The sequence below is a fragment of the Manihot esculenta genome, chromosome 16 (genome assembly GCF_001659605.2).
Source record: "Manihot esculenta cultivar AM560-2 chromosome 16, M.esculenta_v8, whole genome shotgun sequence".
NCBI lineage: Eukaryota > Viridiplantae > Streptophyta > Magnoliopsida > Malpighiales > Euphorbiaceae > Manihot > Manihot esculenta.
The window spans coordinates 3,729,000-3,801,088 of record NC_035176.2 but is presented as its reverse complement, the minus strand read 5'-3'; the positions used below and the strand labels follow the sequence as shown (position 1 = coordinate 3,801,088).

At 35.5% G+C, this 72,089-nt stretch overlaps 6 protein-coding genes and 1 pseudogene across 8 annotated transcripts; all 7 read left to right on the top strand.

The window, feature by feature from the left end:
- The first annotated feature begins 4,018 nt into the window (after window positions 1-4,018).
- LOC110603126 (protein E6) lies at window positions 4,019-5,181 on the top strand. The gene has a single exon (XM_021740814.2). The coding sequence runs from the start codon at window positions 4,087-4,089 to the stop codon at window positions 4,879-4,881; it is 795 nt and encodes a 264-aa protein (XP_021596506.1). The 5' UTR covers window positions 4,019-4,086; the 3' UTR covers window positions 4,882-5,181.
- Window positions 5,182-37,321: 32,140 nt separating this feature from the next.
- LOC110602942 (glutathione S-transferase U19) lies at window positions 37,322-38,261 on the top strand. Its single transcript, XM_021740551.2, has 2 exons — window positions 37,322-37,675; window positions 37,756-38,261. The coding sequence occupies exons 1-2, from the start codon at window positions 37,361-37,363 to the stop codon at window positions 38,104-38,106; spliced, it is 666 nt and encodes a 221-aa protein (XP_021596243.1). The 5' UTR covers window positions 37,322-37,360; the 3' UTR covers window positions 38,107-38,261.
- Window positions 38,262-43,356: 5,095 nt separating this feature from the next.
- Window positions 43,357-44,367, top strand: LOC110602941 (probable glutathione S-transferase). The gene is made up of 2 exons (XM_021740549.2): window positions 43,357-43,716; window positions 43,797-44,367. The coding sequence occupies exons 1-2, from the start codon at window positions 43,402-43,404 to the stop codon at window positions 44,145-44,147; spliced, it is 666 nt and encodes a 221-aa protein (XP_021596241.1). The 5' UTR covers window positions 43,357-43,401; the 3' UTR covers window positions 44,148-44,367.
- A 2,518-nt stretch (window positions 44,368-46,885) lies between these two features.
- On the top strand, window positions 46,886-47,902 carry LOC110602940 (glutathione S-transferase U19). The gene is made up of 2 exons (XM_021740548.2): window positions 46,886-47,388; window positions 47,469-47,902. Exons 1-2 carry the CDS (start codon window positions 47,074-47,076, stop codon window positions 47,817-47,819), a joined length of 666 nt encoding a protein of 221 aa, XP_021596240.1. The 5' UTR covers window positions 46,886-47,073; the 3' UTR covers window positions 47,820-47,902.
- A 6,300-nt stretch (window positions 47,903-54,202) lies between these two features.
- Window positions 54,203-57,291, top strand: LOC110603414. Its single transcript, XM_021741139.2, has 3 exons — window positions 54,203-54,689; window positions 55,732-55,893; window positions 56,867-57,291. The coding sequence occupies exons 1-3, from the start codon at window positions 54,678-54,680 to the stop codon at window positions 57,119-57,121; spliced, it is 429 nt and encodes a 142-aa protein (XP_021596831.1). The 5' UTR covers window positions 54,203-54,677; the 3' UTR covers window positions 57,122-57,291.
- A 1,022-nt stretch (window positions 57,292-58,313) lies between these two features.
- On the top strand, window positions 58,314-61,028 carry LOC110603109 (protein NUCLEAR FUSION DEFECTIVE 6, mitochondrial). Of its 3 annotated transcripts, XR_002486093.2 has the most exons (4): window positions 58,314-58,557; window positions 58,662-58,783; window positions 60,211-60,280; window positions 60,645-61,028. XR_002486093.2 is itself a non-coding variant. In XM_021740786.2 (3 exons), the coding sequence occupies exons 1-3, from the start codon at window positions 58,403-58,405 to the stop codon at window positions 60,228-60,230; spliced, it is 297 nt and encodes a 98-aa protein (XP_021596478.1). In that variant the 5' UTR covers window positions 58,314-58,402; the 3' UTR covers window positions 60,231-60,589. The 3 variants fall into 3 exon arrangements, 2 of the variants coding, with proteins under 2 accessions (XP_021596478.1, XP_021596479.1); XM_021740786.2 differs by lacking the exon at window positions 60,645-61,028 and having other exon boundaries at window positions 60,211-60,589; XM_021740787.2 differs by lacking the exon at window positions 60,211-60,280 and having other exon boundaries at window positions 58,315-58,557.
- Window positions 61,029-62,991: 1,963 nt separating this feature from the next.
- LOC110604016 lies at window positions 62,992-68,053 on the top strand (annotated as a pseudogene).
- The last annotated feature ends 4,036 nt before the right edge of the window (window positions 68,054-72,089 follow it).

The following is a 72,089-nucleotide window of genomic DNA, read 5'->3' as shown; positions in this document are numbered from 1 at the left end:
GCCCACAAAGCGACCAAACCTAGAAATAGATTTTCCTAATAAGGAGATCTGCTGATTAAAATTTAGAGAAGCTGAAACCGGATGTCACGACTTCTATATTCTCGGATTCGAATTTGAAGCGTAATACATTTTTAAATTTCGAGAGAGTATAGGTTAACTTCTTAATTTACACAGTTTAAATATAAATTAATTATTTAGTGTGTTTTAAATATTAATTTAATTTTTTATTTATTTTAGTTTATTAAATTTTTAATTTAAAAAATTTTAATTATTATTTTGATAAAAAATTTTAAAAATTGAATCCAACTGATTCGTATATTATTAAAAATAATATAGAGACATCATATAATATTTTAATTAAATTTTAAATTATTAAAAATAAAGTTTAAAAAATAAAAAATTTATTAAAAATTCAAACCGATCAAATCAAATTAAATCGAACTGAATCACACTGATTTAATTCGATTTGATTTCTGATTAAAATAAATTCGATTCGATTTTTATAAATACTAAAATTTTTATTTTCAATTTATTCGGTTCAATTCGATTCGATTTTGAATCGAACCGACGAAATGTTCATCCTACTCTTCAAAGCTTCAACATCTTTAACTATTTTTATTTTGAAAACATTATTATTTAGTTTTTATAATATAAAAAAATTTATTAATTAAATTTTTAAGTTTGAAAAATAAATTAAAATATTTTTAATATTTTTAAAATTTTATTAGTTAATCTTTTTATTAATTTTTTCATTAAGTATTTTATTATTTAGTTATTATAATTTTAAAAAATTTATTTTTAAAAAAATTACTAATTAAGACCCATAGAAATATTTTAAAATATTTTATAATATTTAATGACTAAAACTAATGCAGAAATTATCTAATAAATGTTTTAAATACATTTTTTAAAAATTAAGAGTTATGAATTTTTTTACACTAAAAAGATTAAATAGTAATTTTTTTTTTCTTTCTAGTGTCATACTTTGCCAACCCAATTGTCTTTTTAACCTTTTTTTTACTTTGTTCTGCAAAATCCAAATTGCTACTGCCAATACACGACTTTGCAATTTCGCAAGCCGCTAATCACGGAAGAAAATTGGGAAATTTGTCCAAATGCAAACATTGTGAATAATTGGTTTCAGATTTTGAAGTCAGCATTCCATCAATCAAAGCTTCTACCACTCAACTCCTTTTCATTGTGGCTTCTGTCTTCTCATCTTCTCTTTTGTCTCTCTGCTTTGGAGTTACCATTGATTCTCACCAAGTCTCCTTTGTTTCCAAAAAAAAAAAAAAAAAAAAAAAAAAATTCTATTTCTAATATTTATAGTATTTAAGAAAATTAATTAAGATAAATATTTCAATCTGTGGTCTCCTCTAATTTAATTTGATTTAATTTTCATAAACACTTAAATTTTAATTTGTAGCAAAAAAAAATCAATAGTTTTATTATTGAATTTGACTTATATCTTTATCTTTGTAGGAGTTCTTAATTTAATCTTTTTAAACTTTTATCTAAATTAATTCAAAAGTTTTAATTTAAACCAAAATTAAGTAACCAAGAAACTGAACTTTTACCTTTTTGGGCTAAATTAAAAATAAAAACATAAACTCAAAAATCAAGAAATTAAGCTTCTGAATTATGAGATTAAATCAAAGAAATTTTGCTTATACGTACATTTCGATTTTTAACCAAATTAAATTTAAATTTATAAATTAATATATCAAATAAATACATAGCGAAACTAAATATTTAAATAAAAAAGCAGAATGGAATTTTTTTTTTCCATATGAAATCCTAAAGCATATATTTGTATGTAGCAGTTCACTGAAGCCAACAAATGATTCACCTAACAAATATCACGATAATAATTCATATGCTGTCGCGATTAGGTAAATATTCAATTGGTTCGATTTAAAATTAAATTCACATAAATTAAAGATTAAAATTTTAGTATTTATAAAAATTAAATCAATTTTAAATAGAAATTGAATCGAATCAAATTAAATCAAATTGATCTGATTCAATTTGATTTAATTCAGTTTGATTGATTAAATTTTTTAATAAGTTTTATTTTTTTACTCTATATTTTTAATATTTTAAAATTTAATTAAAATATTTTAAAGTCTAATTTCTCTATATTATTAAAAATAATATATTATTATCACTAATCAGTTTTATTTTTTATTTTTTTTATTAAAATCGAATCAAATTGAAAATTTTAAAATTATAAATCAAACCGAACTGAAATAAAAAAAAATAAAACTGAATTTTTAAATTAATTTGATACGATTAATTTTTTCAATTTAAATCGAATAATAATAGGTTTTTATATGTTATACTCTTTTTCAATTAAAATTTAATATTTCAAATTTTATCAATAATTCTCTCTCACCTCATTAAGGTTATACTTGTAATTTGCCTTTAATGTAATATATTGGGCTTAAAATAACACAGAGCTAACTACTAATGTATTGTTTTTTATTATATTTTTTTATTACAGTTATGTTTTTTATTTTAATTAAAATTAGAATTTGGTTACCTAAAACTTTTTCAGTCTTATAAATAATTTTAATGTCACTAATTAAAATTCATTATTTTTTTATCAAAATTTTAATTCAAGATAAAAAGGAAAAATATTCTGAACCATTAATAAAAAAAAAGAGTGAATTTCTAGTTGGTGTTTTGATTTTATAAAACTAAATAATGCGAATAGGTAAAATTATACATAAAATATTTAATCTTTGTTTATTTGTAGAAACCGACTTATACTTAGAAAATATAAAAAATATTTTTGGTAAAAATATTTTCTAACAAATATTTTATTTTTTATTGTTTAATTTTAATTTAAAAATAAATTTATTAATAAAATTTTTAAACCGTAAAAAATAATTTTTTTTATTTTAAAAAGAAAATTTTATTTTTCTAAAAATAAATTAAAATTTTCATTAATTGAAAAAGTTTATATTTTTTTAAATGTTCAAACATAAGAAAGTATACGAAAATTTGAATAAAACAAATGGAGTATTAATATTAAAATAAGTGAACTAATATTTTTTTAACAGAAAAATTAAAGAATTCATCAGAACATATAATTTTTAAGAAAAGGATTCAAATGCTTTTTTACAAATTAATTATATTTTTCTTTAAATGAATTTTCTTAAATTAAAAATAATTAAAATTTATTTTTAAAAAAAATTGAATTCCATTCTTATAAATTTCAAAATTGGAAAATAGTTTGATTTCACTTGAATTTTTTAAAAAAATATTGTCTAAATAATTTATTTTAAGAAATTATAGATACTTAAATAATTTTCAAAGAAAAAACAAATGGAAAGCAACATTTATGCCTAGTGTTGCGCATGCAGATTGCAGGTTTGCAATAAAAAAATAAATTAAAAAGGAAAATTGAATAGCAAAAAGGTTAGGTATGTCAATGGAAGATTAGACAAAGGGAAGAGGCCACCTGCTGTCTGCACTAAATGCCATTATTGGCTGACTTTGCCCCACCTCCCTCAATCATCGCTTAATTACCTGCCCAGCCTGTGAACTCTCAATTGAAAACCCACTTTTGTTTTTGAAGGTTCTTAGCAATTTGAGCCTTTTCTTGGGGAAATTTCCCATTTTCAGTACATGGGTAATTAGTAACTTTTGAGGAATTTTCCATTGACATAATCTCGGATTCTTTGGATGTTAATTGAGATCTTTTTCCTTCTAAATCTCCTGGTTATCTTTAATCCAGCTTAACTTGCTTCAAAGATAAGAAAGATAAAGAAAGTAGAATGGGGTCACATGAGAAGATCTAAAGAGAAAACATTGATTTGAATAGTCATGTTTTTCTCCACGAGATGGGTATTCATGAAGTACTGCCAAAGAAAAATATATTACTAAATCAAAACAAACATAATTAACGTCAAACTTTAGGGGGGAAATAATAATAATTAAAAAAAAGAGGGCTCTTTTTAAAGTTTTCTCATGGAGCCACAATCATCACTTTCCTATATATATATCCATCACAAACTCTCACTATACACTGAACACTGCCCACTTTATTTCATATCTTTAGCTTCTTTGCTATTGCCAATCATGGGTTCCTCTCCAAAACACATTTGCTTTTTCTTCATCTTGGGCCTTTTCTTTATGCAAACTTATGCTAGAGAGAGCCAGTTCTTTAGCAAGGTCTCTCCTACCACCACCACCACCACCACCATCAACAGCAAAGAGGCTGCTGGGATCCCCAACACAGAAGAAGAGAGCTTTACCAGGCAAGAACAAGATCCAAACTTCATGCCAGAGAACCAAACTGGTTATGGCTTGTATGGTCAAGAATCCACCCAGACCCAGTTTCCTTCTACCACCAAAGTCGGAAATGCACCCTACAGGGTCCATACCACCACTGATACTTACAGCCCCTACACAACCCAGACTCAAGAAACCTACACCAACTACCCCACTAGCACCAGCACCAACCCTGACACTCATTATTACAATGACAATCAAAACAGCGACAATACATTTGCGGAAGAGCAACAAGACTTGGGTGAGACAAGTCTCCAAGAAAGCAGCAGCAGCAGCAGCAACAATGTCCCCATGACAAATCAGAACAACAACTACTACTACAATGGCGCAAATGGTTATAACAAAGAAGGGCAACAAGGCATGAGCGACACCAGATACATGGAAAATGGCAAGTACTACTATAATGTCAAGGGTGAAAACAATTATTTCCCCAATCAGTACCAGAATTCAAGAAATGTTAATTACAACAATGGGGGTTATTACAACAACAACAATGTCGAGAATTCCTATGAGAACTCCATGCAAAGCTTCCAGAACCAGGAGAACTTCCAAGAGCGCCAAGATGAGCAGTACGTGCCTTGAAGTTCATCTGTCTTTTTTTTTTTTTGGGTTTGTGATCAGAAGATGGAGTACTGAAGAAAATGATGAGGTTGGTTAAACTATTTAAATTAAAATATATGTTCTTGTGAAAGATTAAAATATATCAATCGATTTATTGTGGTAATTATCTTGTGATCATCTTGTTTAATGTTTGTTCAGTCTTCATGCTTTCCAAAATGAAGGTATATCAGAGAGCATGGTTATAACTTCTTTTCTTTTTTTTTTCTTTTGTATTTTATGAATAATTAATTCAATGAATGTATATGGCTTTCTGTGTTGCAATCTTTCAAGTTGATGAATAATAATACACTAATTAATTTATTAATCAGTTAAACCTAAAGAAACTTAAAAATTGGTGTAAGTGAAAATTTTATAATATGTATGGTCTGAGACTTTTAACCTTAAATGTGACAATGACTGTTGTCTTGGCTTCATACGAGGATGGAGCAAGGAATAGCTCAGTGTTTATCCATGATAGTCTTCTTTCAGCAGCTTATCTCTTATAGTCTTGAATTGATCTTCCGACATATTCAATTTGCAACCCGACAATAAACGAAGGTTCCACAGATCGAGTTCGTTGTAGATGATGTTTGAAATAATAGACAGCTCAATTTTATCCTTCAATTTGCAAATTGTATCTTCGATTGGAAAATAAAAAGCGCATTGTGTCAAATGTGCCAAATCAAGACAAATTATTAGATAGATACACCACAACCCACCAACACTATCTGAACAAATCAATTATTTTATTTTAAAAATAATAGTTATTGGTTGATTTAAAATTATATGATAATTTGTTGTGATGATATTGTTGGATATTTCACTAAATCAGCACAATTAGAAAATCTCCTAATAGCATTGAATGATACAAAAGAGAGATTTTGAGCTAAGAGAAGAGAGTCCTCTACAATGTAAAAAATGACTAAGGGAGCCGATTTCCCCTTGCATGCGTCTATGATAGTTGAAGAGTTGTCTTCAATGATTACATAAAAGAAACCTCCATTTTGTTAGAATCAGAAATTCACGACAAGCTAACCCTTCCAGAATTAAAGGATCCAAAATATCCGGCCATAGTTTGCACCTCTAGTCTAGGACTTGTCCCTGTTGATTCTTGCATACCATATCCGTTGCTCCAATCTGATTCGTCTTATCCATCCCTGCATCAAAATTGATCTTAAAGGAATGATCTTTGGTGGTTGCCAAATCGTGGTGGAAGGGTCCAACTCTGATGTATACTGTTGTTACTATTTGCTAATATGAACTCTTCAGTGCCATCTTAATAACATGTTGAAAAGCAATCTGCTCCGATTTGAATACCAAAGCATTTTGAGATTTTCAAATTTGCTATAAAATGAAACCTATTAATTGAATCAAACCATAACAATTTTTTTGGGGGGCTAAAAATAAACAGAGTTCATACCATAAATTAATCATAGAAGACTGATCTAAAAGGGAAGATCGAAATCTCATAGGTGAATGAACCCAGACAGCAACCACTCTTGAACAACCAAAAAACAGATCAAATATTGTTTCTTTTTCATCAAAATGTAAGCAAGAGGGATCAAAAGTTTGAAATCTTGCCTGTAACTAAACACCACAAGATAATCTCTCCAACAAAAGTTGCCAAAGGAAAAGATGAATTTTTGGAGGAAGAGACTTTCCAAAACCTTTTCCAAAAGAGAGCAATATTATAAGAAGATTGGGGACTAGGATTACCCTTAGCAAGAGGGTTGTTAGATCTGGATGGTACGAACTGCCTCTTGCTTTTAGAACCTATTCTGGAAAATCAGAAGGTTAAGGAAATAAAGAACAAAAACAAGGTTTAATGGAGGAAACCAAGGCCTCTACGTTCAACTGAAATGTAATTGTTATATTTTCTGTCATGCCTTTGGTTATTTTATTCATGAGCTTAAATAGCAGTAATAATTAACAGCTTAAGCTAATTACAAGGAAACAACCCACCTATTATGCAGCAACTAAAACAAATAAGAATAATAATAAAAAACTAACACAAGACTTATTCAAACAAATTATTAAGGCTACGGGTCATTTCCCCTCCCCTTAAACAATTCTCTTGTCCTCAAGAGAGACATCTGGAAACTGCTTTTTCACCTGCTCAAGCTCTTCCCAAGTTGCTTCCATGGGAGATGAACCACGCCAATGAATCAAAACTTCACTTCTTTTTCTTCTTACTCTGCTGTCCAGAATAGCTTCAGGCTGTGGATTCGATTCATCATCTTTGTCAAACTGTGGTAATTGCGCCTGTACTCCACTTCCAGCTCCAATATACTTCTTAAGGAGTGAGACATGAAATACAGGATGCACTTTCGCTGTTGCTGGCAGCTCCAACTTATAAGCGACCGCACCAATTTTCCGTAGGACTTTGAACGGCCCATAATACTTAGGAGACAGTTTGAAGTTCCTTCGCACTGCAAGAGTCCGCTGCTTGTAAGGATGCAGCTTAAGATAGACTAAGTCTCCTATGGCAAATTCACGTTCTTGGTGCTTTAAGTCATATATTTGCTTCATTCTGCTTTGTGCCTGCTGAATTTCTTTTTTGAGTTCCCTCAACATGACATCACGATCACCCAATTCCTTTTCCACTGCTGCTACCTTGGCAGTACCTGGTATGTAAGTGAGCAAAGTAGGAGGCGGCCTACCATATACAACTTCAAAGGGAGATTTTCCAGTAACCGAATGGATACTTGTATTGTAACAATACTCTGCCCAAGATATCCACTTCATCCATTGTTTGGGTTTGGAGTTAGTAAAGCATCTGAGATACATTTCTAGTATTCTGTTCACCACCTCCGTCTGGCCATCGGTTTGAGGGTGGTAAGCAGAGCTAAAGTTGAATCAAGTGCCATTTAAATCAAATAGTTCTCTCCAGAATTGGCTAGTAAAAGCCGGGTCCCGATCACAAACAATTGTTTTTGGCATCCCATGCAGCTTAAAAATATTTTCAAAAAATAATTGTGCAACAGAGGCAGCAGTATAAGGATGAGAGATAGGCACAAAATGAGCATACTTCGACAGTCTATCCACCACCACAAATATTGTTGTCTTACCGTTTGATTTCGACAACCCATTTATGAATTCCATTGAAATGTCTTCCCAAATTCGGCTAGGAACTGGGAGAGGTTGAAGGAGACCAGCTGGAGCAGTGTGTTCTGCTTTATGTCTTTGGCAGACATCACATTCTCGCACAAATCTTCTCACTCGCTCCTTGAGATTTGGTGAGTAGAAGTTGGACCGGATTCGTTGAAGAGTTTTAAAGAATCCTTCATGGGTGCTGGAATGGAACTGGTTAATGATTTCTTGGACCAAAGCTGATTCATTTGACAGATAAATCCGCCCTTTAAACAACAAGATGCCATTTCTATATTCCCATTGTAATACCCGGCTAGACTCCGGTATCGGAATCCCTACCGTCCGGTGGGACCTCGGATGTCGGAAACCTCTAGAAGGGTAAAACTATGAATTTATGAAATGTTTTCATGTATTTCATGTTTTTAAGTAAGAAATTAAATGAGTTTTTACATGAAAAGTCTTTGGAGGAAAACCCAGGTTCGGCCGCCGAAAGTCAAGTTCGGCCGCCGAACATGCATGTGTTTTGGAGGCACGTTAGGCCCCCGAAAGCATGAGTGAGGGAAGTCCAGGTTCGGCCGCCAAACCTCATGTTCGGCCGCCGAACCTTGCATGCATGCGGAGGCACTTTCGGCCCCCGAACGTGGTCTGGCCAGCCACTATAAAAGGGTCCCTTAGCCGAAAACGGGCGAGTTTTTCCCCCATTTTCGGCCAAGGTGAGCTTTCTGCCGCCCCTCACCCATTTTTGATGTTCTTCCTCTAAATCTTTCAAGATTTTCACTTGTTTTTCCCTTGGTTTTGAAGATTTAAGCTTTTGAAACAAGTTTTGGAGCTTGGAAGTCTTGGAGCTAAATCCCTCCATTTTCCGAGCTAGGGTCGTTCTTCCTCTCGATCTTCAAGAGGTAAGCTTCGATCTATGCTTCTTTTATGTTTTATGAAAGTTTTATGCAAGTTGATGGGGTAGAATGCACGTTTAGGCTTGTTGTCAGGTTTATGGGTTTATGTTGTGATTTGAACAATGTATGTTGGAAATGTGTTGTTTGAAGTGTTGTAGTTGGGGTATATTATAGTTTGAGACCCCTAGGTGTGATGTATGATGTGTATGCATGTGTAGAAACAAGTTTATGCATGTTTTGAGGCGTTTTGGAGGCTGTGGACACAAGGGAGCCAAGTTTCTGCCCTTCGGCAGAAACTCAGGTTCGGCCGCCGAAGTGACTTTCGGCCGCCGAACCCCCTTGTGGAGGCAGTTTCGGCTGCCGAAGCCTGCCCCCGAAACTCAAGTTTCGTCTCTGTCTGGGAGGTTCGGCCGCCGAAAGTGCCGCCGAACCTGCATGACTTTCGGCTGCAGAGGGACTTTCGGCCGCCGAACCTGCCGCCGAAAGTGCCCTGTTCAGCCATTTCATGCATGTTTTCATGTGATGTTTTCAGGATGTTTTAGGGGGTTTTTGGGGAGTATTTTAGAGTCATATTCATGTATGTTTGGTCCCTCATTTGAGTCCACCTGTGTAGGTTCGGACCCGAGGAACCGAGACCCCCAGCAGTGAGCCAGCTGCTTCAGAGTCTCTTCAGAGCTAGCCAGAGGTGAGTGGAATAAACTTTAAGTTTTAAAGCAAATTAATGAAACGTTTTAGCATGATTCACGCATCATGAATGCCATGAGATATATTAGGTTGTTTGCATTAGAATCCACGAATATGTTGCATTGCATACTTTGTTGTTGATGTGGATGAATGTTGAATGATCCATTAGCCCTTGTATGTTATGATAGCCTATGTGAGTCCAGGTGTGCCTGCTACGGCTCTACGCCCCTGGCACTATAACAGATTATGGAAGTCCGGGTGTGCCTGCTACGGCTCTACGCCCCCGGTATGTATAAGTAAGAAAGATAGGGGCTAAATGGTGACAAGTTCATCCTTGTTGTGAAATGTTTGTGTTATGGCGCATACATGAAAGCATGATTTAAATTGATGTTTTATTATTCTGCTCACTGGGCTCTAGTAGCTCACCCCACTCCCTTTACCCCCAGAGTTGCAGGTACAGCATAGATCAGGAAGTCGGCTAGGGTGAAGTTAAGTCATGTATGTTGTAATAGATAGCAGTGGACATGAACATGATGTAATGAGTATTTTTGACCATGTAATGTAACGAATGATTTGATGATGTATTGAGGATTATAGTAGTGCTTGACCTAGAGGTGTGTGAATCCCCATTATGTACAGAGTGTTTAATGAGTAATGATGTTAATGACCATGATTATCCAAGCTGATATGTATGATGATGATACCCCATTGGAGTATTTGATGAGGACTTCAGTGTGGGGTTTATGTATGATTTTGTGCATGCACAGGTTTTGCTTGGATAAGAGAAAAGAAAATTTTTACAGATCATGTATATGTTGTTATGTATGGGATTCCACAGGTTTACAGGAGGTATGTAGGCTTGCTACGGGTCCCGGCGGCCTTAAGCCGATCTGGATCCTAGCGCCGGTAACGGGTCGGATTTCCGGGTCGTTACAGAGTGGTATCAGAGCCCTAGGTTCATATGGTCGGACCTAGAGTGTCGGGCTCATAGAGGTTATAGAAGGTCAAGCGCACTAGGAAAATCATGTCCACTAGGATAGGATGTAGAGTCCTGTCTATATGATGATATGATATGCCATGATGATATGCATGTGCATAAATGCTATGATGTGATGCTATGTATGTGATGAGGGTTCATGTGTTTCCACATGAACCATATGATGCTAATGATTGCTTATGCTATGTGCTGTTTTTCAGAAAATAGGATGAGAGGAACTCGTCGATCTGCACGATTGACTGGAGTGCCACCTCAGGACGAGGGCGCTGATGCCCGTCCTTCAGCTTTGCCTAGGGCAATGTCCAGTAGGTCCAACAGAGACAGAGTAGCTAGAGACCCTAGAAGGTCTTTGGATCTGGGTAGAAGCAGATCAGTAAGGGGAACAGTGCAGGGAGGAATGTCTGAGGATATGGAAGTAGATCAGAGGAGGGATGGCAGTCTCGGTGTGAACATGCCGGAAGAGGGCATGGGAGAATCAGAAGGAGGCACTCAGGCCTCGAGTTATGTCCAGCCACATCACTACCCACCCTATTCACACCATCCAGGGTATTCGATGGGAGGTACATCGGATAACCCCAGTTTTAGCCCTTATCCTCCACATATGCCATACCCACCTTACTACCCACCATACTCTCAGTACCCCATGTACCCACCTCCACCTCCCTATACCAGTACAGCAAACCCTGCCCCAGGGGATGTTGCACCTCCACCACCACCAATACCTACTGTCCCGGAAACACAAGTACCCAAACCTACCTCATCTGGAGGGAGCAAGGTCAAGATGACCGATTACATGAAGTTGGGTGCTCCTCAGTACAGAACAGGCGATGACCCATTTGAGTATCTGAGCAGGGTCAAGACTATTACAGATGAGATAGGGGCTGATGACAGTAGAGCCATTCAGATGGCTGGGTTCACACTAGAGTGCAAGAAGGCACGTGGTTGGTTTAAGAACTATGTGAACCCGAGAGCGGACAGTATGTCCTGGGAGGAGTTCGCAAATGAGTTTGCAGGATGGGCTTTCCCTGAGAGCTCTAGAGAGCAGAAGATGATAGAATTCGAACAGTTGAGGCAGACTGAACAGATGAGTGTGGAGGAGTACACAGACAGGTTCCTGGAGTTGCTGCCATATGCTGGGCAGAATTTGGACACAGATCAAAAGAAGTCAAGGAGATATATTATGAGGCTGCACTCCAGGTATTCCTCTTTGATACAGTCAGCAGAGAGGGAGAGTTTCCATGCCATAGTGGATATGGCTAGGAGAATGGAGGCTAGTGCTATCGTTGAGGGGAAGGTAAAACAGTCAGTGGCACAGTCTTCTGGTTCCAAGACCCCAGGTGGGGAAAGGTTAGACTCTTCTTCTCTGAGTGCAGCAGTTGCAGGCAATAAGAAGTGGGACAGAGGCCACAGAAAATCTAAGAAGAATAAGTTCTGGAACAAGATCAAGTCAGGTCTGGGTTTAGGTGGTGGCTCAAGCTCTGGCGCAGAGGTTACAGCGTGTATGAGATGTGGGAGACCACACAAGGGAGCATGTCTGGCAGGGACAAACACATGTTTCAGATGCGGACAGGCGGGTCATCTGGCTCGAGATTGTCCTAGAGCAGCCTTTGCCGCACCGTCTCAGCAGACAGCCTCCGGCAGTGTGGTGCAGCCAGTAGCTCCAGCCGCAACACAGGCCAGTGGCAGAGGCAGAGGGAGAGGGTCAGCCTCTTCATCAGCAGGATATCGAGGTGAAGGTCCATCAGCTCCGGCACGGATCTTCACTATGACTCAGCAGGAGGCCAACACATCCAACACTGTGGTGGCAGGTAATCTCATCATTGGTTGTTCTGATGTGTATGCCTTAATGGACCCGGGTGCATCTCATTCTTTTGTTGCTCCGAGAGTCGTGGAGAGGGTAGGATTGATGGTCTCTGGGTTAGAGTGTCCCCTATGGGTCAGTGGACCCAAGTGTGACCCGTCAGTGGCAGAGGCAGTCTGCCAATGTAGTCCAGTTTTCATAGAGGGAAGATGCCTTTCCGCCGACCTCGTGGTTCTAGACTTGACAGATTTTGACGTCATTCTAGGGATGGATTGGTTATCGACCCACGGTGCTACCTTGGACTGTAGAGACAAGGTAGTCAGATTCAGAGATCAGGATGGGTCAGAGGTCGTCTTCAGAGGAGACAAGAGGGGTACACCTAGAGGTCTGATCTCAGCTCTTCAGGCTCGTAGGTTGCTTAGGAGGGGATGTCAGGGGTTTCTAGCTCATGTGAGGGAGTTAGATAGTCATGTCATAGAGCCCGCCTCAGTGCCTGTGGTGAGTGAGTTCTTGGATGTTTTCCCAGACGAGCTGCCAGGGTTACCACCTGCTAGGGAGATAGAGTTCGAGATTGAGTTAATGCCTGGTACCAGACCGATCTCTATCCCTCCCTACAGGATGGCACCAGCTGAATTGAAGGAGCTTAAGGAACAGTTGCAAGAGCTGGTAGATAAGGGTTTCATCCGACCGAGTACTTCACCTTGGGGTGCTCCGGTTTTGTTTGTGAGGAAGAAGGATGGATCCCTCAGACTTTGTATCGACTACAGACAGTTGAACAAGGTCACTACCAAGAACAAGTACCCTTTGCCGAGGATCGACGATCTATTCGACCAGCTAGCAGGAGCAGGTTGTTTCTCCAAAATAGATCTGAGATCAGGGTACCATCAGTTGAGGATAAGGAATGAAGATGTACCGAAGACAGCTTTCAGGACCAGGTATGGGCACTATGAGTTCCTTGTAATGCCGTTTGGGTTGACCAACGCCCCCGCAGCATTCATGGACCTCATGAACAGAGTATTCAGTCAGTATCTGGATCACTTCGTTATTGTCTTCATAGATGATATCTTAGTGTATTCCAGAAATGCAGAGGAGCATGCCCATCACCTGAGGATAGTTTTGCAGACCTTGAGAGAGCATGGCTTGTATGCCAAGTTCTCCAAGTGTGAGTTTTGGCTTAGGAGCATTTCATTCTTGGGGCACATTGTGTCAGAACAGGGTATTGAAGTAGACCCCAAGAAGGTAGAGGCTGTAGCTAACTGGCCTAGACCCACCACAGTGACCGAGATCAAGAGTTTTCTGGGTTTAGCAGGTTACTACAGGAGGTTCGTTCAGGACTTCTCAAAGATTGCTGCTCCTATGACCAAATTGACAAAGAAGAATCAGAAGTTCATATGGACCGATCAGTGTGAGGAAAGCTTTGAGGAGCGTAAGAGGAGGTTGACTTCAGCACCGGTGTTAGCTCTGCCAAAAAGTGATGATGACTTCTCAGTATATTGTGACGCGTCCCGTGTGGGACTGGGTTGTGTACTAATGCAAAATGAGAGGGTGATCGCTTATGCTTCTAGGCAGCTGAAGAAGCATGAGCTGAATTACCCCACACATGACCTAGAGATGGCAGCAGTGATCTTTGCACTCAAGATGTGGAGGCATTACCTTTATGGGGTAAAGTGTGAGATCTTCACAGACCATAAGAGCCTGCAGTACATCCTGAGTCAGAGAGAACTGAACTTGAGGCAGAGGAGATGGGTAGAGCTGTTGAGTGACTATGATTGCAAGATTCAGTACCATCCGGGTAAGGCGAATGTTGTGGCAGACGCCCTAAGCCGGAAATCACTCGGCAGTCTATCCCACATTTCAGCAGAGAGGAGGCCGGTGGTGAAGGAGTTCCACAGACTTATGAGTGAGGGATTACAGTTGGAGTTGTCTGGCACAGGTGCTTTAGTGGCTCAAATGAGAGTGACACCCGTGTTTCTGGAGCAGGTAGCTCAGAAACAGCATGAGGACCCAGAGTTGGTCAGGATAGCCAGAACGGTTCAGTCAGGCCAGAGTAAGGAGTTCAAGTTTGATGATAAGGGGATCCTCCGCTACGGGAACAGATTATGTGTGCCAGATGACATTGGTCTGAAGGGAGATATTATGGGGGAAGCCCATAATACCAGGTATAGTGTTCACCCTGGAGCCACCAAGATGTATCAGGATCTGAAGAGAGTGTATTGGTGGCCAGCTATGAAGAAGGACGTGGCACTGTTCGTGTCAGCCTGCGACGTGTGTCAGAGGGTGAAACTAGAGCATCAGAAGCCGGCTGGAATGTTGAATCCACTACCGATTCCAGAGTGGAAATGGGAGAACATAGCTATGGACTTCGTAGTGGGGTTACCGGCGACGTCCAACAGATTAGACTCCATATGGGTGATTGTGGACAGACTCACCAAATCTGCTCACTTCATCCCTGTCAGGAGTGGCTACTCTGTGGATAAGTTGGCGCAGGTGTATGTAGATGAGATTGTCAGACTGCATGGGGTCCCGGTATCTATAGTGTCAGATAGAGGGCCCCAGTTCACCTCCAGATTTTGGCGGAGTCTGCAGAACGCTATGGGTACCAGATTAGACTTCAGTACTGCCTTCCACCCACAGACAGACGGACAGTCAGAGAGGACCATCCAGACAATAGAGGATATGCTCAGAATGTGTGTGCTAGATTTTGGCGGTTCTTGGAGGCAGCATCTACCTTTGGTGGAGTTTGCCTACAATAACAGCTATCATGCTAGCATAGGGATGGCTCCATATGAAGCTTTGAATGGGAGGAAGTGCAGATCACCTATCTGCTGGGAGGAAGTAGGAGAGAGGACTCTTGCGGGTCCGGAGTTAGTAGAGCTTACCAGCAGGGTGGTACCCATAATCAGAGAAAGGATCAAGACTGCTGCTAGTCGGCAGAAGAATTATGCAGATATCCGCAGAAGACAGCTAGAGTTTCAGGAGGGGGATTTGGTTTTGCTCAAGGTGTCTCCTATGAAAGGAGTGGTTCGGTTCGGGAAGAAGGGTAAGTTAGCTCCACGGTACATCGGTCCTTTCGAGGTGCTTCAGAGGATCGGTAATGTGTCGTACAAGCTAGACTTGCCTGCTTCGATGGAGAGAATCCATCCGGTTTTCCATGTTTCTCTATTACGGAAGTACGTGTCGGATCCTGGAAAGGTTCTTAGTGAGCCTGATGTAGAGATCCAAGAGGATCTCACCTATGTAGAGCAGCCAGTGCGGATCCTAGACACTCAGATCAGAAAGTTAAGAAACAAGGAAATCCCTATGGTGAAAGTCCTTTGGAACCACCACAATATTGAAGAATGCACCTGGGAGACACGGGAGTCCATGCTCCAGCAATACCCCCATCTGTTTTGAGGTGAGTGTTAGTTGTTCTATGTGTTGCATGTATGATATATTGTATGCTATGATCTATGTTATGATTGATGCCATGCTTTGTATGTTAGTTGAGGAACATTCGGGGACGAATGTTCTTAAGGGGGGGAGAATGTAATACCCGGCTAGACTCCGGTATCGGAATCCCTACCGTCCGGTGGGACCTCGGATGTCGGAAACCTCTAGAAGGGTAAAACTATGAATTTATGAAATGTTTTCATGTATTTCATGTTTTTAAGTAAGAAATTAAATGAGTTTTTACATGAAAAGTCTTTGGAGGAAAACCCAGGTTCGGCCGCCGAAAGTCAAGTTCGGCCGCCGAACATGCATGTGTTTTGGAGGCACGTTAGGCCCCCGAAAGCATGAGTGAGGGAAGTCCAGGTTCGGCCGCCGAACCTCATGTTCGGCTGCCGAACCTTGCATGCATGCGGAGGCACTTTCGGCCCCCGAACGTGGTCTGGCCAGCCACTATAAAAGGGTCCCTTAGCCGAAAACGGGCGAGTTTTTCCCCCATTTTCGGCCAAGGTGAGCTTTCCGCCGCCCCTCACCCATTTTTGATGTTCTTCCTCTAAATCTTTCAAGATTTTCACTTGTTTTTTCCTTGGTTTTGAAGATTTAAGCTTTTGAAACAAGTTTTGGAGCTTGGAAGTCTTGGAGCTAAATCCCTCCATTTTCAGAGCTAGGGTCGTTCTTCCTCTCGATCTTCAAGAGGTAAGCTTCGATCTATGCTTCTTTTATGTTTTATGAAATTTTTATGCAAGTTGATGGGGTAGAATGCACGTTTAGGCTTGTTGTCAGGTTTATGGGTTTATGTTGTGATTTGAACAATGTATGTTGGAAATGTGTTGTTTGAAGTGTTGTAGTTGGGGTATATTATAGTTTGAGACCCCTAGGTGTGATGTATGATGTGTATGCATGTGTAGAAACAAGTTTATGCATGTTTTGAGGCGTTTTGGAGGCTGTGGACACAAGGGAGCCAAGTTTCTACCCTTCGGCAGAAACTCAGGTTCGGCCGCCGAAGTGACTTTCGGCCGCCGAACCCCCTTGTGGAGGCAGTTTCGGCTGCCGAAGCCTGCCCCCGAAACTCAAGTTTCGTCTCTGTCTGGGAGGTTCGGCCGCCGAAAGTGCCGCCCAACCTGCATGACTTTCGGCTGCAGAGGGACTTTCGGCCGCCGAACCTGCCGCCGAAAGTGCCCTGTTCAGCCATTTCATGCATATTTTCATGTGATGTTTTCAGGATGTTTTAGGGGGTTTTTGGGGAGTATTTTAGAGTCATATTCATGTATGTTTGGTCCCTCATTTGAGTCCACCTGTGTAGGTTCGGACCCGAGGAACCGAGACCCCCAGCAGTGAGCCAGCTGCTTCAGAGTCTCTTCAGAGCTAGCCAGAGGTGAGTGGAATAAACTTTAAGTTTTAAAGCAAATTAATGAAACGTTTTAGCATGATTCACGCATCATGAATGCCATGAGATATATTAGGTTGTTTGCATTAGAATCCACGAATATGTTGCATTGCATACTTTGTTGTTGATGTGGATGAATGTTGAATGATCCATTAGCCCTTGTATGTTATGATAGCCTATGTGAGTCCAGGTGTGCCTGCTACGGCTCTACGCCCCTGGCACTATGACAGATTATGGAAGTCCGGGTGTGCCTGCTACGGCTCTACGCCCCCGGTATGTATAAGTAAGAAAGATAGGGGCTAAATGGTGACAAGTTCATCCTTGTTGTGAAATGTTTGTGTTATGGCGCATACATGAAAGCATGATTTAAATTGATGTTTTATTATTCTGCTCACTGGGCTCTAGTAGCTCACCCCACTCCCTTTACCCCCAGAGTTGCAGGTACAGCATAGATCAGGAAGTCGGCTAGGGTGAAGTTAAGTCATGTATGTTGTAATAGATAGCAGTGGACATGAACATGATGTAATGAGTATTTTTGACCATGTAATGTAACGAATGATTTGATGATGTATTGAGGATTATAGTAGTGCTTGACCTAGAGGTGTGTGAATCCCCATTATGTACAGAGTGTTTAATGAGTAATGATGTTAATGACCATGATTATCCAAGCTGATATGTATGATGATGATACCCCATTGGAGTATTTGATGAGGACTTCAGTGTGGGGTTTATGTATGATTTTGTGCATGCACAGGTTTTGCTTGGATAAGAGAAAAGAAAATTTTTACAGATCATGTATATGTTGTTATGTATGGGATTCCACAGGTTTACAGGAGGTATGTAGGCTTGCTACGGGTCCCGGCGGCCTTAAGCCGATCTGGATCCTAGCACCGGTAACGGGTCGGATTTCCGGATCGTTACACCCATGGTCCAAGAGCCTCTCCATCTTGAACTTGCTTCACCTTCTCCTGTAAAAATGGTAAGGATTGTACCTCTTCTTTAATTGAATCAATCCAATTTGGGATTGGGCAAGAGATTGCTGAAATTTGCCCCTCCCCATCATCTTTCTCATCTCTTCTGGACAAAGCATCAACCACCACGTTTTCTTTTCCCCCTTTATATTAAATAACAAAGTCAAAGCCCATCATCTTAAACAACCATTTTTGCTGAGCTGCCGTGGTAATTCTTTGAGTCCAGAGATGCTTCAAACTTTGATGGTCAGTCTTGACCACAAAGGTTTGCCCGAGAAGGTAAGGTCTCCACTTCTGTACTGCAATTACAAGAGCTAACATTTCTTTCTCATAAGTTGACAAAAGAAGATGTTTACTATGCAGAGTTTGACTGAAAAATGCAATTAGCCGTTCCTGCATCAGTACCGCGCCAATTTCTGAGCCAGAAGCATCGCATTCCACAATAAATTTTTTTGAGAAGTCCGGTAAAGCCAAAACTGGTGCTTTTGTCATTGCTTCCTTCAAACTAGCAAATGTTGTTTCCGCCATGAGTGACCAGTTAAAGCCATCTTTCTTTAACATTCTGGTTAGGGGCCCTGCAATTTTTCCAAAATGCTGTATGAATTTCCGGTAATACCCGCAAAGTCCCAGGAATCCCCGTAAAGCTTTTGGCGATGTAGGCTTTGGCCAACTCTGTATTGTTGCAATTTTTTCCGGATTTACAGAGACTCCACCATTAGAGATAATATGGCCGAGGTACTTAACTTCCCTGGTGCCAAACTGACATTTCTCAATTTTAACAAATAATTGGTGAGTTTGTAAAATTGAAAATACAGTTTCTAAATGCTAGATGTGTTCCTTCCAAGACTTGCTGTAGATGAGTATGTCATCGAAGAAGACAAGCACAAATTTCCTTATTGTTGGCTCCAAACCAGCTTTTCTAGCGAACTCTGCACTTATGAAATTATGAGTACTTCCAGAGTCTACCAAGACCATTCCATCTAATCTGACTACTCTTCCGCATAGCCGTATTGTTTCTGGTCCTTCAAAACCAGCAATTGCATGTAGGGATATAGCCGAAACATCCTCTGCTGAATCCTGCTCTTCTACCTCCATTTCAGTGTCATCATCACTGTCCTCAAGAACTGCTTGAATTGAAAAGAGCTTCTTGCACCTATGCCCAAGGCCAAATTTATCATTACATTTAAAACACAGCCCTAGCCGTTTTCTTTCATTGAGCTCATCCCATGTCAGCCTTTTGATGGAATCTGATGCTGGCCGAGATGGAGATCGAACCACCTGAGGTGCTGGTCGGGTTTGCGTTGGCAGCCCCTTCCCCGAAGCTGCATTTCGTGCTTCATACAACCGGGCAAGAGAAATGGCTTCTGCTAATGTTTTTGGCCGATTGGCCTGAACATCAGTGCGAATTAATGGTGTTAACCCGCTGACAAAACAGCTAACTTGTCTATCTTGTGCCAATCCCCCACTTTGGCCAAAAGCTTTTCGAATTGCGTCTGATAAGTGTGAACTGTACCCTGCTGTTGCAATTTCGAAAGCTCCCCAAGGAAATCAATCAACTGATTGGGCCCGTATCGTGCATAAAATCCATCTTTGAATTCTGCCCATGTGACCACAGGATTCTCTTGCTTCAGTAATTGGTACCATAGTTGAGCATCCCCAACCATGTGGAAGGAGGCGATGCCCACTCGATCCTCATCGGGGGTATGATGAAATTGGAAGAATTGCTCCGCCCTACAAATCCAGCTTGTGGCGTCCTCTTTTTCATCAAAACGTGGAAAATCCAGTTTGACCATTTTCGGCGTATATGAAGAGGTAGCAACCGAATCATTGGATTTAATCCTGGATTCCGGAGTCCGTGGTTCAGGCTCAGTGCGCTTCCTTGGAGAAGAGTGGGTAGCCAGCTGATTGATTCGTCCGTTCAATTGGGAAAAGAGTTCTTCTAATCTCTTCGCAATTCCTTCCTGTCCTCCAGAAAGGGACTGAACTGTCTGCTCCAATTTCTCCACTCTCTGGTCCATCCCAGAGCTCTGATACCACTTTGGTACGAACTGCCTCTTGCTTTTAGAACCTATTCTGGAAAATCAGAAGGTTAAGGAAATAAAGAACAAGAACAAGGTTTAATGGAGGAAACCAAGGCCTCTACGTTCACTTGAAACGTAATTGTTATATTTTCTGTCATGCCTTTGGTTATTTTATTCATGAGCTTAAATAGCAGTAATAATTAACAGCTTAAGCTAATTACAAGGAAACAACCCACCTATTATGCAGCAACTAAAACAAATAAGAATAATAATAAAAAACTAACACAAGACTTATTCAAACAAATTATTAAGGCTACGTGTCCTTGGACTTGGATCATCTGCAACGATTGACCAAAAATGTCTAGATTTAACTTTATACCTCTCTAGCTTATTGAAATGCCAAATAATTTTGTCCTGCTTCGGAGATATACCGATGAGAATAGATAAAATACTTTTCATTATTGGAGGATTAAAATTTGCATTTAAGGTTTGAACATTCCATCTCCTTGTTTTAGGATTGAACAGATGTGAGACAAGAGCAATATTGATGTCATGATTCAGCTTTGCTCTTGGAACAGATGGAAAGATCTCAGGAACCCATTTGTCTTTTTTGCAAAGAATAGAGTTGCCATCACCTACATAATATCTTGCACCTAAATAAGCTTTCTACCTCAGAGAATGCTTTGCCATCTCCAAAACACTCTCTACCTTGTACAATTGATAAAAATGAAGAAAGTGGAAAATATTTTTCTTTAAGAATGCGACCAAGAAGAGAATTTGGTTGGGATAAAATTTGCCAACCATGCTTAGCCACCAATACTTTATTGAAACTTTCCAAATCCTTGAAACCTAGCCCTCCCTCGCTCTTCCTGTCACACATTTTAGACTATAAAACCAAATGGAGTTTTTTCTCATTCTGTTTTTGGCCCCACCATAATTGAGAAACAATCCCATTGACCTCCTTACATAGCGACACTGGTAGTCTAAAACAAGACATGGCATAAACAGGTATTGCCGAAGTAATAGTTTTAATGAGGATTTCCTTACCTCTCTTAGACAACTACTGCTCCTTCCACCCCGCACATTTAAGAGCAATTCTGTTTTTTGATAAAATCAAAGGCTTGTTGCTTGGATCAGGGATGGTAATTGGTAATCCAAGAAATTTGTCATATATGTTCACAAGAGAGATGCTCAATTTATCTGCAATTTTGTTTTTCTAGCAAGGCAGAGTAGAGGGATTGATCATAATATAAGATTTTCCATAATTAATATTCTGACTACTAGATTCTGAATACCGCCAAAGCAGCTCCACAATAATGTCAGCATTCATTTCTGAGGCTTTGGAGAAAAGAATGGAATTATCTGTAAAAAGCAAGTGAGTAATAGATGGCCTATGTCTGACAGCTTTTAACCCCTACAAACTAGATGTTTTAATGATATGAGAGAAGCTTTATGCACAGAAGAGAGAAAGGTAAGGAGATAGGGGATCCCCTTGCCTAAGGCCTCTAGAAGGAGAGAAAAAATTGGATCTATGACCATTAATTTGAACAGATATGGTTACTGTAGTAACACATTGCATGATCCAGAAAATTCACTTCTCATAAAAGCCAAATTGTTATAGCATATGTTGCAGAAAAGACCACTCAACATATTCATAGGCTTTACTCACATCCAACTTTAACGCCATTCCATAATTCTTTCCATTCTTTCTTTGGTTGAGGCTGTGTATGAACTCATGGCCGTGAAGAATATTATCAAAAATTAGCCTCCCTTTAACAAAAGCATTTTGTTCCTCATCTATGATAGAGTCTATGAACGCTTGTAGTCTATTGGTGAGGATCTTTGTTATGATCTTATAGAAGACATTACAAAGTCTTATGGGTCTGAGATCTTTTATGGACTCTACCTACTTCACTTTAGGAATGAGTGTGATTATGGTGTGATTAACATTCTTGAGCATCCTCCCACCTTCAAAGAAGTTGATGATAGCATTGGAGACATATTGACCAATGTTCCCCCAATATTTCTAAAAAAAATAAAACAGTAAGCCCATCCTATTCTCGGGCTTTTGAAGGATTTAACAAAAAAAATAGTTTTATGTACATCCACATGAGTTACGGCCTTACGGAAGTAATAAGTATTTCATTCATCTCTTGTGAGATTCTAGAAAGAAAACCAAATATAGCTTGAGATAAATTCAAAGGATTACGAGACTTGTAAATATTCTAAAAATACTCCAGAGTAATACTTTGAAAATCAGACAAGCTAGATTTTCAACTACCATTATTGTCTTGAATAACTTTTGTATAAAAAAAGCAGTGTTCTTGTCCCTTGCTTTTAACCGGTTGATCCTCGCTAATTTGAATTTTAAATCGTATATAAATTATAAAAAAATTATAGCATAGAATTGTTAAATAAAATAAAAAATAATTATAAAATTATTAAATAATTATAATTATATATATAATATTATAACAAATATTAAACGTTAATTTTATAAAAGGTATGTATCACTTTATACACAATTCATGATATAAGAATTTATTTTTAATTTATGATAAAATTTATTTTTTAAAGATAATGAATTTTATTCATTATATTTATTTTATTATCAAAATAGATAAATAGAATTAAACCATTAATGATAAAATAATTTTTTTTGAAAAATGAGTGATAAAATAAAATTAAAGAATATATCAAATTATGAATAACAATATAGGTTTCTCATAACATAAGAATATATATATAAATCGATAGAAAAAATAAAAGAGAGATATTAATAAAGTCAAATAAATACTCATAAATTTCATCTAATAATAATCATATTTAAATAAATAAATATAAAAAATTTAAATTCTAGTCCTAATTTCCTATAAGGATTTTTCTTTCCTTTTCTTTTTCTTTTCTTTTTCTGACTCTAGGCAGAAGTTCAACAAGGAACTCGGTTCCTCCGTGATTGATGGGCTGATCTTTATTTGCATATATCACTAACAGTCCAATCAAATAAATATTAAATAGTAAAATTTAACTTAATTTATTTTTTTAAAAATTATAAAAATATTTTAATATTTTTTTTAAAATTAAAAAATTAACCATAAATTTCTAGGTAAATAGAAATTAAACAGTAACTTTTCCCTTGATTTTATCATATGTTAGGTTAGTTCACTTCTTTTATGTGGATACTAATAATTTAAAGCATGGGGACCAAATGCAACCTAAACTTGATGCTCATCAACATGAAATTGTACAAGAAATCGTGGTGTTGGGCAAAGGAGGGTGAAGATGATGAGGTGGGGGAGCAATTGACAGAAATAATTGTGAGTAATGATCACACTCACCCACTCTTCCCTTTTTCATCATATCCCTTATATTAATTTAATTTTCTCAACTTCTCTCATCACTACTTTATTATATTAATTAAGTTTTTTCTATTACATAAAAAAAGGAAACTTCTTTATTAATGTTTGTAGGTAGGACAATTTATAAGGAAATACCCACAATTTTAATAATTGAATTGAGATTTGATTCATTTTTAATATGAAACTAGCGATTTAGGGCAGAGTAGAAAACAGATAACTTACTATTCAGTAGGACCATGATTCTGAAATACCATGTGAGATGGGTATAAACGGATTGAAATCGGTGAATGTCTAGATTTTGCAAATGCACAGCATAGCAGCATTCAATTACTGGATTGCATTTTGAAAACAATCTAAAAATAAATGAAAATTGAATCCCTCGCTTAATATTTCTGAATCTATCATTATTTCTTGCAAACTGAAACTTTGCTGTTTAATACCATTAATAAAAGTTAGTGACACTTAAAAATTAATTAAAAAATAATATTTAATTAAGATAAATTATATTTTAATTCTTAAAATTTTATAAAACATATAATTTAACTTAAATATTTATAAATTTAATTATAAAATTTTTTATAATAAAATAGTTCCTTTAATTATAATTGTAACGACCCGAAAATCGGACCGCTACCGGCGCTAGGATCCGGGTCGACTTAAGGCCGCCGGGACCCGTAGCAAGCCAAACATACATCCTAGAAACCTGTTTAATCCCATACATGATCAAGAACATACATAAAAATTAAAACTTTTCTTTCATACATTCTATCATACGCCAAACTCAACCTGTGCATGCACTGAACATAGCCATAATCATAAACTTGACCCCTCTGTGAGATCTCATCAATGCCCCAATGGGCGATACATCATAAGTTGAGTTGGTTAAACATAAACATCAATAGACATTAAGATCATGTATCAACAAGGGATTACAACATCTATAGGGTCAAGCACAACTTCTACTCCTCAATATCATTATACATAATATAACTATTCAGTTATACATCATCTTACAATTTATCATGTCCACTTTCTAACTATTACAAACATAAGACTTTACTCTTCTTGATTTCTCTGTCTAGCCCGTACCTGCAATCCTGGGGGATTAGGGAAAAGGGGTGAGCTACTAGAGCTCAGTGAGCAGAATAATAGAAAACAACATTTAAATCTCATGCCATTATGTAATGCAACACATCACAACTAATCACATCTCGGATGGTATTGTCACCAATAGTCCTCTACATTTCCAAAGTGTCGGGACGTAGAATGGGTACAACCGGTCTTTCTCTTAACATAACATATCATACATACCAATGTGCCAGGGACGTAGAATGGGTACAACCTGGACTTTCTCTTACATAGTGCCAGGGACGTAGAATGGGTACAACCTGGACTTCCATACCATCATCATACCATATGAGGACTAAAGGATCATTCAATGACCAATCCACATTAACATCATAAATGCAATGCAACATATTCGTGAATTCTAATGCAAACAACTTAATTCATCACATGGCATTCATGATGCATGAACATGCTCAACTTTATAATTCATTTGCTTTAAAAATATAAAGGTTTATTCTACTCACCTCTAGCTGAAGCTCTACAGACAAAGACTGATGCAGCTAACTCACTGCTGGGGTCCTCGATTCCTCGGGTCCGAACCTACACAGGTGGACTCAAATGAGGGACCAAACAACTAGCACATAACTCTAAAAACATCCCCCAAAAACCCCCAAAAACACCTCAAAACAATCATGCAAAAACATGCAAAGGAAGGCAGAATAGGGCAGGTTCGGCGGCACCTTCGGCGGCCGAAAGCCCCTCCAAAGCCGAAACCCAGGCAGGTTCGGCGGCACCTTCGGCGGCCGAAAGTCCCAGACAGAGACGAAAGTATCTTTTCGGGGGCAACTTCGGCAGCCGAAAGGCCTGCCTCCCCAGCCATGTTCGGCGGCCGAAAGTTCCTTCGGCTGCCGAACCTGGTTTCTGCCAAAGGGCAGAAACTTGGCTCTTTTATGCACATTTGCCTCCCAAATCTTTCAACATGCATATAACTCATCCAAATCATGCAAATATACATACATTGGCTCCTAGGGGCTTCAAACTAACTTAAACCCCAACTACCACACACAACAACAACTCAAATCCAACATACATGCTCAAAAACATAACATTAACTCAAAAACCTAACTATGAGCTAAACATGCATTCTACCCCATAGATCTTGCATAAAACTTACTTTAAACATGAAATGAGCTTAAGATCGGCTCTTACCTCTTGAAGATCGAGAGAGAGACGTCCTAAACTCGAAGGTGGGAGATTTTTGAGTTATTAAACCTCAAAGCTCCAAAACTTGCTTTAAACTCGAAAATCTTTAAAACAACGTAAAAACTTGTGAAAATCTTGAAAGATTTGAAGGAAATAACTCAAGGATGGTGAAGAATGGCGGAAGGACTCACCTTGGCCGAAAATGGGGAAAAAGCTCGCCCGTTTTCGGCTAAGGGACCCTTTTATAGTGGCTGGCCAGGCCACGTTCGGGGGCCGAAAGTGCCTCCGCATGCATGCCATGTTCGGCGGCCGAACTTGAGGTTCGGCGGCCGAACCTGGACTTTCCTCACTTATGCCTTCGGGGGCCTAAAGCACTCCCGAAGTGCATGCATGTTCGGCGGCCGAACTTTGAGTTTCGGCGGCCGAACCTGAGTTTCCTCCAAGGGTGTTTTTATTCAAAAACTCATTTCCTCTTTACTTAAAATCATCAAAAACATTAAAACATTTCATGAAAACATGGTTTTACCCTTCTAGAGGTCTCCGACATCCGAGATTCCACCGGACAGTAGGAATTCCGATACCGGAGTCTAGCCGGGTATTACATTCTCCCCCCCTTAAGAACATTCGTCCCCGAATGTTCCTCAACTAGCACATAGCATGGCATACACATAACATACATACAAAACACATAGAACTCACAAAGAACTAACCTTAGAAAAGATAAGGGTATTGCTGGAGCATGGACTCCCGTGTCTCCCAGGTGCACTCTTCCATATTGTGGTGGTTCCATAGGACTTTCACCATCGGGATTTCCTTGTTTCTTAGCTTTCTGATCTGGGTGTCTATGATCCGCACTGGCTGCTCAACATAGGTGAGATCCTCTTGGATCTCCACATCAGGCTCACTAAGAACCTTGCCCGGATCTGACACAAATTTCCTCAACATTGAAACATGGAAAACCGGATGGATTCTTGCCATTGAAGCAGGCAAATCTAGCTTGTACGACACATTCCCAATCTTTTGCAAGATTTTAAAGGGTCCGATGTATCGTGGGGCTAGTTTACCTTTCTTCCCAAAGCGAACCACTCCTTTCATTGGAGACACTTTGAGCAATACCAGATCCCCCTCCTGAAACTCTACCTGTCTTCTGCGGATGTCTGCATAACTCTTCTGTCTGCTTGCAGCAGTCTTGATTCTCTCTCTGATTATGGGTACCACCCTGCTGGTGATCTCTACTAGTTCAGGCCCCGCCAAGGCCTTTTCTCCAACTTCCTCCCAGCAAACAGGTGATCTGCACTTCCTCCCATATAAAGCTTCATATGGAGCCATCCCGATGCTAGCATGATGGCTGTTATTGTAGGCAAACTCCACCAAAGGTAGATGCTGCCTCCAAGAACCGCCAAAGTCCAGCACACACATTCTAAGCATATCCTCGATAGTCTGGATGGTCCTTTCTGACTGTCCGTCAGTCTGGGGGTGGAAGGCAGTGCTGAAATCCAACCTAGTACCCATGGCATTCTGCAGACTCCGCCAAAACCTGGAGGTGAACTGGGGCCCTCTATCTGACACTATCGAAACAGGAACCCCATGCAGCCTGACGATCTCATCCACATATACCTGCGCCAACTTGTCCACAGAGTAGCCACTCCTGACAGGAATGAAGTGAGCAGATTTGGTGAGTCTGTCCACAATCACCCATATGGAGTCCAATCTGTTGGACGCCGCCGGTAACCCCACTACGAAGTCCATAGCTATATTCTCCCATTTCCACTCTGGAATAGGTAGCGGGTTAAGCATTCCAGCCGGCTTCTGATGTTCCAGCTTCACCCTCTGACACACTTCGCAGGCTGACACAAACTGTGCCACTTCTTTCTTCATCGCTGGCCACCAATAAACTTTCTTCAAATCTTGATACATCTTGGTGGCTCCGGGGTGAACGCTGTATCTTGCATTATGAGCCTCTCTCATAATGTCTCCTTTTAGCCCTATGTCATCTGGTACACACAATCGACTCCCATAGCGGAGGATCCCCTTATTGTCAAATCTGAACTCACTGTCCTTGCCTGACTGAACAGTCCTGGCAATCTTCACTAACTCTGGGTCCTCATGCTGTTTCTGAGCCACCTGCTCCAGAAACACGGGTGTCACTTTCATCTGAGCAACCAAGGCACCTGTACCAGACAACTCCAACCGTAGACCTTCATCAATGAGCTTGTAAAACTCCTTCACCACTGGTCTCCTCTCTGCCGTGATGTGGGATAGACTGCCTAGTGACTTCCGGCTTAGGGCGTCTGCCACGACATTCGCCTTACCCGGATGATACTGAATCTTGCAATCATAGTCACTCAGCAGCTCTACCCATCTCCTCTGTCTCAAGTTCAAATCTCTTTGACTCAGGATGTACTGCAGGCTCTTATGATCTGTGAAGATCTCACATTTTACCCCATAGAGGTAGTGCCTCCACATCTTGAGTGCAAAGATTACTGCTGCCATCTCAAGGTCATGTGTGGGGTAATTCAACTCATGCTTCTTCAGTTGCCTAGAAGCATAAGCAATCACCCTTTCATTCTGCATCAGTACACAACCCAGTCCCACACGGGACGCATCACAAAAGACTGTAAAGTCCTCATCACAAGATGGCAAAGCTAAAACTGGTGCTCTTCTTAAGCTCTTCAAAACTCTCTTCGCACTGGTCGGTCCACAGAAACTTCTGATTCTTCCTGGTTAGTCTGGTCAGAGGGGCTGCTATTTTCGAGAAGTCCTGAACGAACCTCCTGTAGTAACCTGCTAAACCCAAGAAACTCCTGATCTCCGTCACTGAAGTGGGTCTAGGCCAGTTAGCCACAGTTTCTGTCTTCTTGGGGTCCACCTCTATCCCATCCTCTGACACTACATGCCCCAAGAACGAAATGCTCCTCAGCCAGAACTCACACTTAGAGAACTTGGCATACAAGCCATGTTCCCTCAAGGTCTGCAGAACCAACCTCAGATGATGGGCATGCTCCTCTGCATTCCTGGAATACACTAAGATATCATCTATGAAGACAATAACGAAGTGATCCAGGTACTGACTAAACACTCTGTTCATGAGATCCATGAATGCTGCAGGGGCGTTGGTTAACCCGAACGGCATTACAAGGAACTCAAAATGCCCATATCTGGTCCTGAAAGCTGTCTTCGGCACATCCTCATCTCTGATCCTCAGCTGATGGTACCCAGACCTCAGATCTATTTTGGAGAAACAACCTGCTCCGGCTAGCTGGTCAAATAGATCGTCGATCCTAGGCAACGGGTACTTATTCTTGGTAGTGACTTTGTTCAACTGCCTGTAGTCGATACAAAGCCTAAGGGATCCATCCTTCTTTCTCACGAACAAAACTGGTGCACCCCAAGGTGAGGTGCTCGGTCGGATGAAGCCCTTTTCTACCAACTCTTGCAACTGTTCCTTCAATTCTTTCAACTCGGCTGGAGCCATCCTGTAGGGAGGGATAGAGATCGGTCGGGTTCCAGGCATCAATTCTATCTCGAACTCTATCTCCCTAGCAGGTGGTAAACCTGGCAGCTCGTCTGGGAAGACGTCTAGAAACTCTCTAACCACTGGCACCGAGGCGGGCTCTCTAACCTGACTGCTAAGCTCTCTCACATGAGCCAAATACCCCTGACATCCCTTCCTAAGCAACCTACGAGCCTGAAGAGCTGATATCAGACCTCTAGGTGTACCCCTCCTGTCTCCCCTGAAGACAACCTCTGACCCATCCTGACCTCTGAACCTGACTACCTTGTCCCTGCAGTCCAAGGTAGCACCATGGGTAGATAACCAGTCCATCCCTAGAATGACGTCAAAATCTGTCAAATCTAGAACCACCAGGTCGGCGGACAAGCATCTTCCCTCAACAAACACAGGACTACACTGGCAGACTGACTCTGCCACTGATGGATCACACTTGGGTCCACTGACCCAGAGAGGACACTCTAACTCAGAGATCATCAACCCCAACCTCTGGACGGCTCTCGGAGCAATAAAAGAATGAGATGCACCAGGGTCCATCAAGGCATACACATCTGAACAACCAATGACTAAATTACCTGCCACCACGGTGTTAGATGCGTCTGCCTCCTGCTGAGTCATCGTGAAGATCCGTGCTGGAGCTGATGGACCTTCACCTCTGAAACCCGCTGAAGAAGAGGCTGCCCCTCTCCCTCTGCCTCTGCCGCTGGCCTGAGTCATGGCTGGAGCTGCTGGCTGAGCCACACTGCCAGAAGCTGTCTGCTGAGACTGCGCTCCAAAAGCTGCCCTAGGACACTCCCGAGCCATGTGTCCCTCTTGCCCGCATCTGAAGCAGGCTGCTGTCCCAGCCCGACAAACTCCTCTGTGTAGCCTACCACACTTTGCACAAACTGCATTATCCGCGCCAGAGCTTGAGCCACTCCCTAGTCCCAGACTAGACTTGACCTTGTTCCAAAACTTGTTCTTCTTGGGCTTCCTAGTGGTGTTACTCCACTTTTTGCTACCTGAAGCTGCTGCACTGAAAGAAGAAGAGCCTGGGGTCTTGGAACCAGAAGGCTGTGCCACTGACTGCTTAACTGTTCCCTGAACGATGGCACTGGCCTCCATTTTCCGGGCCATATCCACTATGGCGTGAAAGCTCTCCCTATCTGCTGATTGGATCAAGGAGGAATATCTAGAGTGGAGTTTCATGATATACCTCCTTGACCTTTTCTGGTCTGAGTCAAGATTCTGCCCTGCAAATGGCAACAGCTCCAAGAATCTGTCTGTGAACTCCTCTACACCCATCTCATCAGTCTGCCTCAATTGCTCAAACTCTATCATCTTCAGCTCCCTTGAACTATCTGGGAAAGCCCATCCTGCAAACTCGTTTGCAAACTCCTCCCAAGACATGCTGTCTACTCTGGGGTTCACATAATTCTTGAACCACTCTCGTGCCTTCTTGCACTTAAGAGTGAACCCAGCCATCTGAATGGCTCTACTATCATCAGCCCCAATCTCATCTGTGATCACCTTAACCCTTTCCAGATACACAAATGGGTCATCCCCTTTTTCATACTGAGGAGCACCCAGTTTCATGTAGTCGGTCATTTTGACCTTGCTCCCACTGGCTGAGCTAGGTCTAGGAGGTTGGGTAACTGGGGCTGCTGGTTCTGTAGGTGGTGCAACATTTTCTGAAGTAGGGTTTGGATAGTAAGGTGGGGGTGGATACATTGGGTATTGTGAATATGGTGGGTAGTAGGGTGGGTATGGCATCTGTGTGGGATAAGGGGTAAAGCTAGGGTAATCCGATGTACCGCCCATCGAATACCCGGGATTTTGTGAGAAGTGTGGGTAGTGGGGTGGCTGCACAAATCCCGAGGCCTGTGTGCCTCCTTGGGACTCTCCCATTCCCTCTTCTGACATACTAACTCCCAAACTGCCATCCCTTCTCTGCTCTACATCCATATCATCCCCCATGTCCTCTGACGCTCCTCCCTGAACTGTTCCTCTGACTGATCTGCTTCTACCCAGATCTAAAGACCTTCTAGGGTCTCTTACTGTTCTGTCCCTGTTGGACCTGCTTGACATTGCCCTAGGCAATGTAGGAGGACGGGCGCTCATGCCCTCATCCTCAGGTGGCACTCCAGTCAATCGTGCAGATCGACGAGTTCCCCTCATCCTGTTTTCTGAAAGGCAGCACATAACAAGCAAACATTAGCATCATATGGTTCATGTGGGCACACATGAACCCTCATCACATACATCACATATCATTAATGCGCATGCATATAATCATGGCATTTCACATCATCATGCAAGACAGGACTCCACATCCTATCCTAGTGGACATGATCTTCCTATTGTGCTTGACCTTCTATAACATTTATGAGCCCGACACTCTAGGTCCGACCATATGAACCTAGGGCTCTGATACCATTCTGTAACGACCCGAAAATCGGACCGCTACCGGCGCTAGGATCCGGGTCGACTTAAGGCCGCCGGGACCTGTAGCAAGCCAAACATACATCCTGGAAACCTGTTTAATCCCATACATGATCAAGAACATACATAAAAATTAAAACTTTTCTTTCATACATTCTATCATACGCCAAACTCAACCTGTGCATGCACTGAACATAGCCATAATCATAAACTTGACCCCTCTGTGGGATCTCATCAATGCCCCAATGGGCGATACATCATAAGTTGAGTTGGTTAAACATAAACATCAATAGACATTAAGATCATGTATCAACAAGGGATTACAACATCTATAGGGTCAAGCACAACTTCTACTCCTCAATATCATTATACATAACATAACTATTCAGTTATACATCATCTTACAATTTATCATGTCCACTTTCTAACTATTACAAACATAAGACTTTACTCTTCTTGACTTCTCTGTCTAGCCCGTACCTGCAATCCTGGGGGATTAGGGAAAAGGGGTGAGCTACTAGAGCCCAGTGAGCAGAATAATAGAAAACAACATTTAAATCTCATGCCATTATGTAATGCAACACATCACAACTAATCACATCTCGGATGGTATTGTCACCAATAGTCCTCTACATTTCCAAAGTGCCGGGACGTAGAATGGGTACAACCGGTCTTTCTCTTAACATAACATATCATACATACCAATGTGCCAGGGACGTAGAATGGGTACAACCTGGACTTTCTCTTACATAGTGCCAGGGACGTAGAATGGGTACAACCTGGACTTCCATACCATCTCATGCCGTAGCATCATCATACCATATGAGGACTAAAGGATCATTCAATGACCAATCCACATCAACATCATAAATGCAATGCAACATATTCGTGAATTCTAATGCAAACAACCTAATTCATCACATGGCATTCATGATGCATGAACATGCTCAACTTTATAATTCATTTGCTTTAAAAACATAAAGGTTTATTCTACTCACCTCTGGCTGAAGCTCTACAGACAAAGACTGATGCAGCTAACTCACTGCTGGGGTCCTCGGTTCCTCGGGTCCGAACCTGCACAGGTGGACTCAAATGAGGGACCAAACAACTAGCACATAACTCTAAAAACATCCCCCAAAAACCCCCTAAAACACCTCAAAACAATCATGCAAAAACATGCAAAGAAAGGCAGAACAGGGCAGGTTCGGCGGCACCTTCGGCGGCCGAAAGTCCCAGACAGAGACGAAAGTCTCTTTTCGGGGGCAACTTCGGCAGCCGAAAGGCCTGCCTCCCCAGCCATGTTCGGCGGCCGAAAGTTCCTTCGGCTGCCGAACCTGGTTTCTGTCAAAGGGCAGAAACTTGGCTCCTTTATGCACATTTGCCTCCCAAATCTTTCAACATGCATATAACTCATCCAAATCATGCAAATATACATACATTGGCTCCTAGGGGCTTCAAACTAACTTAAACCCCAACTACCACACACAACAACAACTCAAATCCAACATACATGCTCAAAAACATAACATTAACTCAAAAAACCTAACTATGAGCTAAACATGCATTCTACCCCATAGATCTTGCATAAAACTTACTTTAAACATGAAATGAGCTTAAGATCGGCTCTTACCTCTTGAAGATCGAGAGAGAGACGTCCTAAACTCGAAGGTGGGAGATTTTTGAGTTATTGAACCTCAAAGCTCCAAAACTTGCTTTAAACTCGAAAATCTTCAAAACAACGTAAAAACTTGTGAAAATCTTGAAAGATTTGAAGGAAATAACTCAAGGATGGTGAAGAATGGCGGAAGGACTCACCTTGGCCGAAAATGGGGAAAAAGCTCGCCCGTTTTCGGCTAAGGGACCCTTTTATAGTGGCTGGCCAGGCCACGTTCGGGGGCCGAAAGTGCCTCCGCATGCATGCCATGTTCGGCGGCCGAACTTGAGGTTCGGCGGCCGAACCTGGACTTTCCTCACTTATGCCTTCGGGGGCCTAAAGCACTCCCGAAGTGCATGCATGTTCGGCGGCCGAACTTTGAGTTTCGGCGGCCGAACCTGAGTTTCCTCCAAGGGTGTTTTTATTCAAAAACTCATTTCCTCTTTACTTAAAATCATCAAAAACATTAAAACATTTCATGAAAACATGGTTTTACCCTTCTAGAGGTCTCCGACATCCGAGATTCCACCGGACAGTAGGAATTCCGATACCAAAGTCTAGCCGGGTATTACAATAATCTATTTTTATATCTTATAAATTAGTCTCTAAATATTGTAATTATTTATAAATAAGTACTTATATATTTTTTCAATTCATCTCACATGTTTATTAAATTTAATATTTAAAATAAATTAATAAAATAAAAATTAAATAAAAATTTTGACATAATATTTAACTAAATTCAAATTCAAAGAGTTGTTTTTACCCTAATTTTTCCTTCTCAATGATTTTTTTTATTAATTAGAATAAAAGGGAGATATTATATTTTTTTATCTTATTACTTTTCTTATATAAAATATTTAAATTTATTAGTAATTATAATATTCAAGAATCAATTTATAAAAGTATAAAGATTAATTTCAATTAAAATAAAAGATTTAAATTAAATAATAATTTTATTAATAGAATAAAATTTAATGAATTAAATTTAAAAATATAAAAATTAAAATATAATTTTTATTAAATATTAAAAAGTAAATTATAATTTATCAAATGGTATTTAATAGTGTACTCAATCACATATTAGTTTTTCATAATTATTTTTAATAAAAATAGAAAAAAATCTAATTAATATTATATTTAAATTAAATACGGAGCTTAAAGAAAAGAAAGTAAAATTAGAATTAAAATGATAATTAGATAAAAAAAACTATTATTTATTAATTTGTTAATAAAAATTATATAAATTAATCTAATATAATCATTTAATCAAAATTTTCTCATTTGAATTGGATTAAATTAATTGAATTTTATAATTAAACCAATTTATAAACAACTTACACAATTAAAATACAAGCAAAAGGGTTAGTGCTTTAGAAATTTAGATTATTATAACAAAAAAGAACTCTCATCTTTATCATATCTCACCAATTACTAGATCTCCAATGAAACTGCAAAATGGAAATTTGAGACACTCAAACCATGGTACTCAACTAATTAAAGTTGATGAATTTTTTTTATTAACTTTCTAGTTATATTTAATTTAAAAATATTAAATTTTATTAAATATTAAAATATATTTTGAGAAATTTTTTAAAAATATAATAAAATTAAATAAAATTATAATAATATATTATTATAATATAAAAAAGAAAGTGAAACTTAATAAAAATTATAGAACAGAGTAAATATTTATATATATGTGAAAATAAGAGATCGGATAAATTTATTTTAAATATATTTATTATTAAATTAAATTAAATAATTAAAAAATTATCAATAAATATTAAAATAAATAATTTAATATTTTTATTTAAATAAAATTAAAAATTCAATTCTCATAAATGACGCTTTACGTTTAAGTTACCTATTTTATCTGCAATTTAAATGAAAATTTTCATTGCCGATTAGACTTCAAGAGTGTAGGGTGAGCTTTCGGTCGGTTTGGTTCAAAGTTGAATCAAATCTAATAAATTGAAAATTGAAATTTTAGTATTTATGAAAATCGAATCGAATCGATTTTAGTCAGAAATCAAATCGAACCGAACCGGTCTGATTCGGTTCGATTGGATTTGATCGGTTTCGATTTTTAATAATTTTTTTATTTTTTACACTTTATTTTTAATATTTTAAAATTTAATTAAAATATTTTAATATTAATATGATTTAATTTCTCTATATTATTGAAAAAACATATTATTATCACTAATCGGTTCGGTTTGATTTTTTCAGTTTTTTTCTAATTAAAACCGAACCGAACTGAAATAATCAAAATTTCTAAAATTAAAAATCAAACCGAACCGAAATATATAAAAAATTAAACTAAAATTTTAAATCAATTCAGTTCGATCGATTTTTTCGATTTAAACCGAATACTGCTCACCTTTAAGAGTGTAAGGAAAGGAATCCAGAGAGAAATATAAAAACATCGCTTAAGCTTGACTACACGTTGGGCTTGAGTATTATTCACTTTTAACAACTAAATAATGAAACACTCCTTCGTTTTTATTTTTACATCCCTTTTCCTTTTAAAGTGGTGTTGTTAGGTCCCTAATTTTTTTTAAAAAATTATTAATTTATTTTTATTTCAAAATCAATTTATTAAAATGTAATATATTTTTTAAAATTTAATTTTTTTAATAATTTTATTAAAAAAATTATTAGTGGTTTTGAATATTTATATTAATTAGATTTTATTAAAAAATATTAGTGGCTTTAAATATTTATGCTATTTAATTTTATAATTTTTATTAATTATTTTAAGTTAAAATAAGTTGATTAATAGTTTTTTTTTAAAATAACTAAAAAACTAGTTTTAATCTTTAAAAATAAATACTCTTTTTAAAGATAAAGAATATAACTGAAATATTAAACTCGCTGGTGCACTTTTAATTTTATTAAATGAAATTCGTGATATAAACAAAAAGTATTAACCCAATGAAAATGATTATTATATTTCCAAATTGATAGTTAATCAAATCAATAAGACTGAATTCTAGATTGATAGCTATAAAATTTAAAATTAAAATATTATAAAAATAAAAATAAAAGGATGAAATAAGCCCATATAAATCCTTTTAAACCTTCACACTTTTATTCAAGGATGAAATAAGCTTAATTTATTTTTTTTAGTTAATTAAATTTATGTATTTTTATTTAAAAGTTAAATAAGATTTTATATAATATAATATTATTTTTTATAATAATTTTTTTTAATAATAAAAATATTTTTAATATAATAAAATTAAAAATTGCCCGGACTGTTCAATTAGACAAGAATGAGGAGTTTCGTTTTGATAACAAAGGGATCCTCTCCTGTGTGAATAGATTATGTGTACCAGATGAGATAAGTTTGAAGGGAGAGATTATGAGAGTAAAAATAAAATAATTATAAATAAAAAATTAAACTAAATTATTCAATAATTTAATTTATTTATATATCAATTTTATAAAAAAATTTATTTTAAAATCTAAAATTCGAATTGAATTTCTAATTTGAACATGTGGATTTCACTGCGATTTCAAATTTAATCAGTCCAATTCATGATTCGAATCGGACCATGGCCAAATCTCATGCACCCATCCCCACTAATTTTGTAATCCAACGGACCGAGAAGCACGTTTCCACATGCCAACTTGCTTCTCATGGCCGCTCCTTAGTTAACGGTCATATTCAATTTTTTATTACTATTGACAGTCACAAGAGTTCTTTATTCTTTGCTTATAAATATAGCATAAGTTCTATTATATGAGAATAGACTTAATACTTGTTAAATTAAGTAATTATATTGAAATTTGTGCATAATTAAATTAAAATATATATACTAAATAAATAAATAAATTCATACGCAAGTAATTTAATAATTATTAAATTTATTGGAGTTTACTATAAATAGTAGCATACGTTTGCCTTTCAGTATCATGTATCTGCTCATCTTCTTTACCATTTCTTGAAGCTCACCTTCTTGTGTAACAATGGTGCAAGGATTGATCTTATTGGATCTGTGGGTTAGCCCTTATGCAGCTAGGGTGAAAATTGCTCTGGCTGAGAAGGGGATAGAGTATGAGTCCAAGGAAGAAGACTTGAGCAACAAGAGCTCACTGCTTTTAGAAATGAACCCAGTGTATAAGAAAGTCCCTGTCTTGATACATAAGGGGAAACCCATATCTGAATCGCTTATCATAGTTCAATACATCGATGAGGTCTGGAGTCACAAGTCTCCTTTGCTGCCATCTGATCCTTACGAGAGAGCTCATGCCAGGTTTTGGGCTGATTTTGTTGATCAAAAGGCAAGTATCTTACAACTTGCATCTTCATCATTTATCCAACTTCTCTCAAATAACTGAGTTTTTATTATTCTATGGTGTAGTTTCAAGCTGCCATTTACAGAATAATTTGGGCAACAAAGTCTAGTGAAGAGAAAGAAGCAGGAGAAAAGGAATTCATTGAATGCTGCAAAATGTTGGAAAGTGAACTTGGAATGAAGCCCTACTTCGGAGGAGAAACGTTTGGGTTTGTGGATATTGCATTGATTCCCACCTATAGCTATTATCATGCCCATGAGAGAATGGGAAGCTTGAGTCTGGTGGAAGAATTTCCCAAGCTCACAGCATGGGTTAAGAGATGCTTGGAGAGAGAGAGTGTGTCCAAATCTGTCTCTGACCCCCACAAGATCTATGAGTTTGTCTCACAACTACGTAAGCATAAGGGATTAGAATGATTTGAGGATTATCAGCATTAATAATAATTATTGTTGGGGATTATGCACCGCAAGTATTTTATATATTGAATTCACAATAAATTAAATTTAAATAAAAACCTTTCCACTATAGTTTTAATATTAGATTGGATGAAAATGAAAACGCATAAGATGTGCAGTTGTAACCCTGTGAACAGTGCAGTCAAACTAAATTGAATAATATATCAAATCATATCAAAATTAAAAAAAATTAATATTAAAAGTGTCGAATCAAACTTATTTAATTATTTAATTTTAATTATAATTTTTATCAAAAAATATATCAGAAGCATTTTAAAAAACTAATTATATATATATATATATATATTAATACTTTTAGTAATATTATAGTTTATTATATAATTTCAGTAATATGTTTAAATATTTATAGTTTATATATGATCTTATATATTTATATGTAATAAAATATATGAAAAAAGATTATATATTTTCACCAAAATTATGTGATACAATTTAAAGAATTTAAATTCTTATTTTATAAAATATTAAATAAAATATAATAAAATTTTTTAAATAAATAGGAATATAGAATAAATTAAACTATTCCCAAAATAGGTTATCCAATTTCGGGTCCACGTAATTCTTAAATTATTCCTTTGTCTTCTTGCATTTTAGAGTGAACTCACCATCTGAATGGTTCTGCTATCACTGGCCCCTAACTCATCGGCTATCATCTTCACTGCTTTGATGTATTCAAACGGGTCATCACCCTCTTTGTACTTTGGAGCATCCAACTTCAGATAATATGTCATTTTGACTTTGCTCCCTGCTGATTGGTTAGGTTTGGGTGATTGAGCTATAGGAATTATCGGCTCTGTTGGGGAGGAGGTGGTGCAGCACTCCCTGAATTAGGTTTTGCTGGATTCTGATAATAAAAGGTGGAGGTGAAAACATGGGATAGGGTGGATATGGTGGGTAATAGGCAGGATAGGGCATATGTGAGGGATACGGGTGATAGCTAGAGTAATTCGATGTGCCTCCCATCGGATACCCTGGTCCCTGTGGGTAGGGTTAGTACTGAAATGGGTAAACAAAACCCGATGTCTGAGCGCCTCCTTCAGATTCTTCCATACCCTCTCCTGAAAAACTCACACTCAGACTTCCATCTCTTATTTGATCATCCTTCACCGTTTCCTTAATATCCACAGACATTTTTCCTGGATTTATTCTTCTTCTGTTTACACCAAAAGACCTTCTAGGGTCCCTTGACATTTCACCTCTATTAGTCCTACTCGACCGTGCTCTTGACGGAGCAGTAGGAGGAAGGGCATTCATACTCTCATTTTCAGGTGGAACTCCGGTTAATCGTGTAGATCGACGTGAGTCTCGCATTTTGTCTTCTGAAAAATAACATATATCACATAAACATTAGCATCATATGGTTCATGTAGATACACATGAACCCACATCATGTACATAACATATCATCAATGCACATACATACAATCATGGCATTACACATCATCATACTTTCATCAAGACAGGACTCTACATCCTATCCTAGTGGACATGATTTTTCCTAATGTGCTTGCCCTTCTATAACTTTTATGAGCCCGACCATATGAACCTAGGGCTCTGATACCACTCTGTAACGACCCGAAAATCAGATCGTTAACGGCGCTAGGGTTCAGATTGACTTAAGGTCGCCGGAACCCATAGCAAGCCTATTGTACATCCTGTTACACTTGAGAAAATCCCATACATGATCACAATATATAACAAAAATATAAACATCCCATGAACTAAGGCTTGACCTGTGCATGCATCAAAACTGAAAATATAAACCTATGCTAGAGCCCTCATCAAATGCTCCAATATGGTAAGCATTACATGTCTCAAGCTTAGTTTAAACATAACTCATACTTAAAAATTTTACATAAAAATCATGTAAATAGGGATTACAAAACAAACACTAGGGCAAAGCACAATTCTAAAACCATAAAAATATTACAAGTCCACATCTACACTATTACATTAGACTGTACCAGCAACTATGCTGACTTCCCCGATCTATCTTTGACCCTGCAAACCTGGGTTTAAGGGAAATGGATAAACTACAAGAGCCTAGTAAGCAGAACATAAAAACAGTTTAATAAACATATGATCGAATGAAATGCATCACAACACAAACAATACACATCAAGATGGACTTGTCACCAGTAACCCTCTACATATTCCAATAATGCCCGGCCTTCAACGAGAGCTCCTCAGGACTTCCTCTTTAACATAACATAACATATCCGTAATGCCAGGAGTGTAGAATGGGTCTCAACCTGAAATTCTGTATCATATCATATCATACTCGAGGGCTATTGAGTCATCCAATATCCATCCACATCAACAGTAAATTATACAATGCATCATATTCGTGAATTCTAATGTAAAACAACCTAATACATATACATAGCATTCGTGATGCATGAACATGCTTAAAAGGTTTAATTTCTTAAAATAATAATTCAGTTTAGTTCTACTCACCTTTGGCTGACGCTCGCCTAAAACTGACGCAGTTATCTCACTGCAGGCCTCTACAGTCTCCCAGGTCCGATCCTACACAGATAGACTCAAATGAGAGACCAAACATAACTACTACAAGACTCTAGACAACTCTCCAAAAACCCCCTAAAACATATCAAAGCATGCATACAAAACAAGCAGAAGAAGGCTGGACAGGGGACTTTCAGCGGCAAGTTCGGCGGCCGAAGGTCCCTCATAGATCCAAAAATCAGGGATTTTCGGAGGCAGGTTCGGCGGCGTAAACCCCACACAAATTCGAAAGTTGGAACATTTGGAGGCGGGTTAGGCGGCCAAAAGGCTGCCTCCACAAGCAGGTTCGGCGGCCGAACCTGGGTTCTCCAGCAAGGCAGAACCCGATTCTGCTCTATGCACAAATCCACCAAACACTCCGATCCTCACACCCAACTACTCAAAAACATTCATACTCACTCAACAAGCATAAGGGACACCAAAAACTAACTTAATCTCCAACAAGCAACAACAAAAATAACATAAGAGCAAACATTCATTAATAACCCAATTCAAACCCTAAAACTTTAGATTTAACCATTTCATGCATTAACAACCCTTAACCCCTTCTTAAAATTTATTTAAAATATAGGAAAAACAAAGATCTAAACTTACCTTTTGGAGATCTAAAGGTGACAACAACCCCAACTTGGAGGTGAGGTAAAACGGTCTCCGGAGGTCTCTAAGGTTTAAAACTTAAATTCAAGCTCAAATCTTCAAAAACGAGGAAAAACTCGTGAATTTTCTAAGAGATTTGAAGGAAAAACAACAGAAGCAACCAAGGGAGGGCTAGGACTCACCTTTGCCAGAAAATGGAGAGAAAACTCTCTCATTTTCGGGCTGAAGGCCTCTTATAGGTGGTTGGATAAACCACCTTCGGCTGCCGAACAGGAAGGTCCCGCGGGGCATGGAGGAACCACCTTCAGCAGCTGAACCTGAGATTTTCCTTCAAAACTGTTTTCTTTCTTTTTAACACAAAACCTTAATGAAATTTCAAATTCATTTTATGAAAATTTTATTTTACCCTTATAAGGAGATTCCGGCTTTGAGATTCCAGATTCCAACGGGAATTCCAACGGGAATTTCCGAGTTTAGTCGGGTATTACAATTGAAGTATGAATCCCAATCCTCTAAACCCTCCTTCCCATATTTGATTTTAATCTTAATTAATTGCTAATTTTAATTAATTTGCTATTACTTAGTTTAATAGCTAGTTAACTTTTCTTCCTAGTATAGAATTAATTAATTTAATTATCATCTCTCAATTAATTTTGATTAATTTGCTACATATTTTACTTTTAATTAATTAATTTTACATTAATTTAATTAGTTCAAACAATTGATTCGTACGTAAACATTAATTTTCCGTAAAAATATACTCTATTTTATTGATTATATTATTAAATAAATTCGTTATATAAATAATGAAGAATTACTATCCAATCTTTAAATTTTTAAAAATTTTATTAGTTCATATCTATTATATAATCATTCAATTAAAACTTTCTGCATTTTATAAAATTAAACTTTTTAGTTATTTTATTAAAGAAATTATCAATCAGTTTATTTTAACCTTTATCAGAAAAAATAAATATTATGAATATTTAAGATTATAGAAATCAAACAATACATATAATTAATTATAGAGATTAGTTAGTATAAATAATTCATGGCATCTCACTTTTTTTTTTACAAATGAATAAAGGGTTGGATTTTATAAAATATAAAAATATTTTAATTGAGTAATTTTAAAATAAAAATAAATTAATTATTTTTATAAAAAAAATTAAAGACTTGAGTGTAATTTATTTTATAAATAAAATGTATTTACTCAATGAAAATTATTGTTATATTTCAAAATTAATAGTGATTCTAAATTGATAGCTATAAAATTTAAAATTATTATACAAAAATAAAGGATATAAAGTTCAATTATAAACCGATAGTTGTAAATTTTTTTAAAAAATGATATTAAAAAAAAACATAAATATTGCTTAATTTTTCACTTGTATAATTTAAATTTATATTATTTAGCTAAAAAAATTAGAATAAAACTTACCGAAAATAATATTTATATATTTAATTTAATAATAAAAAAATCTAAATAAATCGGAAAGATTTCACTGGGCTTTCAAACTCTGACCTCATTTGAAAAAAAAAAAATTTACTGAAAATAAAACAATATTTAAGCCACACGTGTAGTTAAGGATGGACCATCCCCATATTAATTTTTTAATCCAACGGACTGAAAAGCACGTTTGCATATGCAAACTTACTTCTGATAGCCGTTCCTTCGTCAATAGTCAGAGTCAATGTCTTATTACTATCAATATCATGTGTGTCAATCCTTTTATGGAAAAGTCTAATGTAAATTTTATTTCATATAAAAATGACTTTGATAATTATTAAATTAAGTAATATATTTTTTAATTTAGAATGGCAAATTTTAAGTGAATTTAAATAAATTAATTTTTTTCTTAATTTTTATATTTAATAAAATTAAAAATGTAAGAATTCAATTATTCATTAGACGAGATATTAAAGTTTAGAAAATGGAATGGTCAATATTGGCCAACAACAAAGTCTTTCTAGTGGAAAGACATTTAAGATGTTACGCAAGCTGTGGAAATTTTCCAAGCTCCTTAAACAGCGTTAATTGAAATTTACTATAAATCTAGCATTCTTTTGCCTGTTCAGTATCATGTGTTATGCTCACCTTCTTCTGTAACAATGGAGCAAGAATTGATCTTATTGGATCTGTGGGTTAGCCCTTATACAGCCAGAGTGAAAATTGCCTTGGCTGAAAAAGGGTTAGAGTATGAATCCAATGAAGAAGACTTGAGCAACAAGAGCTCACTGCTTTTAGAAATGAACCCAGTCTATAAGAAAGTCCCTGTCTTGATTCATAAAGGGAAACCCATATCTGAATCACTCATCATAGTTCAATACATAGATGAGGTCTGGAATCACAAGTCACCTTTGTTGCCATCTGATCCTTACGAGAGGGCGCATGCCAGGTTTTGGGCTGATTTTGTTGATAAAAAGGCAAGTATCTTAAAACTGGTACCTTCATTATTTGTCCAACTCTTCTTTTCTCAAATAATTTATTTTACTGTATGATTTAGATTCAAGGTGCCAGTTATCGGCTCTTTTGTGCACCGAGTTTCAGTGAAGAGAAAGAAGCAGCTGAACAGGAGTTCATTGAATGTTGTAAAGTGATGGAAGGTGAGCTTGGGAAGAAGCCCTACTTCGGAGGAGAGACATTTGGGTTTGTAGATATTGTATTGATTACCAGCTATAGCTACCATCATGCCCATGAGACTTTGGGGAGCTTCAGTCTGGTGGAAGAGTTTCCCAAGCTCACAGCATGGGCTAAGAGATGCTTGGAGAGGGAGAGTGTGTCCAAGTCTTTAGCTGACCCCAACAAGACCTATGAATTTATCTTACAAATACGTAAGGAGAAGGGATTAGAATGATTTGAGGATTATCAACGTTAATCATTATGTTCTATGTCCGTAATTAGGGAAATCCTATCTAGACAAAATCCATTATAGGTTCGATACAGAGAAATACGGTGTGTAGATTCCACAAGTATCTTGAAACAAAATAAAGTGTATTTGAATAAGAAAATTTCTAGATGTAGATTTAAAATTATGGCCATATTGAATGAGATTTCCTTTTGTTTACTGTCGGAAAGGTCAAATGTCAATGATGTAAAAAGGAGAAAAATAAGACAAGGCCTAAGACTTCGTTTACAAGATTAAAAATCCAAAATTATTTTAAAGAGACAGCCAACCCATCTGAAGAAAATAAGGCCAAAGTCCAAAGTCCAAAGGACACCCTAATCCAGTGAGCCATCCGACTCGAGAAGAAAATCTGGTGCAGAAAGAAGCCAGTCGCCCTTTGTCTCGTGAAAACAAACTCCAAGTTTTTCATTTGCAGCCGTAGAAATATGGTTTCGAACTTATGTATATAATTTGGTGTTTTTATGGAAAAAATGAAAAAAATTATTTATAAGAAAGAGAGTAGAAGAAATTATTTATTATCACATCAGCAGCAACTGGGCAATTGTTTGACTAGAAAGATCAACCTCGAAGACATGGCTTTTAGGGTTTCCTTGACGTGAATGTTAACAAAATTAGAGTTTTCAGGAGGAAAAAGTAAGAAAGGAGAAAAATATGAAGGGAAGGGGAAGGGGAAGTCATTGAAAGGGTCCCAAATGACGAGAGAAAGGATCGAAGATGTATTGAAGTTGCTGCTCTTTTGGCCGTGGAAGAAAGGAGTGAGCCATATTTTGAGCTGAGTTAAGCCGAAAGACTGATATGATTGCTAGATTGCTTTTCGAAAAGATTTTTGAAAAAAAAAATCTAATTTTTTATTGAATTTAGATTTTATGAATTTGAAATCTCTCATATACATACATATGAGTTTTTATGAATATGCAAATAAAGTTAGATTCAATTTTGCGTGAGTTTGAGTTAAATATTAAAATGCACATATGGATTTGTGAGAAATAATGAAATTTCAAAGGAGTTTATGTTTTTTTCCTTATAATTGTTCAATTTTTTTGATATGTGATGTTGATTAATGGGTTTAAACTAATGTTTCTAGAAAAGTCAAGTCTAACATAGAATTCAATTGCTTGATAGGTGAATTAAATGAGAAATCTTTTTAGTTGACTAAAAATTTTCTCATCTAAATATTTTTATATTATTAGGGATTAAAATGTAATAATAATAATATTTATAGGATGAAAGTGTTTAAAATTTTTTGAATGCGAATATATTCGGTTTAAAGATTTTATAATTATATGGATAAAACTGATACAAAAATGTGAATAGAAAAACTATTTTTTTTATGGAATAAAAATAGAGAGAGAGATTAAGTGTTCAGTTTTAAAAATAAAAGGATCGAGCACTCCGAGGCTTAGTCTAGTGGAAAGTGCATCCTTGTAGTCTTGAGAGATTTAAGATTTTACTCCTCCAACTTCCTATTTTAAAAAAAAAATAAAAATAAAAAATAAAAGGATCGATACGTGAATTACTTTAAAATTTAAAATGTAAAGTATAATGGACTTTTATTATTAATAACATTAAAATATTATATTATAATATATTTTTATAATATATAATAAAATATATTTTTTATAACATATATTTAATAATATAAAGATCAGCAATTTTTAATTAAAATAGAAATTAACAAAAGTACGGCTAGTGAATATCTAGCATATAAAAAGGTCATGATATCTCCCTTCTCTCTCTAGTTCTCTCTACAGTTATCATTCTTGAGAACTAGTTTCTTTTGTCTCTGCCACTTGTTAATTTCTTCCCGTCCAAACACGGTTCTTGTCTGGCCCTCCCATCTCACGGTGGTAGATTTTTGGGTCTTTGCATTTGGTTTTTATTTTTTCTTTGTTTTTTTTTTATTTCTTGGCAGATTTAAGTAGAGATGAGAGGGTTTTATTTAGATATATTTGGGTTTATTATTGTTATATTTTTTTTTATTTCTTTCTATGTCTTATTTTATTATTTTTAGTCTGACGAAAGTGGGTGTAGCGACGCCAAAAATTAGACTTTTGTATTTCTTGAGTTTCAGTTTCTTCTTTAGAATTAAAAATGGCTACTGTTATAAGAGTTTCTATTTGGCCTTCTAGACTTTTGATTTGTTGGTTACCGGAGCAATTCAAGGGTTGACAGCGCTTCTCTACTTTTCCAGAGTCTCGTCTTTTGATCAAGCTGATTTTCGAGTTGGGCCTACGTTTTGGAATTTCAATCTATTTCTTTCATATTGGACCTAGAGGCTTTTCTGTATCTAGCTATAGACTTTGTAATTCTAACTTCTATCAACATATATTGCCTTTCAACTAAAAAAAAAAAAAAAAATATCTAGCATAGAGGCCTAGCTATAATAAAGAGTTATTTAATTAGTCACTAGACTATTTAAATTTATAATTATTTTAAATTGACGAATTTGTATTCCTCATTAAAAAATTCCGATTCAATAAAAACGGTCTTATTTGATCGGAAATAAACCAAAGTGATATTTTTCAATTCTAACAATAGTCGATAAATACTAATCGCCATAGTCAATATTTTATCAATATCAACGTCAATTACTTTTTTTCTTTCTTTCTTTGAATTTATTTAATCTTTTTCCTATTGACTATCTAAGACATTAAAGTCTAGAAATTGGAATCGTCAATACTCGCCAACAATAAAAGACTTGCTAGTGGGAAGCCATTAATTCAAGATCTTATGCAAGCTGTGGGAAGCTTCCAAGTTCCTTCAACAACGTAGTTGCTTGGAGTTTACTATAAATTTAGCATTCTATTGCCTGTTCAGCATCATGTGTTAAGCTCATCTTCTGACCATTTCCTGAAGCTCACCTTCTTCTGTAACAATGGTGCAAGACGTGGTCTTATTGGATCTGTGGGTTAGCCCTTATACAGCCAGAGTGAAAATTGCATTGGCCGAGAAGGGGATAGAGTATGAGTCCAAGGAAGAAGATTTGCGCAACAAGAGCTCACTGCTTTTAGAAACGAACCCAGCATATAAGAAAGTCCCAGTCTTGATACATAAGGGGAAACCCATATCTGAATCACTCATCATAGTTCAATACATCGATGAGTTCTGGAATCACAAGTCTCCTTTGCTACCATCAGATCCTTACGAAAGAGCTCATGCAAGGTTTTGGGCTGATTTTGTTGATCAAAAAGTAAGTATCTTATAACTCATACCTTCATAATTTGTCCAACTCTTCTTCACTCAAATAATTGATTTTACTATATGATGTAGATTCAAGCTGCCATTTACCGGATCTTTTGGGCACCGAGCTACAGTGAAGAGAAAGAAGCAGCTGAAAAAGAATTCATCGAGTGCTGTAAGGTGATAGAAGGTGAGCTTGGTAATAAGCCCTACTTCGGAGGAGAGACATTTGGGTTTGTAGATATTGCATTGATTCCGAGCTACAGCTACTTTTATGCCCATGAGAGGATGGGGAACTTGAGTCTGGTGGAAGAGCTTCCCAAGCTCACAGCATGGGTTAAGAGATGCTTGGAGAGGGAGACTGTGGCCAAGTCTCTGGCTGACCCTCACAAGATCTATGAATTTGTCTCAGAAATACGTAAACAGAAGGGATTAGAATGATTTGAGGATTATTGGCATTAATAATTATGTGAGGAGTATACGCCAAATATAATATAGAAAGTCCAAAATAAGTTTTTACAGACAGCTTATTCTTCTCGGCCCATTAAAAAAATAAAAAATTATAAATTTATATATATAAAAAATTATTAAAATAAAAATAAATAAATAAATAAAAATAATAAAAAATTCAAATCAAATCGAATAATAAATTTTTAAAATCAATCGATTTGATGGATTATTTCGATTTAAAACTCCTCCCTTTCCAGTTAGTTGGTCGCACTGTGTAAACGTGAGTTGCCCGACATAGATGACATCTCCAACAACCGGCCTCTCACCTCCATGCTGTCCTCCCAGCTGGCAAAAAATCTGTCCATACCGTTTATAATAATTAGAAGAAAAAAAATCAATTGAAACATTACATGATAAGATGTCAACATCGCAGTCATTAGGGAAGTTGGCCTAACTAACGACCAAATACATTACTTTTCGTGTGTGCTCATGTCATGGCCACCGTTTACGACCGCCAAAAAATAAATAATTAAATATTTTTTTCTCAATTTTTTATTAAAATTAATAAATAATTCTTATGAGTTAAATTTGAATTGAGAGAAATAAAAATAATTTTTTATTTAAATTTTTTTATTTTGATATCAAATAAAAAATAAAAAATAAAAAAAAGGAGAAATGGTATATTTCTCAATTTCTTATAATGGACTTAAATAAATATTTTATTTCCATTCTAATAATTTATTCAAATAACAAAAAAAAAATATTTTATATTATTTTTTCAATTCTCCTCTTTGATTTCGATTCTCCTTCACCATTAAAATCTAAACAAATAGTTAATTTCGTATTTGATAAGTTTCTCTATGCATATCTAAAAAGAATGTATTTTTTAGTTGAATAAAATTAAAATATATAAATTAGACTATTAATTTCTAAAAATAAAATATATATGTATTAATTGATATTTTAATATTTTTTTAAAAATAATTGATAAAAAATAACAAAAAATTAAATCGGTATATATTCAATTTAATTAAATTATTAATTTAAATAAAAAATAAAATTTAATATTTTTAGAGTGAATTATATAATTTAATGATAAATTTAATATTTTAACTTAATAATATCCACTACTTTATTTCTCACTTTATTTTCTTCTCATTTCTAACTTGCCTTTTCTTTATTTAATATCTTTTTTTTTTAAGAACAAAGTTTGCGTGGAAAATGAATTAGACATTTTTTTATAAAAACGAATTAAACATTTTTTTTAAATATTTATATTGTAAAAAATTTTAATTTAAACACACATAACAACTCATGTTTAATTTAGAATTTTATATCATATTCAAATTCTATGTTACATATTATATAAGGAGCTCACGACCTCTATATCAATTCTTTTTAATAGTCAATTCTATAATTTACTTATCACACATACTGACTTAAATATTGAAGAGATTATTAAGCCAACCCAACTAATATTTTTTTTATTTTGTAGGTTTATACCAAAAAAATTATGATGTGAACCATATCATTGACATCATCCATGAAAATCGACATATAAATTATGTATATCACATTATATTTAAAGAATATTGTGATCAAACAAATAAAAATTTAAATTTACGTGACAGAAATATTTTTGTTGCTAAAAGGTTTTATTCCGTCGCAAAATCTATTACAACGAAATTTATATATCCTTTACACTTTTTTAAAAATTTGAGCTTTTGCGATAGAAATATTTCTGCCATAAAATCTGTTACAATAAAATTTATATCTTACCAACATCTATTAGAAATCTGAGCATCAGTAATGAAATAATTACATTACTAAAGAATTTTATTCCATTATAAAAAGTTTATACAATGATTTGCAACGAACTTAATCCCATATTTACTACTTTTATTGTAAACTTTTTGCGATCAATATTTATAGGTCTTGTAATACCCGGCTAGACTCCGGTATCGGAATTCCTACCGTCCAGTGGAATCTCGGATGTCGGAACCCTCTAAAAGGGTAAAATCATGTTTTTATGAAATGTTCTCATGTATTTTATAGTTTTAAGTAAGAAAGAAATTGAGTTTTTGAAAGAAAAAGACCATGGAAGGAAATCCAGGTTCGGTCGCCGAACCTCATGTTTGGCCGCCGAACATGGTGCAGTTTAGGGATCACCTTTGGCCTCTGAAGGTGGTCTGGCCAGCCACCTATAAAAGGCTCCGTATCCGGAAATGTGCGAGTTTTTTTCTCCATTTTCAGTCAAAGGTGAGTCCATGCCCTCCCATGGTTAGTTTTGATGTTTTCTTTCAAATCTTTCAAGTTTTAACAAGTTTTAATTTGGTTTTTGAAGTTTTTGAGCTTAAGATCAAGTTTTGGAGCTTGGAGACCCAAAGAGTTTGATTTCTCCCATCTCCAAGTTAGGGATCGTATCTCCTCTCGATCTTCAAGAGGTAAGCATAGATCCTACCATTCTTTTATGTTTTATGAAAGTTTTGAGGGGTTTTAAGAGGGTTTATTGCATGATTAGAGTATATGCATATGTTAAGGTTTATGTAAGTTTTATGGTTAATGTATGTTGTATGTGTTGCTAGATGTGATGTTGTTTGGGTTTAGGCTAGTTTGAGACCCTTATATGCTTATGGATGTATGTATGCATGTTTTTGTATGAGTTGGTTTGAGTTTGGAAAGTTGGGAGGCATTTATGCATGAGGGAGGCTGAGTTCTGCCACTTTGGGAGAACTCAGGTTCGGCAGCCGAAACCATGTTCGACCGCCGAACCTGCCTGTGGAGGTGGTTTGGCCGCCTAAGCTCGCCCCCGAAAATTTGGACTTTCAGCGCTGGAGGGGAGTTTCGGCCGCCGAACCTGCCGCCGAACATGTATGAGTTTCAGATCTGGAGGGAACTTTCGGCCGCCGAAGGTGCCGCCGAAGGTGCGTGACTTTCGGATCTGGAGAGGGGTTCGGCCGCTGAAGGTGCCGCCGAAAGTCCCCTGTCCAGCCTTCCTTTGCCTTTTTTGCATGCATATTTTGAGGTGTTTTGGAGAGTTTTTTAGAGTCATGTTAGTGTATGTTTGGCACCTCATTCAAGTCCACTTGTGTAGGATCAGACCCGAGGAACCGAGAAGCCCAGCAGTGAAGTAGCTACTTCAGAGTTAGATCAGAGTCAGCCAGAGGTGAGAAGAACTGAACTATGTTTTAAAATAATAAATTTTTTAGCATATTCATGCATCACGAATGCGATGATATATTTTAGGTTGTTGCATTAGAATCTCACGAATATGTTGCATTGCATAATATGTTGTTGATGTGGATGGATGTTGGATGAATCATTAGCCCTCAATATGATATGATGATTAATGAAAGTCCAAGGCTGCCCATGTCCACGCGTCCTGGCATTTGTTATGTATGATTTATGAAAGTCCAGGGCTGCCCATGTCCACGCGTCTTGACATTGTGTTATGATTAAGAGGAAGTCCTGGGGAGTTCCGTCGAGGGCCGGGCACATTGGATATGTAGAGGGTTATTGGTGACAAGTCCATCCGTGATGTGAATTGTATGTGTTGTAATGCATTCCACGAAAGCATAATTTATGTATATGTTCTTTTGTTCTACTCACTAGGCTTTTTAGCTCACCCCATTTCCCTTAACCCTCAGGCTTGCAGATTCAGGACAGACCGGGGAGTCTTTAAGGTTGAAGTCAAGTTAAGTGTATTAGTTAGAGTGGACATGTATTATAAAATGATTTTATATAATGTAATGTAGAGAATGTTTTATGGTTTAGTATTGTGCTTGGTCCGAATAGTAATGTTAGTTCCCTTGTACATGATCTTTTAATGAAATGTTTTTATGATGAGAAATGATAGTCCAAGCTTGATGTATGTTATGATAACCCACTAGAGCATTTGATGAGGGCTCTAGTTTGGGATTTTATGATTATGATTTTAGTGCATGCACAGGTCAGGCTTGGAATATGAAATGTTTTTAAATTTTTATAAAAATGTATGATCATGTATGGGATGTTATCAGGTATATAGCAGGTATAAGAGGCTTGCTACGGGTTCCGGCGGCTTTAAGCCGATCTGTATCCTAGCGCCGGTAGCGGTCCGGTTTTTGGATCGTTACTGGTCTCTACTGTAGCGATAAATTTTGTGATGTTATCTTTGAATCAGCGATAAAATTTTATCGTTGTTAAGTAACTTATATAAATATTTTATTACTTTTAAATATCAATCAAACTCTCATTAAATATGAAAATTCATAAATATCAGTCTTTTATTAAGTTTATTTTATAAAATTTATCATTATGTTAATATTTAGAAAAAGCGTTTTATTATGTAAAAAAAAAATGCAAATGATCTTATTGCAAAATGATAGTGTTTACACCCATTAATTAAATAATATCATGTGTTTAACATTTAATGGTAATTAATAATTATTTTTCATTTTAACATGTATTTTTTTATTTAGAATCTATTTTAACTTTAAAACAATTTATTATTCTGATATATCATACAAATTTAATTTTTATAATTTTATATATTATAAAAAAAATTATTTTAGCGATAAACTTTAATAGGTTACATCACCTTGTAAAGGCACAACTCTAAGGCAAATAAATGGAACTAAAGAGCTGGTTGTCGCTTATTTTGCTGCAAAACACGTGATGCCATAATTATCTTTTACTCACTTGTTCATTTCAATTTTAAAAAATAGTAATATTAAAATATTTTCAAGCTCTAATATTGAATTTTCTTTATTGAGTAATATATCGATTTTTAATTTCAATTGATAGAGAGAAAAATCCAAAACAATTTTTGATCCGGTGATTGGATCCAAGGAGCATTATTGTATTAGAACATGTTTAAAGTTTATTTCTTTCCTTTTTTTTAAAAAAAAATTTACGATATAATTATGAAATTTAATAAAATTTATGACTTAATTTATATCATTTTAATAAAAAATAATTGAAACTTTATTTATTTTATTAAAAATACTTTTCAGAAAAATATCTTTTTATATATTTGAAACATTTAAAAAAATTAATAAATGTAAAATATGTGTTTGATTAAAGTAAAAGTTAAGTTATTTTTTAAAAAATAATTTTTTATTTTTAAGAGTGAAAGTCATTTTTTACGTTTTAAAAATTTTATTAAAATTTTTATACATATATTTATTAATATATTTTATTTTTTAAATTAAAATTAAATAATAAAAAATTATTTATAATTTTCATGAAAAATATTTTTCAAATACAATTTATTAACCTAAAACGAAGAAGTTTTAGTTTTTAATATTTCATTCTATTAATAAAATAATTATTATGTTAAAATTAATAATTAGATAATAATAATTTAGTTTTTTAAATTTTATTTTTATAATTTAATTCTTTTATTTTTAATAATTTATAATAATTTAATTTTATAATTTTAATATTTATAAAAATTTAATTCTTTATTTAAAGGTTATCAAATAAAATTTTTTAAATATTTATAATAATTTATATTTATATTTAACACTTTATATTTTAAAATTAAAATCAAATATTTTCGATTTACTATAATTATATTCAACTGTATCAAATTAAATTTAAATAAATTAATGATAAATTACAATATAATTTTTAGAATTTTATTTAATAATAAAATAGTATATAAATATATATTTTTATTAAAATAATATTATTTTTTATTAATCTCATTATTTACTCTAAATTTTTATTTTTATATAATATTATAGATATTAATAAAAATTTAAAATATAAAAAAAAATTAAAACTTCACAATTTAAAATATAAAATATTTTATTTTATTTAAAATATTATTAACAAAAATAAAATTTTTTAAATAGAAAAAATATATACATAATTTGCAATATTGAATATAAATATTTAGTGAAATATTTTAATATATATTATTTATATGTGATGTTTTATATAATAAAAATTTATTTAATATAATATATTTATAATAAATATAAAATATATTTAATTTTAATATATATTTAAATTAAAAGATTAATTTTTTATTAATAATATAAAATTTTAAGAATTATATCGTTATTAATTTTTTTTAATTTAATTTTTTATTATAATTATAATAAATTAAAAATATTTGATTATTCGATATTTAAAGTGTTGAATATGTACGTGAATCGGTATAAATTTTAAAATGTTTATTCAATATCTCTTATTTAAATTGATTTTTTAGATTTATTAAGGCGAATAATATTTTATTAGTAAAATAAAAATAAAATATTAAATTATTTTATTACAGGACAAAAATCAAATTATAGTTTTTGTAAAATTTCAGCGTAAATTATCATTTTCTCCTTTCTTGTTTGAGTTAGCTATTAGCTATAGAGTTGAAGGTTACCTGTTACTTTCAAATGCAGTAAAGAGAGAAAGATACAACAACACAGCTTGAATTGCTGCCAAAAAATTTACCCACCACCATAAATAAATGATTTAGCTTTGAATTGGTGTAAAAAGATTTCCTCTGGTAGGACATCTGTTTCTCAACTCTTTGTTGAAACTTAACTACACAATCACCCATCTGCAACTCAACAATTGACCATAAATCCATCTTCTGCTTTCATTTCCGACCGTTCGATTTATTTATTACTCTTTAAAAATATGGCGGTAAATTAACGGTTGCACAGTTGCTTTTTGTCTGAACAGTTGTGATTATCAGTTGCTTATTTAAGAAAATTTTGATTTGATTTGAAAATCTGAACATCCAAAGTGGGACCCAAGACCAAGTTCTTTGGTCTTATCATGTAAAATTTCTTACTAATTGTCTGTAAGATTTCTTTGCCACTGTTAACACCATTGTTTTTCTTGTGGAAGCTCTAGACATCCATGGCAACAGAGGTAACTGCCATTCTTCTTTCTTGTGTCGGTTCTTGCTTTCTGGGTATTGCTATGGTGCTGATTCTTGATTGTGTATGTGCAAATTTATGAATTTGTGTTTGGTTCTTCTGAATTGTTATTTTGGGATTCTTTTTTTGGCATTTTGCGTTTGTTGGGTTGGAATAGGAATTGATAGCTCTGTTTGAATCTCTGGTTAATTTTGGCTACAATTTGATTGTATTGTAAGCAAAGTGTTTGTGTTTATGGGTGAGGGAGAGAGATTTTCCTGATATGGCAGTTTCTAATTATTTCATCTTTCATTAACTCTTGAATTGGTGGCTTGACATGAGATTTGAGGAATACACTTGCTGCAAAATATGTGATCAAAATCTGTGGCTTAAGTGTTCGGTAGAAGTAGGTGGCTTCATTTAATGGTTACTGTTACCATTGCTTGATCTGTGTTTTTGGCCGCCACCTCCAAGAAACAAGGGTGTGGGAGGGATAAGAGAAGGAAAAGACAGAATTGAATTATGGTTGTGGCCAAATGCAGCAACCCATGTTTATCAGAAAGAAGTAAACTTACACCATTGTGCTTCTGTAGGTTTAGTTATATTAACTGTGTCGGTTCCCCAGTCCAAAGCTAAACTGAGATTATACAGTGGGATTTAGATCTTTTCCTATGAATATCAGAACATAGCTCATGAGGGAAGACCTCATTACTTTGGATTTTTGTTCAGTCTAATGAAACTGAGACATATTATCTCCTACACCATCAGTAAACCTCCCAGCAAGAATTGCCTTTTTCTTACATTGATCTGCACTCTACGAGTCTTTCTTTGTAAATCAAAACTACTTTCATGCGTAACTTTAGCATACTCCACTATTACGCATTGATCTGAACTTCCCATTTTCATTTTTATTATGTTCATTTCATTATCTTCAGTTATGAATAGAAAATCCCGGCTAGCTGATAAAAACATCAGTAATGTTTGATTGGCCACATATTGAGGGTTCTCTTGAAGTTAACCAATGCCTGCTATGTGTTAATTAATGGTTCTTCCAGGAAAATGAGACATCCAACGGATGGCCACTCGGGCTACAGATCATGGCCATGAGGCTTCGAGTGATGGAAAGCGTGCAGGCTGCTTCAGCAGAACCATACTCCTCTGCACACTTGCGCTCCTCCAGTTTTTCCTCTTTCTCATCCTCCAACCTCGACACTGAGGTGAATAGACTACTTCTCTTTCACCAATTGTTAGCATTCCTCTTTCATGTGTGCATTCTATTAGCCCATGTCACAAGATTGTTAAAAGGAGTTTTACAGTTAGAATTGCATTTGCATAGCAAAGAATATTTGTTATTAACTTCCAATGTTTGCTTTAGACAATCTATGCTACCCATTTCTCTAGGTAGCCATATTACAGGTGCTAGTAAGACAGATCAATTAGTTCTTTGTATATAAATTCTTTTAACATTGAAGAAAGCTTTAGAATTGATCCAGCTCCAAGCCTTTGCTTTATCCCTTGCTTCCTCCATCTCATCTATAGTTGGATGATATGGCATTGCTTGATAGACATGAGAGCACAGGAAATCAAGACTTCTGCCTCTCTATCTTTAGAATTAAGCATGTTTTCCATGGAAATTTTTATCGCCTGAATCAGACATTAGTCAAGACAGAATACAGTGAAAATTTTTGTGTTGCAGACACTTTTTCTCTTTCAGCTGGATGACCTGTCATTCCAAATTTCTTGCTTTTATAACATTTAAAACTTGGATCTAGTAGTTGCAATCTGTGCATGTGTATTCTAACTCTGACAAAAAAAAAGAAGGCTTGACGCTGAGGAGTGAGCTGGTGTACGTGCCTGTTCATATCGGTTATGAATGGGTGTATGTACTTATATATCACTAAGGAGTCCTGTCAAAATTGCTATGATCTTAACTTGGTGGTTGCAATCCATGTGCGTGTCCGAACCCTGACGAAAAAAATAACAGTTAAAACTTCAAACCTGTTCAAAGAATATTTGTGTAGTTTTAAAATAATAGATCTTATTTTAACTGTAAAGCTTTTCTTTATAAAAGCAGGAAGGCGATCCAAACAGCTTTTGCAATTTGTTTTTGTAAAAATTATCTTAGAACTGATTCAGCTAGAACTTGTTCTTATGCCAAAATCAATTGTATTTATCTGAGATTTCAACCAGTCAACAGCATCTTTCTTCCAAGACAATAGCAAGTCACTGGGCCGCCTAATCGGCATTCAACCACGCAAAGGCAATGGAGATTTGTACTTGCCAACCAGAATTCAGTTAGACGAACGAGAAAGAAAATCAGTTAGGAAAGCCAGCTCTGAAGTTTCCAGAGGACACAGACCAGAAGTGTCTGAAGGACTTTGCATTCCTCTGCTTGTTGCTACCATGGAAAAGATGAGCAGAAGCAAGAGCAAGACAAGACCATGAATTTTAGCGGTGAGGGGAAATAAACATCATTGACATGTTTCATTTTCTAATTTCTTCTCTTCTGTTATGTTCTATATTTAGAAGAATCCATTGTAAATTGAACAATTGATGTTCTAATTCACACCCAATAGAGCATTGCTATGTTCCTTCCTGGGGAACCTGTTTTTTCTGCATTCTTTTTTAAATTATAAACTCAATTTGCATAGGTTCTGTAAATGTAATAAACATATATATATATATATATATATATATATATGCTTCGTTTGAATTAATTCATTTTACAATAAAATAATTTAAATAAATTCTTATAAAATTATACATGATTTTATTTTTTAAATTGAAAAAAAATTAATTTTTTTATATTTATTTTTCAAGTTTTTCAATTTATTTAAGATTTGATTCAATAGAAAATAAATAAGTTGAATTGAATTCTTAGTCATAATATAAGAGGGAAAGAAATAATAGATGCAGATTAGATCTTTAGGCCTACATCCATGGGAAAAAAAATCATGTTAAATAAACAAAAGTTAATAATAATAAGGCTATTAGCTAAAAAATCTAAATTTTATTAATTTTTATATTTATAGTTTAAATTTTTAATTTTAATAAAAATTTTAACTTTTAAATTTATTATAATTATAATAATTTTTAAATTAATTTTAATTATATTTAAATTAATTTACACGCCACACCATATATTATTATTTTTACTTGAATTAAATTTTAGTTAAAATCATAAATCTCTTATTATCTAAAATCATAGATTAATATTTTTATTTAAGTACGAAAAAATTAAATATTTTTAATTATATAATTTAAAAATTTTATACAAGTAAAAATTTAGAATTTTAATTAAAACTTAATTTCAATTAATTAAATTATTTATATGATAAAAATAATAATATATAGTAAATTGTGTAAATTAATTTAAATTTAATTAAAATTCATTTAAAAAATTATTATGATTATAATAAATTTAAAAATTAAAAATTTTCATCTAAAATTAAAATTTTAGATTATAAATATGTAAAATCTTAAAATTATTTTCTTTTTGAGTGAATAAGCTTAATAATAATAATAATAATAATAATAAATCGATCGTACGGACCATAACGATCCACGTAATCTCGATGTGCTGAGGTTCCGTACGCAGACATACACGCAAAAAGAGTACTAGATTCAGCTCCAAAACCCCAGCCCAATATCAATGTGTATAGTCAAAACCCTAAACCCAAGATCTCCATTGCTTCCTGAAGCGTACTCTAAGCAATCCCAATAGCCATGTCCGCCACCGCAGCAGCCAGGTCTGTCCTGCGCTCCAACGCTGTTCGAACTGTCCGACTCGTCTCCGGACCCAAAAGCGGACCAGGAAGCAAACCAGTTTTCTCCCCATTTCGCATCTCGAAGCAGAATCCCCTCTCTCAGCGCATTTTCAGGTAAGAAATCTGTAGCGCAGAACCCACTTTTTTTTTTTTTTAAAAGAAAATTAGAGAGAATTTTGTTTTCAACTCAATTTATGACTTTTTTTTGGAACTTGAAGGTCACCAGTGGAACTCAGCTGTTGTGTGGAGACGATGCTTCCATATCATACTGCGACTGCTTCCGCGTTGCTCAATTCAATGCTATCTGCCTCTCGCCGCAGCTATGGTTGGACCCCTGAAGGTAAATGAGATAGATTGATACCACCATATTTCATTACCTATAAATATGAGCATTGGTTGCATGAATGTGTTTGTGTTTATTTTCTGCCATCCAACTTGGTATTGCATTTGTTTGTGATTTGGACAAATATTTCAATTGATATTTTTTGTAATGATTTTGAAGCGACTCTTATGAAAGATATGATTTTTTTGCTTCGGTGTGTTGTTTACGTTTCCAGTTTGTATTTGGTTGAAGCTTGTGAGTTGTAAATTGTCTTATGGATCCAAGGGGGGTTCAGCTCAATCTGGAAAATCTGATGCTAAAATTAAAGGGACCCCAGCTTTTATCATTTCTATTCACTGTAGAACAGTTGCATAGTTGGGAACTTGGGATGGTTGAAATTATATAGAACTGAGTTAAAGGTTCATTGTGCATAATGCTTAAAATGATTGAAGTTGTGAATAGGAAAGAACAGATGTCATAATTGGGATTTGGGCGTTGAATTAGGATGACCTTTTCTTTATTTCTTTCTTCTCAAAGAATAATGAAGATGCTTCATAGAGAACAGATCATGAAGAGTTGCAATTTAGGGGTAAGGAGAAGAAAGAAAGAATTCCTTATATGACATGGATATTCTAATCTGTCAGATAATTGTTGCTAGTATTTTTTTTCTTATTTTGGTTGGAGTAATGCTGACTCTTTTCAGCTTAATCTAGAATATTATCTTCAAACCCTTTGGAAATACTTTTTATATGAAGTGTCTAGGTAGGTGGGAAGCATTGCAGGCCTAGATGATTAATTGCCTACGATGAGGAACCCTTCCATATGAAACCATTGTGATGTGCCTTTTCACCATCAACTTTAAGTAGTCCCCATCTAACATCTGTCTTTGCTTCTCTAAAGATGGAGTCATTTGGATTCTTTTCTAATTAACCTTTTCAAAGTTGTGGAGAATTTTATTTGAAGTATCAAGTGAGGAGATGGCACATTCTATTCTATCTTCAAATTTCAATGAGTTTGACTGTTTTTGACATTTTTTTGGTTCCCAAATGGCCAGATCACTTTTGTTCCTCATCTGTTGGAAAACATAATAAGTTCATTTTTGTGCCCATGTAACATAACCATTGCACTATATTTCTGCTGTTGAATGCACCTTTGTAGTGAAAAACCAAAGGACCCTATATGGTTCAAGTTATCTTTGAAATACAGTTGTTTATACAGTAAATTTGTGTTATTTCCATGTGTGGATAGTGTTGACTTTGTTTCAAACATGTGGCTCCTACATTTTCCAATTGCTCCATGTGAGCTGATGCTAAAATGAACTGTAGAACAATTAGATGGTAATGCAAGTGTGTACTTCCCTGACTGAATAAAAAATAAATAAATATTCATTAATTTTCATGTGAATATAATCATGAGGCACATACTAATTTGTGGTATTCACTCAGATTGCAATGATGATGTATGATGAATGTCAGAGGATTCGAGCAAAGTTTTTGTACATGACTCAATGAGAAGGTGGTGTAATAAAGCTTGTGTTAGCCTCTTAAAAAGATGCTTCTTGCTGTTTATAAAGTTAACCATGTGATAAACAATAATTCTAATTATTTGATTTTTTTATTATCTGAGAAGCAAGTTTAGGAAGGTATTTGCTACCTTAGCCCCACCATTTCATTGTTGTTTTCTTAATTGAGTGGTTTTAGGATCGTTGAGCTACACTGATTGGCTTTGATTGGGTAGGGGAATTAAAAGCTACCCATCTTAGCGCTGCTGTCAGAACTCAGACATTTTATTGTTGCTTTCAATAATTTTAGACTAACAATTAACAAGATTAATGACTCATGACCGGCTCATTTCTGGCATCATGCCTCTTGTATTGTAGATGGATGATTGCTGGTTATTTGAATGTGGTGCATTGGTCAATTAGTTATCATGGATTTCAATGGACTTTCTTAGTCTTGCTCGAGACATTATTCTCCTTGGCGAACGGAATGAGGTTAATCCAATGGTTCATCTGCAAGCATATGCAAGTAGGTACTTTTGGAAATAGGCACATTTTGTAATTTCCCAGGTGCTGAAAGTTGTTCGTTACCAAAAATGGATTTTTTGTTCTCCCCTTTTTGTTAAATTGATAAGGTTGTACTGCTGTAGCTCCATACTCGAAAACCCACCAGAACAACCTCAATGGGATCTGAAGCTGAGATTTCAAATTAGAGATATTAATGCTTAGGCAATTAGCCAATTAGGTGTTGCTTTTGCTTCCATATTTTGGTTGGTTTCACTATGCTTGTTTGCCTACCTTGTCAACTGTGAGCAGAATAGTTAGATTTGTGACTGCTTGGAAAGAGTCTATGGACTACGTTGAGGAAAAATTGTGATACCAATGTCTCAAGTGCTTCCAAATGATAGAAGACATTATGTCATAAAGGATTATTTCAGGTCCAAAAGACAAACCTGGTAAACAACATATCACAAGATTTGCAAGTTTCCAACACATAAACATCAAAGAATAGCCCAAAATGCCAACTTTCTCAGATCCCTCGGTCACTTAAATAAGGATATGAAGACCATGCCGGGAGCAAAATTCATAAATGCTCACAGATCATGGTCCAATTAGCATATCCGAAACCCCATTATCTTCGAGTTAATCTTCTCCATTTCCGAGGAAATCAAGGCCATCACAAAAGCCTTATAAGCCCATCACCATACCAAACAGAGCCTTCCTTTTAAGCCCAATTCTCTCCTGCAAAACACCCCTACTTTACACCCTGAGAATGTCAAGCCCATTATAAGAGCCCAACTCATAATTCTTATCACTTATTATAAGTCGGGAAAATATTTTTTTATATTTTTTAGTATTTAAAATTAGAGATAAATATTTAGTCAGTTTGATTTAAAATCGAATCGAAAAATAAATTGATAATCGAAATTTTGGTATTTATAGAAATCAAATTGAATTGATTTTAATTAAAAATCAAATTGAATTAAATTAATCTGATTTTCGGTTTGAATTTTTAATAATTTTTTATTTTTTATATTTTATTTTTAATATTTTAAAATTTAATTAGAATATTTTATGATCCAATCTCTTTATATTATTAAAAATAATATATTATTATCATTAATCAGTTTGATTCGATTGTTTTAATTTTTTCTTATAAAAATTAAATCAAATTGAAATAATTAAAATTTTTAAAATTAAAAATCGAATCGAACTGAAATAAATAAAATATTAAATTAAAAATTTAAATTAATTTCGTTCAATTGTTTTTTTCGATTCAATTTAAATTAATTTCGTTCGATTGTTTTTTTCGATTTGAATCGAATTCGGTTAACTTCTATTTAAAACATTCAAAAAAAAATTAATTAATAGATAATATTTTTTAATTTAAAGAAAAAAAATTAATTTATTTTCTACATTTTAACAATCTATTAACATTTCTATATTTGAATTTGTTACAATTAGTATTTTCTATAGAAAATATTTTGCATTTTCCAATTGCAAAATCTCTCATCTTGTCTAAAAGGACATTAAGCCGATCACAAAAGCCTAACCACTGATCCCCATAACCCCACCTCTACCCCCAATAAGTCCAAATTTCAGGCCATTATTTCGAATAAGCCCAAATCCCCCGCCCCATAACTCATAAGCTCAGTACGGCCAAGTCCAAAACCCAGAGCCAACTCACAAAACGTAAGCCCACTACACTGCGAAATCTCACTTCCCACTTATCTGCATTAGAACATGAATCCCATCAAATAGCCCAACTCATGTGTCCCACAACCCACCTCTAAGCCTGTTTCTCGTTGTTTTTGCATAATTTTCATTTCTTACAGAACCAATAAACCCTGAAACATGAGCTTTTTGGACCTGCAAATCAATATGTTGCATGGCTGTTTAAGGATAATAGCAAGATCTATATAAGAGAGATTAGCTCTAAAAGAGTAGCCACCAGCTAATCAAATAGCAAAATATTTCTCAAATAAAACTTAGTTACCATGTTAGCAACATGAGTTTAAGGTTACTGTCAAAAACCCTAATCCAACATCAAAATGCAATTTCATCTTAGTGTATTTGAAACTTGTTAAGAAGAGGGTGGAGTAATTTTTTAAAGGTTGGTTTGGAATAAATTATATGTAAGAAAAAATTTCAAATTAATTTTCATAATCTCCCTGGGAAATTTATTTATTTATCTAAAATTTTCAATTTACAACGTAAGAAATCCGACAATTGCTCTAGCTTTGCTTACGTCATGTTTCCACACACTCACTCTCTCTCCTTCCTCAATTCAATCGTTCATGATCGAAAGCTTCCGCCTTTCTTCTACCCCGCAAATTAACATGCAAACAGAATACAAGTTGCATATGCTTCTCTGTTCTTTTTATTTCTTCAGGATCAATTTCTCCTCCCATTTCTACACAAACCAGTCAAACATCCGAGATTATTCATATACCACACAGACAAAACATCTCTTTCCATTCTTTTCTTCACCTTTATCTTAAATTGTTATTACAATTTATTTTTGAAGTGATCAATAGATATATGTATACACTTACAATATAGAAGAGATTCAAAACCAGCTCAAAATCTTTTATCTTTCAAGGGAATATGGACTCTGATTTCTGGACCTCTCGTCTCGTTGCCACCAAACGGCAATACACATTGCGTCACCATCATCAGAGCTCCTACTTAGGTATGTTATCCTTTATATTGCTTTCTAATTTCTGGGTTCTTTTTCTTTATTTTTTTGGTTATGTGATCTAGATGGGTTGAGCTTAGATGATTTTGAGGTAGTAGACGAGGTACGACCCGAATTCCCATGTCCCTATTGTTACGAGGATTTCGACATTGCGTCTTTGTGTTCCCACCTCGAAGATGAGCACCCTTGCAAGTCTAAAGTCATCGTAAGTTTGAAATGAATGATATTTTCTGTGTTACTGCTTATGTTCCTGGTTTTCTGATGATCTGATTGGATTTGGATTGGTTTTAAGAAAGCTGACAAGTTAGTTGCGCTTACTTATGTTTGGTAATTTAATGTTTTTCACTTGTAGGATCATAACCCTTTTCTTTCCTGTTATGTTTGTATCAGTTTAGCTTTTCTTTTATTTATTTTATTTTATATTTAAAATCTCATACTTTTTCCCTCAATGGAAAATGGGTTTGGGACAGAATTTTGTTAATATCTTTAAATGTATATTTGCGTGGTCTGAATATTGAAGCCTTTCCATTCAAGCACAATGGAATGTTGGAAGTTGATGCTACCTTATCGGGTATGCCATGTTGACAGATAACTCGATTGCTGCTTAGTTTACCACAGGGAAATCCTGCACATGTTTTTGTTGCATTGAGGGGAAGTGTAGCCTTTAGGATTGAGATTTTAGTGCCTTTTTTCTATAATCAAACAGGATGTATGGTGGAAATATCCTATGTCGAAAGTAACCTAGAAGATTAATTTGCATTGTGAATTATTAGAGTTGGATTGTTTTAAAACAGTGTTCTTTATTGAATAGATCATTCAGTGACAATATTTACTGGGGTTATTAACTTATTATCATTTGGTATTGCTACTTGATCTTCCAATTACTCTATTTCATGGTTTCTGAACTGTGGTTTTAACTTTTAATCATTAAAGCAGCTGTTCAATGCAAAGATCAAGTGATTCAGTTTCTAAGCATAGCTGTTCAATGCAAACAATTTCTCACATACCTCTCCTTGAGAATGTTATTAACAGCAGATCTCTCTCTTTCGCTCTTGATGTGCATGTATGTATGCATGCATGTGTGTGTCTTTCTCCCTGATGTACGGCTTGCAAATTTTCTCCCAGTTATCAATGTTGGGATTGTGTTGCAATGAAGCCTGTTTGTTCTTCAGAGTTGTTATTCATTTGACAATGCTTTTGGCCATTAGTCCCCTTTTTTAGCCCCCTCATATTCATGGTCAATGCCTTGTATTTTATCTTTTGAACTTAAATCCAATTCAGGGCTATGTTTTCACTCTATGCAGAAAGGCAAAATTCTTGACATTAAAGAAAGTTTTGATCTACTGTTCTTATGTGAACCTTTAGATGAAACATGAAGATGATGAACTTGATTTCATTAAGAGGCAGTTAAAGGATACAGCCCATCTACGAGTGTCCTTTGTTAATGAGGGACAATGTCTTCTTAGTATGGAACTCAGGGAGGATGAATAATTGTGTTACCAATGTGTATCAGTTTTTACATGCGTAAAATCTATTCTTTCTACTTATAGAGTACCAAAGTTGCAAAATTGTAGCAGATACCTTACCCACTTGCATCAGACCATTTAACTCATCAAGTCTGGTCATATAGCCTTTGTTCATCTCAATATTCTGTTTGAAGAACTTGATCTAGTTTGTTTACTTTGTCTCCCATTCTCTCCATACAAGAATAATGTAATAGCCCAAACTGATCCAAATAACTTTTGAACCCATTTTTCACCTGATTCAAAATGGTTAACCGAAGTTATTTAATAGTTTTTTGCTAGGATATTATATATAGCTTTTAACTTTTAATCTCAATACTTCACCAATGTGGGATTTTCAAATCCCTGTCCAGTGGACGTCACAAATGAAGTTTTTGTCTTTTAGTTATCTTTTCACTGCAAGATGATAATAGGAAATGGATGGTTAAAAGAATATTAACTACGAAGATATGAACAACTAGGTAACTTGATTGCTGTTGTTAATTCATAATGGAGCAGATTTTTCTAACAAGCTTTTGATTCTAATTGTTGCTTTTCTGACAAGATTCTTATACTACATCCACTTTGCCATTGCAGGTTTGTCCTATTTGCTCTGTTAAAGTTGCAAGAGACATGCTAAGTCATATCACCCTGCAACATAGACACTTGTTTAAGATATCCTTAAAATGGAGACTTCCGAAGCAAATGTTTTTTGCTCTATGAGTAGTATGCTGATAATGTTGATCTTATGCCTATTAACAAAATCAAACTATTTTCCAAGTTTCCTTTAACTGGATATTACTTGCAGAGACATCACTGATCACGTAGAATTGCAATAACTAATAGCCAGGCATTGTCTTTACTTGGACGGGATCTTCGTGAAGCGCATTTGCAAGTTCTCTTAGGCAGTGGTGGACCTGGTGGATATAGGTCAATTAATTCTAATGTATCTAATGCAGCTACTGACCCATTCCTTTCATCACTTCTTTTGAATTTCCCTGCATTTGAAAACATTCAAAATCTTTAGTAACAAATATGGAAGATACTCCCACAAAAAAAGCAGCACCAACATATATGAGGAGATCAAGGTGAGCAACAAATTCATTTGTGCGTTTGTTTACTTCTTCATTTTTTAGATAAACATGCATCATGCAGCTCTAATGATCCATCATAGGGGAACTTATCATTTTAACATGCAGTTACTGTTGCTTCACCATTTTTAATTGGGGCTTAACTTAGTTTCCCTGTTCTTTCTCCTTTTAGCATGCTGATTTGGTGCTGTGCGAGGGAATTTTATTTTCCACTCAAGCAACTCATCGCAGTTGAAAATTTTTCTTTGCAGCTAATCGCCATATCTTTCTCCTGGTAGCTGAGAGCTTTGATTCAAAATGAGAATTTTGCTAGCAATTAATACCTAGCACACTAATGCATGGTCATTCACTGAAGATACTGTATTTGGATTTAAAGTTTGACTCATTCAGCCTGCCTCTTTTTCCTGCAGTTTCGACCTTCTTTAAGTTATGAAGAAAGGGAGAAAAGGATGAGGCAAGCTGCTGGAAGAGCTGGTTTTGTGCAGGATCTAATTCTTTCAACATTGTTAAGCGACTAACAAAAGCAGCAAGTTCCATTCAAAAAAATAAAAAAGAATAGTAGGTTTAGAAAAAATAGAGGTACCCTTGAGTGGATTCTTATTGTTTTACATTGCTCAAACAATCTCGACACGTACCTCATTTGAATATTGGAGCTGCTGCATGATTGCAAGATAACAGATTATATCTCAGCCTTTTCCTAACCCTCTTGACTAGCTATGTACTGCCTTCTGCAGAAAGCCAGAAATGAAATGATGTTTTTATTCTATAGAAGACTTTAATTATGAATGCATTTTCATGTTGCTGAGATAAACTCTTTGAATGCTAATTTGCAGCACCAGCCAGCATCATGGGGAGCATTGTGTTCTACTCATTCATGCACATGACTTGATACTATATCATGCTTTTTTGAGTTCGCCTAAAGAAAAATTATTGGATGGAATCACCTAATTGACCATTAGCCGTTCAGGAGAGAACCTTACCCCTCTGATCATTGCCTTGCAAGTGGAGCAAAGCCAGCCACACCACCAAAACGACAAGGAAAGCCACTGTTTCCTATTTTTTAGTGCTTTACACCAACCAGAAGTGGGTTGAGGCGGCGGTTGGTCGGTGCCTCTCACTCAATAATCGGTGGTTAAGATAAACATAAACTACTAAAAGATAAAAAGCCGACGTCGGTTGGAGTCTATTAAATATTCACATTCTACAAAATTCCACGCTTTATCCACTACTACTAGTTGTTCCTCTTCCCTTGTAACTCGCGTGCATCAACCTCCATCCACCCTCCATATCTCTGTCCTTAGAATTTCATCCAACGGTAGTCTACTTTTTGTTCATTAAAATAAAGATATTCTTGTTGCAAAAAGTAAAAGCTAAAAAACAGAATAAAGCTGTAAACTGCCCTTTTCTTTATAAGGTTTCTTGGGTTTCAAGGTCTCTCTGTTTCTGTGTCCGGCAATTTTTGAGGAAAGAGGACATGGTGGTGGAGCTATTTTTGTTGGGTTGCACTGGAGTTGTGATGTTCCTCCATGGAGCTAATTTCTTCTTCCATATTCTTACCCAACACCTTGCAATTCGTTCTCTCAGGTACTTGCTTATGAGATCGAAGTTCCGATTTTTGATTTCTCAAGAAAAAGATCAAACCTTTGATTATTTGTAGTTTGTTTTCAAGGTTCAAATTTTGGGTCTCATGCAAAAAAGATTTGATCTTCTCTAGAATTTGATATTTGTGGGTTTTGAAGGTTTACTCAATTTTTTTTACTATTGGGGTTTTACAATCTTCCTTGTTCTGACTTTTTGTTGTAATTGCTTGCAGTTTTCTGGGATTTGTTGGATGGTGAAGGAATATGAGAGAGTGGAGGAAATGTTAAGCTTGCAGTTCTCGTCTATGTATATAATTGTTTTTTGAGCAAAGTAACATAATGCTACTGTAGATTGTAAAAGCAAAGATGATCTTCGAAATAATGAAGAACTCCACATGAATTAATCTTCTTTGAATCATATCTGCTCTGTTTTTGTTTGGAATCAGTGAAAGTTCATCATTTTGATGTTAATGTTGGTTTTAGAACACACACATAAGCGTGTATCATGGTTTGAGAAAGACGAGAATACAATGTCTTAGTAGACACAACAGTTACTTCGAATAAACTCTGTTTGGTCGAGAATTGTACTGAATGGGTGAACCAAAATGTCTTGAAAATCAAGCATGAGAATATTTAATAGATCACTTTGGCTTTCTTGATTTCTTGTGTATCAGTGGGTCAACAGCATAAAGGTTAGGTGGTGTGTATATGGGTAGATGGTTTCTGATGGGGAGGCTTTAGCAAGTTACGAGCATGGATTGGCAGCAACTACCTCTGATGGATCCTGGCCATTTGAATTTGATCAAGTTCGTGATTTTTTAAAAATTTACTAATTTATTTTTTAAAAACAAAAATAATTATTTTATATTATTAAAACAGGTTGCCAACAGTAAAAAGGCCTTTTTTTTTTTTTTTTATATTATCTATCACTTCTTATTAAGAGCCTGGTGGACAATACTAGCTATTATAAAAGTTATTAGCTGTTTGTTGTTTAAGGGGCAGTTATTAAATGAATTTACTTTTTTTTTTTTTAATTTAAAGATCATATTGCATTAAAACTTACTCTTGTTTTTTTATCTAAAGATCATATTGCATTAAAGTCATTAAACTAACAGAATTTAGAATACAAAAAGATGTTGATTATCCGTATTACATCTAAAAAAATTATTCGAAAGAAATTCTTTTGCTAAAACATGAGCGATTTGATTCTCTAGCCTTCTAACAAAAGAAAAAGACATTTCATCAAACTGCTGAGTTAAGGTCAGAATGTCACCATTTAAGTCATGGATAATTAAAGGTGTTTGTATTCTCAAATATGACCAAATGACAATCAAGGAATCACCTTTAAATATCACTTTTTAAAAACCTAAGTTTCTTGCTAGAAATAATGCTTAAAAGAGATTCTGTTATATGATTCCACATTCTGCAGCTCCAATATAAGATATGATCTCTATGGTTGCGAGCGATAGATGCACTAGCACCTCTGAAATTTTTCTGTCAATTGCCGCATCAAAATTTATCTTGAAGGTTCATGGGAGAGGGGCTATCCAACACGTTTCAGCTGATATCTCTAGTTGTAATACATGTGTTACTTCAGACTCTGGCATGTTGGCCATGGAAAAATCCTAAAAATGGTTAATGGCAGCACCAATTACCTCATGAGCTGATGTTTGTTTACCTTCAAAAAGGCGAGCATTTCGATCCTTCCAGATGTACCACAATAGGAAACTTGCCATTTAAATCAATCCAGATGTACCACAATAGGAAACTTGCCATTTAAATCAAGTTTGATCCCTCCTTATGCTGACTTAAAGTTTTGTAGAGTTCATCCCAACAACAATCCAGCATGTTAGAATGCAAAAACAAAGAGGATCTCAGATGAATACGGGAATTAATCCAGATTACTACTGCATGGGGCAACCAAAGAAAATGTGATGAATAGTTTCTCTTTTCCCACAAAAAACACAATGAGGATCAATATGACGTAGCTTGTGATGGAGGTTAGCTCTGGTAGGCAATTATTATAAACAAAACCTCCATAAGAAAATCTTGATCTTGCTTGGGAGGTTGAGACTCTAGATTTTTTTCCAAAAAAGAGCATTCCTTTGGTTTGTATCTGGACCCAGGTTCCCTTCCATAGTAACTCGAGTTGAAACTTGTATGTTCCTTGTCAGTATCATGATTTAACTGTATAATCTCTTGAAGCTTTCAAGTGCCAATTATAACGGTCCTCCTTTAGATACAAGCTAAGTGGAATGGCTAGGATTTGTTTGATTGAGTCTCGCATAAATTTTATTTCCAAAACATCAACTTTCCAAGATGTTGAATTTATGTGGATCAATTGAGACACCCATTAAATATCAGGTTGATGATTAGGCTTGACTGTTGGAACTAGAGGGTACAAATCAAGAACCCAAGCCTCATATTTACATGCAATTGATTGCTCATTCCCTACATGTCATCTTATGCCTTGTTTGAGTAAATCACGACCCTAAAGTAAGCCTTGTCATCCCTATAAGACTCTGCTACCTTGAGCAGCTCGGAGGAATGAAGAATAGGGGAAGTACTTTCCTTTCAACACCCTAGCCAGTAGTGAATTTGGTTTTGAAAGAAACCTCCAACCTTGTTTGGCTAGCAAAGCCTTGTTAAAGCTAGCCATATCTTTAAAACCTAAGCCTCCATGATGTTTGAATTCAGACATTTTTTTCCCAAAAGACCCAATGCATCTTCTTTTCGTTCTTTTAACCATCCCACCAAAAGTTAGATATAAGGCTATTGATCTTGGTACAAAGGGAAATGGGTAGAAAAAACACGACATGGCATAGACCGGGGACCGGGATGGCAAAGCCAACAGCTTTAATCAAGATTTCTTTCCCGCCAATAGAGAGAAGTTTTTCCTTCTATTTTGCTATTTTCTTCTTAATTCTCTCTCTCTCTAATGAAGGTAAAGGTTTGTTCCTTGGTTCTAGGGATCAGCGAGGGCAAGCCTAAGAAAAAATCCTAGTTATCGACAATGGGAAACTCTAATATATCAGAGATATCAGATTTCAAACTAATCGAAGTGTTGGGACTAAAAATCACTACTGATTTATTCAGATTGACAATTAACCGCTGGCAGAGGAGTATAGGTGAAGCACTTTGTTTATCTCAATAGCCTCTGCCTGAGATGCTGATGAGAAGAGGAAGGAATCGTCGACAAACAGGAGATGTGAAACCTCCATCAACTAAATAATACTTTCAAAATTATTGTTGATCATAGTTCAAGTGAGAGAGAATAAGAATTCAATGATTTTTACCTGCGGTCCGTCAACATTGATCAGATTTTCAATTTAATCACTCAATTTCATTTTTTTTCCTTAAATTTCTTTAACTTTTGATTTTATTATATTAAAACTCTTTGTTACATTTTATTACTAGTTTTCAAGTTAATAAAAATAAAATAAAGTTAAAATATTTCTTTTTCTTTCCTCTAATCTCTTTCCAAATTTATTCTTTTCTTTTTCTCTTTATTTTATTAAAAAATAAAATAAAAAGTTTTGTTGCGAGGACCATGGACGATTTTGGGGAATTAAATTCTCATGCAACTTTGGACCTCGACTTTCATCACTACCAGAGACTCTATTGATTAGGCTATTGTGTGGATTCAGTTACTGAACCTACCACTCCACCTTTACTACAAGAAAATGTTAAATAAAATTAGCTCTTCAGTTAGGGATGTAAACGGGTAGGGTACCCGCGAAATTGAAGGTACCCAAATCCGAACCCGATTATATATAAAATTTCCGAATCCGTCCCAAATCCGTTTAGTATTTTAATTTTATTACCCGTATCCGTTCCAAATCCGTTTAACAATACCCGCATAATACCCGAACCCGACCGAACCCGATTTTTTAAAATTCAATTCAATGATAAAAAATTTAAAGATTTAAATATTATAACCCAAATAACAAACCTGAATTAGAAAATTTAAATATACTAAAATAAAATAAATATATTACAGATTCATCATAATACAACCATTAATCAATTATCTATCCAACATAAAATTTTGAACAAATGAAATGTTCCAAAAGTTCATTAAACTACATTAATTGAACATAAAATATATTCAATTGGCCATTTCAATCTCCAATATCAAATTGTGCTTGAAAAGCTTCAAAAAAATAAATACAGAAAAATTAGAATATCACAGTTGCAAAATAATACACGTTATCATAAAAAATAATAGAATAAAAAAAATAAAAATCAAACTTACATATTAAAATTGTGAAATGCATGATTTAATTCACATCATCCTCAGCATCCCATAAACAAGATATACTCTCATTTGAACAACCAGCTACATAGTAATATAGAAAAAATTATTAACATTTATCAGCTTTACATTAAAATAAAATAAAATAAAAATAAGAGTTTATTGTTGTAATTACCTTCAATTTCTAACCATAACCAAT

Bases quoted from the DNA above. Each gene is read 5' to 3' on its own strand.
- LOC110603126 (XM_021740814.2), top strand. From the start codon at position 4,087: ATGGGTTCCTCTCCAAAACACATTTGCTTTTTCTTCATCTTGGGCCTT.
- LOC110602942 (XM_021740551.2), top strand. From the start codon at position 37,361: ATGGTGCAAGGATTGATCTTATTGGATCTGTGGGTTAGCCCTTATGCA. The intron at 37,676-37,755 runs GCAAGTATCTTA...TCTATGGTGTAG, and splicing joins CTGATTTTGTTGATCAAAAG to TTTCAAGCTGCCATTTACAG.
- LOC110602941 (XM_021740549.2), top strand. From the start codon at position 43,402: ATGGAGCAAGAATTGATCTTATTGGATCTGTGGGTTAGCCCTTATACA. The intron at 43,717-43,796 runs GCAAGTATCTTA...TGTATGATTTAG, and splicing joins CTGATTTTGTTGATAAAAAG to ATTCAAGGTGCCAGTTATCG.
- LOC110602940 (XM_021740548.2), top strand. From the start codon at position 47,074: ATGGTGCAAGACGTGGTCTTATTGGATCTGTGGGTTAGCCCTTATACA. The intron at 47,389-47,468 runs GTAAGTATCTTA...TATATGATGTAG, and splicing joins CTGATTTTGTTGATCAAAAA to ATTCAAGCTGCCATTTACCG.
- LOC110603414 (XM_021741139.2), top strand. The intron at 55,894-56,866 runs GTGAATAGACTA...GATTTCAACCAG, and splicing joins CCTCCAACCTCGACACTGAG to TCAACAGCATCTTTCTTCCA.
- LOC110603109 (XM_021740786.2), top strand. From the start codon at position 58,403: ATGTCCGCCACCGCAGCAGCCAGGTCTGTCCTGCGCTCCAACGCTGTT. The intron at 58,558-58,661 runs GTAAGAAATCTG...TGGAACTTGAAG, and splicing joins CTCTCTCAGCGCATTTTCAG to GTCACCAGTGGAACTCAGCT. The intron at 58,784-60,210 runs GTAAATGAGATA...GTATTCACTCAG, and splicing joins CTATGGTTGGACCCCTGAAG to ATTGCAATGATGATGTATGA.